The 72,089-nt window shown below is 45.7% G+C and overlaps 2 protein-coding genes and 1 pseudogene across 3 annotated transcripts; 1 reads left to right on the forward strand and 2 right to left on the reverse strand.

The window, feature by feature from the left end:
• Positions 1–1,533: 1,533 nt before the first annotated feature.
• On the reverse strand, positions 1,534–2,111 carry LOC147992002 (uncharacterized; annotated as a pseudogene).
• A 2,025-nt stretch (positions 2,112–4,136) lies between these two features.
• On the forward strand, positions 4,137–5,641 carry LOC125536773 (putative cyclin-dependent kinase F-2). Its single transcript, XM_087539421.1, has one exon. The coding sequence runs from the start codon at positions 4,241–4,243 to the stop codon at positions 5,297–5,299; it is 1,059 nt and encodes a 352-aa protein (XP_087395547.1). The 5' UTR covers positions 4,137–4,240; the 3' UTR covers positions 5,300–5,641.
• Positions 5,642–10,684: 5,043 nt separating this feature from the next.
• Positions 10,685–19,535, reverse strand: LOC125522965 (zinc finger CCCH domain-containing protein 36). 2 transcript variants are annotated; one of them, XR_007290062.2, is made up of 6 exons: positions 19,149–19,535; positions 16,868–16,994; positions 16,501–16,700; positions 15,064–16,397; positions 14,810–14,978; positions 10,685–10,829 (listed from the first exon to the last, which is right to left on the reverse strand). XR_007290062.2 is itself a non-coding variant. In XM_048688012.2 (5 exons), the coding sequence occupies exons 1-5, from the start codon at positions 19,297–19,299 to the stop codon at positions 14,949–14,951; spliced, it is 1,842 nt and encodes a 613-aa protein (XP_048543969.2). In that variant the 5' UTR covers positions 19,300–19,535; the 3' UTR covers positions 14,622–14,948. The 2 variants fall into 2 exon arrangements, 1 of the variants encoding a protein (XP_048543969.2); XM_048688012.2 differs by lacking the exon at positions 10,685–10,829 and having other exon boundaries at positions 14,622–14,978.
• Between the last annotated feature and the right edge of the window lie 52,554 nt (positions 19,536–72,089).

The raw sequence follows: 72,089 nt of genomic DNA on the forward strand, positions 1-72,089 counted from the left end.
CGATTGTCGGAGAGGTATCTCTGGGCCCTCTCGGTAATGCACATCACATGAGCCTTGCAAGCATTGCAACTAATGAGTTAGTTGCGAGATGATGTATTACGAAACGAGTAAAGAGACTTGCCGGTAACGAGATTGAACTAGGTATTGAGATACCGACGATCGAATCTCGGGCAAGTAACATACCGATGACAAAGGGAACAACGTATGTTATTATGCGGTCTGACCGATAAAGATCTTCGTAGAATATGTAGGAGCCAATATGGGCATCCAGGTCCCGCTATTGGTTATTGACCGGAGATGTGTCTCGGTCATGTCTACATTGTTCTCGAACCCATAGGGTCCGCACGCTTAAGGTTTCGATGACAGTTATATTATGAGTTTATGAGTTTTGATGTACCGAAGGAGTTCGGAGTCCCGTATGAGATCGGGGACATGACGAGGAGTCTCAAAATGGTCGAGACGTAAAGATCGATATATTGGACGACTATATTCGGATATCGGAAAGGTTCCGAGTGATTCGGGTATTTTTCGGAGTACCGGGTAGTTACAGGAGAAGCAATGGGCCTTGATGGGCTTTAGTGGGAAGAGGAGAAAGGGCCAAGGGGCTGCTGCGCCCCCCCTCCCCTCTGGTCCGAATTGGACTAGTGAAAAGGGGGCCGGCCACCTTTCCTTCTCGTCTACTTCCTTCTCCCTTCCTCCCCTCTTGGTGGACTCCTACTAGGACTTGGAGTCCTAGTAGGACTCAACATCCTGGCCGCACCAATTGCCTTGGCCAGCCTCCTCCTCCTCCATCCTTTATATACTGAGGCAAGGGGCACCCCATGAGACACAAGTTGATCTTCGTGATCGTTCCTTAGCCGTGTGCGGTGCCCCCCTCCACCATATTCCACCTCGGTCATATTGTAGGGTGCTTAGGCGAAGCCCTACGACGGTAGTACATCAAGATCGTCACCACGCCGTCGTGCTGACGGAACTCTTCCCCGACGCTTTGCTGGATCGGAGCCCGGGGATCGTCATCGAGCTGAACGTGTGCTAGAACTCGGAGGTGCCGTAGTTTCGGTGCTTGATCGGTCGGGCCGTGGAGACGTACGACTACATCAACCAAACACTTCCGTTGTCGATCTACAAGGGTACGTAGATCACACTCTCCCCTCTCGTTGCTATGCATCACCATGATCTTGCGTGTGCGTAGGAAATTTTTTGAAATTACTACGTTCCCCAACAGTACCCTTCCATTTCTTCTCAATATTACATACATCACTCACATGCAGGATAGAATCATTCAATGATAACATATATAATTGGCCTCGTGTGACGCCGAGGCCTACGTTCTTATTACGATAATTCAAAACAAATTGTTTGTTCCCAAACTTGCTCTCAAACATGTGATCATCTAGGCAAGAGACAGAAATCAAATTCCTACTTAAGATAGGGACATAAAGAAGATTATTTAAATGAAGACGGAAGCCAGTGTGGAGTTCTAAGGTGATTGACCCTATGGCTTCAACATCAACTTCGACTCCATTTGCCACCTTAAGTCTTCTTGCCCCCCTTGCCATGGTTTGGATTATATTTGAGTCCTGCATAGAATTGGCAACGTGAGAAGTTGCACCTGATCAATCCACCAAGAGGTACTAGAGTAATCAAGATATAACATTTCATCAACGAAAGTAATTTCATCAGTACCTTTCTTCATCAACCATTTGAGAAACTCTGGACAGTCTTTCTGATAATGACCCTCATGCTTGCAGAAGTTGCACTTGGTGTCTTTAGGCTTATCGTCCACCTTCTCCTTTGCTTTATATGAGTTTGATGAATTTTTCTTAAAGGACTTCTTTTGAGGCTGTTGCTTAGAAGAGCTTGCTCCGTCGTGTTTTCTCTTGGAGGAACCAACCAAAAAGGCTTGGTCCTTTCCTTGCCTCTTAATCCTCTCTTCTTCCTCGACAATTCTTGGAGATATCTCCGCGATTGTCCATTTCTCTTTAAGAGAGTTATAGTTAATCTTAAATTGATCAAACTCTTTCAGGGAGGGAGTCCAAGATCATGATGACAAGGAGATTGTCATTGAGCTCACATTGTAATGCCTTCAATTTGTTACAAGCATTCACCATCTTTAAAATGTGAGCCTGACATCACCATCATTATTATACTTCCCAAGGAGCTTGTGAAAAAGCTCTTGTGCATAAACCTTGTCGGAGCCTTTGAATTGCTCCTCCAGGGATGCCATGAATTCCTTAGGAGTATCTTTCTTGGGTAGTGCCCCAATTATGTCAGGTGATATGGATGATCTCATCACAAGCATAGCAATGTGATTTGACTTTTCCCATATCTCCATCTTGGAATCATAAATTTTCTTTAGTTCAGCATACCCCGTGACACCAGCAGCGGGAGCCACGGAATCATAAATTTGTTACAAGCGTTCGACGGCGGCTCGAGGCGCGCCGGCCATGGCGGCGCGGTGGCTGCGCTCGCCGGAGGAGCGTGCGGCGGAGTCATTCCCGCGCGCTTCTCCGTCGAGTGTGGCTCCAGCGTTCGTGCGCATGGCACATCAAGGAGGGTGGAGGAACGCCGGCCACCGCGGCATGAGGAGCGACGGCGACTTGCTCGGCGTTGGCCAAACAAGGGCGCGTCCATTAGAGCGGCGGTGGCGGCGGCACTTCGTTCCGCGCATCGTCCCGAGTACGGCGGCGTCGCGGCGTCTTCGCCCTCGCGCAACGGTGGGCGCTGCGCGGGCCCCGAAGGGAAGAAGCGAGGACGCGGCGCGTTAGGTGAGGATTCTCCTCATTCTTCTTCGATTTGTGTGCATTGGTACTTGATTTGGGGTAAAAACAGTCCTAATTGCAGAATTATGGTTCTTAAACATGAGGGGTTGCTACTGTTGACTTGCGTGTATCCCTCTGCCTAATATTTTGCTAATGCATACGGAAACAGTACTTAAGCATAATCAATTTTAATCAACTTAACATAAAAGTGAGCATTAGATCTTAACTTAGATTAATTAAAAAAGATTAACCAAAGGATAACAGTACTTAATCTGTAGCAATTAGAAAAACAACATGATGATTTACAGAGGGCATCAAGACAGTAGCATGCATATTAGGGCTAACCAGGGGCTGAAACTTGCAATCTTGACCATAAAACCCTAAACCTGACTTGATCTAAACTTGATGTTGATCTCACAGATCAATAATATAGGGATCCATTGCAATCAAGATTGGCGACTGATACCATTGTTGGAGTAATTATGCATCTATGGGATGCCATTAGCTGAGACAGATTGCATCTAGATCACCTAATAAACATGAACATAGAGGGTTTAGAGATCCTTTACACGTCACGGGAGTCGACATAATCGCCTGCTCGGTGCAGGCGTGATGCAGGGGTGATGTAGTCGAAGCAGAGGTTCTCCTTGACGTCCTGTTTCTTTCAGGACGCCACCGGCACTGGCCAGGGACAGCAGCGGCGGCTGGCTTGAGTCTTCCCGTCGCTGCAGCGCTCCCCCTGATCGGATGGAGTGAGAATATCGGGAGGAGAGTAAACCTTACGTGAATTGTGATCGCGCAGGTGGCCAGCTCTCTCCCGTATCCATTTATATGGCGCTGGCGACAGGGGACCCAAAACCTGAGTTGGTTTTTGGGCGCCCCCGATCAGGGCGCGTTAGTTCTGATCGAGGCTCACGTACGTTGGTACGTGGACCCCTTCACTTGTCGTTATCCCCTTAATTTTTTTTGTTAGACTAATAGATCTAACTGCCTGTTAAGCCGTCAGATCAAAACCAACAGAATTAAGAAAGCCAAAGCGTCTCCATGACTCCATACCATGTTTAGCTAAAACATGTGCTGCTCTCTCAGCCTCTCTAAGACGATGCTTAAATATCTCACGTGTGAAATTGATAGATATAAGTACTCATGATTGCCGTGCTGGTGGTAACGGTGCACCAATGACGGACATGGACATTGCGTAATTAGGCCGATCAACTGAGTAACACGTAGAAACAGTGTAGTCCGTGTCCGAACCTGACTAGTGTCCTTCACGAGTCGTGTAGCGCTAGCGTGCTGGCCGTCTATATATACAGCACATGGCCATACCCATACGGCTGTGAGAAATAAAGCAAAAGCAATCCTCGCTCCGGCCGTCTAGCTTTTTTAGCCGCCGAGCAGTCGATCAAGCAAAGCTGATCGTCCGGTAGGTCGATCGTGTACCCTCACGGTGCGATCTCTGCGATTTTTCTCGGAGAAATATGGGGTGGTCGACCTCGACACCGCAACGCGTGGGCGTTGCCGCCCTAGATGACGCGGTGATGGGCACACCGGCGACGCGCAAGAATCAGAGAACAGCAGCCACTAACGGCGACTCAAGCTCCCGCGCAAGCAGCGGCCGGTTCCAGCGGCTTGAGGTGCTCGGCGCAGGAACATTCGGCGTCGTCTACCGGGCGAGGGACCGCCGCACGGGTGAGATCGTGGCGGTGAAGTGCCTCCGTGCGAGCGACGGCGCCGGCGACGCCGAACGCTACCTCTTCGACTTCGCCAGCGAGGTCAGTGCTCTCGAGGCGTGCAGCGGCCACCCGTCCATCGTTCAGCCGCGTGGCTCCGGCCAACTTGACAGCGGGGCTTTCCTCGCCATGGAGTTTGTGGGGCCAACTCTCAGGCACGTCATGAAGCATGTCCGCTTTGGGAGGAGGCACACCGAGCTGGAGGTTCGTCTTCTCATGAGGCAGCTTCTCGCCGGCGAGAGGAGGATGAATCGTCTCGGCCTCATGCACCGGGACCTGAAGCCGGAGAACGTGCTTGTGGACAGCCACGGGAACCTCAAGATCTGCGACCTGGGGCTATCGTGCAGCATGGCCGACGGGCCGCCCTACTCTAATCCTATTGGGACACGGGGATATCGCGCGCCAGAAATCCTCCTCGGGTCCACGGATTACGACGAGCGTGTCGACTCATGGGCTCTCGGTGTCATGATGGCCGAGCTCCTCGCCGGCCAGCACCCTTTCCATGGGAGGTCGGACATGGATCACCTCAGCGAAATCTTGGCCCTTCTTGGCATGGCAGACATCAAGGAGTGGTCGGGCTACGATGGGCGGCGGCTACCTAGCGGATGCCAACCAGGAAGCTTCTTGCGCAACAAGTTCCCATGTCCCGCTGAGGCCAGGATAAAAGGACCGCCAACACTGTCGGAGGCTGGTTTCGAGGTCTTGAGCGGTCTTCTACAATGCAACCCGGAGAAGAGGCTCACGGCGGAGCAAGCGCTCAAGCATCGGTGGTTCAAGGACGCCAACCCTAGAGCTACCAGGAGTTGATCGATTAGCATACTTTTAGCACATCTAATTTGTGAAATTAGAAATGCAAGCATCGTACATGAATTAACGAATGAGTATGGATGAGGTGTGAGATAAGTAAGCAGGAGTTGTTCGTGTGGATCACCACCACACACATATTGTAACGCCTGATTGCAATTTGGTTTCTTGCTCTTAATTTGGGGTTCAACTAATTTAATGTTTGTTTGCTTGCCGTGTATGACAGATCAAATATTCATAAATTTGTTGTAGATGTGCAGTTTCGATGTGTGATACAATATTCGGAATCATGCCTATCTATTCACAATTTGATGTGTTATCCTCGATAAGAATACGTCTTTCTACACCAAAAGTGAGTGAGCACTATATATGATTATATTTGTTTCTTGAATATATATAAGATTACATTAGGCCGGTCGTGGATATCTTGATATTAGTTTGTAAGTGATAGTTGTGTGACTTGATGTAAAAGTGATAATTATATAGAGTATGACGACGACAATTAGTGTGGTGTCCTTTAATCCTCTCTTCCAACACCATGTTGGTGTGTTGGTATTCAGATTCTTTATTGTGTTTAAAGTAAAAAAATCTTTTCCACAAAAAAAAGGTAAAGAAAACACTGTTGGAGGCTGGTTTCGAGGTCTTGAGCGGTCTTCTGCAAAGCAACCCGGAGAAGAGACTCCCGGCGAATCAAGGTCTTCTACAAAGCAACCCGGAGAAGAGACTCCCGGTGAATCGAGCGCTCAAGCATCAGTGGCGAATCGAGCGCTCAAGCATCAGTGGTTCAAGGACGCCAACCCTAGAGCTACAAGAAGTTGATCGATTAGCATGCATAATCACATCTAATTTTGTGAAATTAGAAATACAAACATTGTACATGAATTTAATCGCATGAGTATGAAGGAGATGTGAGATAAGCAGTAAGGCCGACCTCAGGGGGTATGCGGCACGAACCCCACGTTAACACCACCCTAACTCAAATTAAGCAGGTCATTCAGAATATATATTCCAGTAACGAAAATAACATAATAATCAGCATCTGAATACCATATGTATGTTTTTTTGTTCCATACAAGCGCATAATAATAACATTAGTTGGCACTATCTGAAGACGGCCCGTAAATGTATTTTTAATTTACTATTACAACTCCAAACTACCCCGCAAAAAAAAAACTCCAAACTGAGATGTCAGACCAAGCAACTTCCCAACCCTTTTTTCTTTTCAACGTAAAGCAAAGCTTTATTGCGAAGCAACAATGACAATATCGGCCGTTGCACGCTCCGCGACTTGTACTGGAACAACCAGTATATGGGTTGATCAACAGAGAGAAGTAGAGTCTGACTGAGCCAACAGATGCACAGCACGGTTTTGCACCTCTTCTATGAGAAACAGGACTTGCACTGAACCTTGATCTCCTCAATGATCGTCGCCAGAGTGTACAAGCCCGCAGAGACAACAAAAAACGAGTTTAAGCCTCAGACTGTACATCATAGTTTGCAGTTTTGGCATAATGGGCACAATACAAAACTGAACGAAAGAAAAAATACTGTTGCGACACTGGCCTTCTCCTGCTCATAGATCTTTCTCAAGGCTGCTCGTGTAGCATTCATAAACAGCTACGACCTGCCACCAGAGACCAGACCAGTCAAGAGGCAAAAATCATACGGCTTTTGATGTGCAGTGCTGCCATACCGTCAGCATCGCTGGACCTTGTGATAAAAGGAAGCAAAACATGAACTGAAATGTGTATCCAAGATTTCTGACTATCCATGATATCTTTGAACCTGGATTTTCTTTATCAGAGAGCATCTCGAGCTGTCCAACTCCAAGAGCATAACTTCAAAGAAACTCTGCAGGACAGAAGAGCATATCCTAAATCCCGATAGCTTTAGGAGCTAATGAACAGTTTGGCCACAAAAGGAGCAGTAGCATGTCTGTTTCTTGATCCTGAACCAGGCATCAGTGCCAGCTTTAGCGGCTTCCAGAGATGGAAAGATTGCAAACAAATGTCCCATGATAGTTACATACTAGAGCAACTGAGCATGCCAACACAGATTGTGGTATACTGATAGGGCATGGGCATGCCAACAAAATACCAATTATTCATGTAAGTATTAGGTTGCATCAACATAGTGCAGCAATTTGTCAGACATAAACCTTGTCTAACCGGACACAGTACAAATATTCATCGCATTTTCCACTTTCGGATACTCTGTGCTTGCTGTAAAGAATCAATAGAAAATGAATGAGATGTTCATCTGTGCTCTGCAGCCATTTTTAAAACCCTGCAAGGGCATTGGATATTACTAAGTGAGCCTATTGAGCAATTCATTCGATAAGCATATACTCCCTCTGTAAAGAAATATAAGAGCGTTTATATCACTAAAGTAATGATTTAAACGCTCTTATATTTCTTTATGGAGGGAGTATATTTCTTGAACAAGCCACACCCTGCTTTATTGAGAAAACCGGAAGCAAAACGACAGACCATCAGGATTCAGGAAGCAACAAACATCAACAACTTTTGAAGGAGACTACAAAAGCTTGGAACACGAGAAAAGGTACAGGTACTCTACAAAAGCAATGTTGAGCTTCAGGTTTGGTGCGATGCATCAACTAGCAGAAGCCAAAACATTGTCATCATCATTGGCACCCCCGGACTGCACAAGACATGTTGCAGATGAGCAAGCATTTATATATGCCTCACATATTTGATAGCTGACATACTACCAAAAGGTTCTTTAGTTAGTACCTTCATCAGATAATGAAATATGATTAGCAGCCCTGTAAGCAATTAAATTATGGTCCTGTGGTTAAATTCTGGATGCAAGGAACATAATCACAAGAGTCTGGAAGGAATTGCCCCACCAAGGATCTCCTGGAGGTTGTGCCTCAAATCTGATCTAGGCCTACCTGTTAAGAGGGTCAAAGCCAAGCTAAGACCCTACCTTGTTAATTTTATACAGCCTTGAGCTTTGTGTTTTCGGTGGTTGTACTGGGGTCTTAAGCCCCACACATGCATACATTTTATTTATGGAATATTTATGACAACTACTAAATGCATACATGCAGCGCATGTTGATATTAGCCGGTATATTAATAGCAGCTAATCGTGTATATTAATGCATGCAGCGCATGTTGATAACTAGTTCTGTGACAAGCGATAATAGAATGTAATATAATATACTACTAATCGTGTATGTGCACGCACATCTAGTTTGGCAGTAATACTATTTCCAAAAGTAACCATAACTAATGTTGATTTCAATATTAATTGTGTTTAATGCAATTAATGTCTTTTCCAAATTATTGATGATGTGATAGATACATCATTGGAGTAGCGTGAGACGTTGGATATAGGTGGTTGGATGGCTCAGATCATTTGGATTCACCAAACTCATGCTTTTATTAGTACAAGTAGATTTATTTATGACAATGTCACTAGGAATGCCATTCACCAAACTCGTTTCTCTTTCTTGCCATGCAGTGATGCTACCGGCTGGTCAAAACAGCCTGGGTTGAGATGAAAATAGGTAAAAAGCCTTAAATACCGTTTGGTAGCTCTCTACAAAGAGCAAAAGGGCAGAGAAGAATTTGTATTACCTGACGCTAAAACAGAGGGTACGGAAAAGATAGCTAGCTACCCTGAGAAGATTTTCATGCTCGAATCTGGCGCAGAATTGTTATAAATTTATGCATTCCAACCCTGGAGCTAATGTAGTCAGTTCATACAGCAATACTGTAAAATTCTTGAGCCATAATGTACTGATATTCTGAGGTTTGCTACAACTGGAGTATCTACAATGCACAGTTTAGTAAGCATAATAACAAGGTTTTATGAATCCATAGTCCATCAGGTTTAATGCAATTATGCTATATATATATAGAATCCATAAGCTAACACAAGCAGGATACAATACACCCATCAGCATCTAGGCATACTTCAGGCCATGAGCAAGGATTGTATATTTAGTGGGAGCCTCCAAGACCTAGGCCCCTCACTTGACCTGGTTCCATGCGCTTAGCCAGCCATTGTCCCCACTCACGCACCCACGTCACCGTCTGGTTCCATTCCCAGAGCCAGCCATCAGTCCCGCTCAATTACACATGCCACGTCCCTACCAAGGAAGCTTGTGCTGCAGCCTCACCTGACTCACTGAACTTGGCAAGGGATTTTGGAGAAGGGGATTCAATCTGGAGGTGAGTAGAGCACACAATTGAGAGGGCTGTGTGGTGGGGGCATGTGCTCCAGTGACTAGTACAAGCTGGGTCAATATGTGTTAATGAGGTGGTTTCCGAACCAATATAGTCCAGGCTGGTCAATACATCAGCATAGCAAAAACGGAAGACATACTAATAGACGGACCTGTTTGTCCTGCCTTTACTTCTTGTGTTGGAACCTGTTTGGTTAAGATTGTTAGTTTGGCTCTCTGTTTGTTGCATCTTACTGTAGGGGCTGTGTAGCCTGGGATGTAAGTGTAGAGGGTTGTGTTGGTTGCATTTGTGACTCCATTTTCTTTAATACATTTATAGTTTCAGAGTCAACTAGTGGCATTGAAATTAAATTCCATTTATTTAGTGATATAACACAGGCTGCACAGTAGAAGCCTGTTTTAATGCTGATCTTAAATGTTAACCAAAGCCTTCACCATTCTCGCCGGCAAAACAGAACCGAAAGCCAAACCACACCTTGCTGTTGGAGGAAGAATGTAACACGGAGGATGAGGCAGACAGAGTAAGCATGAGGCGGGCGATGGAGATGGGCAGCCAGCTGCCCCGCCGAGCAGGGCTGAGTTAAGCATCAGTTCCCATGGGAAGCAGAGCGCAGCCTGACCAGCAAGGTATTTGTGATCTACAGCTTGGGTGAGCATACGCATTTGAGGGCAGAGGTTAGGTCGAACCACTTCATGGACGAGTCAGGACATGGACACTCTTTAGTATTAGCATTCCAATCTGGAACGCCATTCCGTCCAGAAACAGAACCTACGTTGCCATTTTGGAGAAGAAAAATAACATCAAAAGAGACATTCTTAATACTTTGTGCCTTAGGGTCATAGTAATACAGGAACAGTATGGTATACCTTTTCAGCAGAATGGGCCAAGGAATTAAGCAGTACAGGCCATAAAAAATCTGAGAAGGTGAATGAGGCGACTGTTTGTTTCTGCAGAAAAACAACATAGTGGAGCGTGTCAAGCAAAATGTAAAAGAGTACAAGTACATAACAGAAGGAATGAATAGTTTGCTATTTCCTGAAACAAGTAGAAGTGAAAACACGAGATTTTCGCTGGAGCAAAATCTAAGAAGAATGAATTCAGATATTGACAACCGCAAGCTAAGGAAATATTCTCGTTACACCAAAGAAAAGAGCTATAGTAATTACACATACCCATTTGCATGTTCTGGCAGCTCTCATCAGTTTGATCAGTGATGATAAAATGAGGATATAATAGGCTCAAAGACGACTTTAATATCTGGCAACCTTAAAGATGCAAAATTGAATGCTTCCCTAAATCCACTTCACTTCAGGTTGGCTGCAAAAGAGAAACCATTTATCAAGATTCAAGAAACAGGCAAACAAAAATATCAAACCTCAACAATCAGTTTGGCAGCAAGATGCAGTTTTCTGGGCAAGAGAAAGAAGGCTTTAATCTTTTAATGTTTCAGGAGCAGGTAATATATTCTACGATAAAAATCTATTCTGTTCCTTGTGAATCAAGCAAATCAGGCCCTAGCTCAACCAAGCTCGGTCCACAAGAATTCACTGACAAAACAAAGCTCAAAACTCACTTATCTTTATAGAAAAGCCTCCATGATATATAACGAAACAATTCCTTATTTAACACTACCTTAAATTTCGTTTCTTTATTTGACACTGAAAAACTTTTTCTTCCCTATCTAACAATGAGTCCAAATTTTATGCCCTTCATGACACTTCAGTCCATTTTGAGCCTAAATGACACCTGAAAAGACCCTTTTGCCCCTCATGTGGTATCTGTGTGGGGCAGGAGCGCGCGCACACACGTGCAGCACACCACACGCAGCGGCAGTAGCACACATGCAGCAGCACATACACACACGCACGCAGCAGCACACCGAGCAACACGCACGCAGCCGCACAAACGCACACAGCAGCGCACACACTTACACACGCAGTAGCACACACATGCGCGCGCACACAAACATACCACATGAGGGGCAAAAGGGTCTTTTCAGGCGTCATTTATGCTTAAAATGGACAGAAGTGTCATAAAAGGCATAGACTCGTTGTTAGATAGGGAAGAAATCATTTGTCGATGTCAAATAGGGCATAAAATTTAAACATGTTAAATAAGGAATTCTCTCATACTCATGAGGGGCAAAAGGGTCTTTTCAGGTGTAATTTATGCTTAAAATAGACACAAGTGTCATAAAAGGCATAAAATTTAGACTCGTTGTTAGATAGGGAAGAAATCATTTGTCGATGTCAAATAGGGCATAAAATTTAAACACGATGTTAAATAAGGAATTCTCTCAAGCTTAGTATGACTTTGTACTGAAGTTAGTACAAAGTTGAGACACTTATTTTGGGACGGAGGGAGTATATAAATACAAAATCCTCTTAATGGTCTTGTGTGTGGTTAGTGTCTTGGTGCATAGGTTATATCTCCCAATGGAAGAACTCAAATAAGCATAAGAAAGATGATAAACATTATTAAGTGAAATATAATTGGTATTTAGTTGGTTCTACAAAATTTCTTGTGGTTGAAAGTAAGGACTTCACTTAAGATGCTCTTGGCTTTTAGAGCATGGTTAGGTCAAATTTAAGTATCTATCTGCATCCCCTTTATGCATTTTTTTCTATAACACGTACATATAAAACAACATGTATTTCAGTACACAACACTCTCAAAGTTCCACAATATGTTCTCTAGACAATAGCCAATTTGCATTGATGGAATCACCAGTGCATTTATTAAGAGGTTATATGCACACCTCTATGAGGAGTCGGTGTTCTAAAAGACAGTTGCTTAGCCCTTCGCCAAACCCAAGGTCCCACACCCCGCCACCTAAGGAGAGATGTACTGATAGTTACCAAGACCGTGGGTCGAACAGGTCAAGGAAAAAGGTTGAGTAGCTAGAAAAGTGATCATGATCCGAGTGAAGCCAGGCCAAACGACCCTAACTACCTGGCCACAAAACCAATTGCTAGTAAGAATGCAATATCAATAATATATTCCCTCTGTTTCACTATCTCTAGCCATGGCCCTAACATTATTTGCTTTAAAGTACTTGTCAATCTAGGGAATGAAGAGTGTAGTTATTGTAATGTTTCCACTCTACCTTTTCAGTACTAATTTTGAAAATGTCAAGTAGGTGTAGCATATCATTAAGTAAGGGTATGGCTATTTATCTCTCTTGTTCGCGCCTCGCCTAGTTATTGTGCAAGTCTTTTTCCCAGCATCATGGCAAGAACATTGAACAAGGGTTGACCGCTAGACTTGCAAACTTGTTGAAAGATAATAGTGAAATGGGGCATTGTACGATGTCATACCATGTACCTAGTCGCAACTACGCGAAAATAACGGGGTAATGCATCAGGTTGTGATGAAAATTCACCCAAACTATTATTGAATCCACTAAACTGCAAATTCACCCAAACTATTAATGAATCCACTAAACTGCACGAGCCGACGCTTCATGATCCTGCAAGCTCACAAGGAAACGCAAGAACAACGAAAGAGGATCGACGGCTAAAAATAATCTGTCAAGCCTCATAGAGGTTGGGCCCACTCTGGACCACCTAGGTCTTCAACAACTCTTCCTTTAAGGTCCTTGAAAGCAATTCTCAATCAAACCAAATGTCCATACTAGCATTTATGCCCTAGAGGAACTCTTATGTGCACCAGAACATGCTCCAACTAACAACAAGATCAACAACAGCATTAAGTTCAACCCGTGTAGGTTGTTTATCTGATCGACACCGATTTCCACATACACGCACAACTACTTATAGCCAAAGTTACAATTTGGAATCACTTGGCTACAAGGCTACAAGCTCAGGTGGAGAACGGCTTTGTTTAGCTGGCTCAGGCCTTGGACTTATCTTGCTTCATACCTAATGTTGCCTTGCAGCTGAGGATATGACATTGAATGTTAACACTCGAGGTGTTAGGGTTGGGCAATTTGAACAACCGACTTGATTTCATAGGCGCATATCAATATGGTTGATCTAACACGCAAGTCCATAAGAAGCCATTGTTGTGTTTTTCCTGTCCACCTACTAGTTGTTTCTCTGATAGCACAAATCGCTACCGATCACACGCACAACTGTTAGGGTTGGGGGCAATCGGCTTGATCTCATAGGCAAATATCAATCTGGTCCATCTAACATGCGAGTTCATGAGCCATTGTCATGTTCTTCCTATCCACCTACTAGTAGTAGTTCTTGATGAGGGTGAAGATATGTTCGGTGTATTTGTCTTCATGCACTTAATGAAGGTGAAGATGCAGTGATGCCCTTAGCCCCTAGTTATGCCGCCTTTCCCCTTAGTATTTGTTGACGTGCAGATACAACCAAAGACGAGTAAAGCAGCCGCTATGCTCATGGATACCTCTCTCATGAACTACTCTTTTCCTACTACCCTTTCATTCTTCTACATTTTTGGCTCCTCCGAGCCCTAAGCCATGGTTCCAATGCTCATCAGACAACGATTGATCGTCACGCTAATCGGATCATTTCATCACCTAACAACACTGACAAAGATGCATACAACACCCTACCAATTTGTGTCACCGAGCTCTTCTTCCTTGTATAGCTTAATACCCTCTTCCTCTCTCCCTCTCTATACCTTGCATCTCAACTCGTCCATTCATTGTGCAACCCAATAGCATCCTAACAATGATCTAGATTGCCAAAGGCCATTGATCCAAGAGGTGAAACATGGAACATGAGTATAAATATTCCACACTCATGGTATTTTAGTATATTGTGATAATGGTCCATGCTATGCAGAGCAGGGTTTTTACCAACCGGTAGAGCAGATAAAAGTACACTTTGTCTATCATTCTAGTAGTTAGGACATTGCATGGCACTTCACCCCCCCCCCCCCCATCTTTTGTCATTACATATCTCTTGTGCACTTTTGCGCCCCCCCCCCCTCTCCCCTCCTTGTTTTTTTGGCACACATCTCCTGTGCTTTTTTGTTCCACAACAAATTGTTGCTCCTTCTATCTCCCCCAATCAAGCACAACAGGTTATGTAGATATTGCATCTTGCAAGATGATTACTTACCAAACAAAATGAACAACGATGACACTGTACTTTAAGCAAGATGAATACTTCAAACAGATTCAACAACACTATTTAAGTACCAGTCCATAGATTAACCACACATGCAGCAAGGTTTCTACATTGGTTGCACTAGATGTCCTCTCAGCTAACAGGCATACATTAAATTAAAACTCCACCACAAAGTACTACTACATAGTCTGACTAAGCCTGTAAACCAGCCAGGGTTATGCAACTCAATACCTACTGCAGATCAGGCCTAGCAACATTGGACTGCAGATCAGGCCTAGCAACATTGGACTGCAGATTAATCACATCGGAAAGGTGTTTGCTGAAAGCCCATATCTATGGTGATGGAGCTCAGCATTTAGAAGTCTGGATCTCATCTTGTACCATGCCTATCAACATATGCCTGACATAAAATAAATAGACTGGAATCAAACATAGGAAAGTTAACGGCTATGTGCATCATTGAATTGCATATTCAAGTTTTTTACCTTCACAAGCTTTTCAATCTTTGTTCCAGACATGGTTATATAATCAGTTATCAATTCTTTAGTAGCTGGTACTTGATGCAGGTCAACTGTAGCAAGAACTTTGTCAACAGATTTTTTTACTATCAGTTTATGAGCATCTTTACTCAGTTTGCCTTCCTTCCAAATAGGTTTCAGCAACTCCTTCACATGTTCTGCCAAATGAATACGGAAATAATCTTTGGTTCTTTCAAAAGCTTTCACCAAAGTATCGCCATCCAGACTAGAGCGTTCCTTACCAGGTGCAACCAAGCCTGCAAACTCATTTGACCCTTTTGCCGACATATTCCTTGCCAACTTATCATAAATCAATGATTTGTTGATGTCTCCATCTATAACACCATTCCCAGCAGTGTGCTGACTTGAAATGCTGCAGGATATGTTGGAGGACTTGAGAATATTGCCACTCTCAACTTTGGGAGGGTTCATACTGTCAGCAAGTGGGTCATATGGACTATTTGAAGGTGATGTACTGTTGGGAAACTCAACAAGAGGTACAAAAGGCACTGAAGTTACCCAAGGGTCATCCTTGATTGGGGAAAGGTGCTCAGGCTGACATGAACTGCTTGCACGTAACCCAGGCCTAGATGTACCACAGCCCTTGTCAAAATATACATCTTTATGGAGACCAAATTTCTCGATACCAGGTGTTAACTGATGAAGGGACGGCATTCCTAGGTGAGTAATTCCTCGAGAAGGTTGGCTACCCAAGGAATGAACAGAGCTATTGTGGCCTGGACTTCTGAACCCTGTTATACTGTTTGAGCTGTATGAGGCAAAGCTTGAACTATGTTCTTTCTGATGTTCGTGAGGAAGATTTTCTGTTGGTCCACCATAAGCAGATCGCTTCTCACCATACTGGGGATAGTCAAATGAAACAGATGAGTAAAATGGTCGATGCCAATAATCAGAGACATGAGAATCACTTAGGCTGCTTGCTTTAGCCACATTCAGATCCGGCAACAGCTTTGCTCCATCTAAATGCAATCTACTTAAGGTTTCCCTGCCATCCAAGTAGCTATCAGAGGGCAAACTAATGTGGTGTCCCATGAGACTAGGTTTGTGGTTTTTCCCTTGAACTGAGATCTGCACCAGCTCATTTACAGGAGGGGTAGGCTTTGTAGTCCAGAAATTATCAGTTCTGCAAGACCTCTCCTCTGAAATATTTAGGTTGGGCGAGTTATGAGCCAGCCCCCTATGATCTGCGCCATAAGAATGAATGAGGGTCCTATATCGCCCATAGTTGTGCAGATCATTCAAGTTGGATACACATTGTGCTTCAAATCCTTCTTCAGAGCCTGAGCACGGGTGGAGCAATCAAAAGTACTTAGATTTATAGAGCTATCAAAAGTTTGTGGCTGCAAGATATTATTTAAACATTATCCTATAAAAATCTCATACCTCTATGTTTCCCATAACCAACTGATGTGAGTGAACCAGCATTTTCTTCTTGACTCCACAGGTTACCAAAACCAGAACCCTCTCTTTCATGAGGAGAAGTGCAATTCTTTCCTTTCTTGCACTGGCCTTGAGCATTAAAGGTACCCGTAGGGGTTCTGGTTTTGCTCCCCAGATCTCCACCAGGAGATGAGCTACTAAATCTAGGTTGTGAATGTGTTGAGTGAATTAGTGAATCAAATGACTGTTTAAGAAGTGCAAGATAAAAGAACATTATGTCTTACATCAAACACCACAGCAAAGATAGAAATATTGTTCGAAGGTTCAAAATTCCTAGTGCACACAGAAGTAGCAATAATAATAGATGTACCTCCAAGCATTAGTATCTGGCATATCCGGACGTAGAAGATTGCCACTGCCAGCTTTCTTCAGATATTTGACATTGTTATGAGGCAGGAGTGTTGGCTCCTTTTCAGCAGTAGTCACTCCAATAAAACCTAGAAAATGTATGGTTATAATGAGATCCAAGTTTCAACATATACAACCAATTCATCTTAGTGATCTTCATACAAAATTCATACCGATATTCAACTTATTCGTACTAGCCATTCTATATTCCACCAATCAATTAAAACGCTTAATCTCAAGGAAACTGTTAACAGGCTCCAAATAGCAGAAACCCGATACTTGTACAATGTAGCTGACATACACCTAAAGGATTTTTTTTAGTCCAGCAGGCTGCTAACTTATACCATTACAATACATCAATCACTGACGAGAATCATTCCATGCAAGATTTCCTAGGAGTAAGAAATAAATTTGATTTAAGATCCCTATGACTGACTCCAGAACCAACTACTGTTGACTGAAGTTCAGGATTTCAATGTTTATTTTCCAGTTTGACTGAACCCTGGAGGCTGAAAAGCTTCTATTGATTTAAGCAAACAACAAATGGACATAGAAGAATGGTACGATCATGGGATATGGGATATAATGGTCCCAAATAAAAAAGGCCGCATAGAGTGTTAGCTTTACCATGGCAAAACCAATGATAAGTAAATAGGGTTGGAATCAGAGGATATAATAGGAGCAAACAAACCAGTTAGTGATAGCTTATAGCATGATACGGGCCAAATTTGGTACATACATGTTATGGATGTATTGGGCAATGGGCAATGACAGCAAGAGTAGCAACTTGGACAAGCTTCTGCTGGAATTTGTGGAGCCCAATTCAGCCAAGAATAATGGTACAGAAGGAGTCCAAGTGAAAGGATAAGTAATTATTATAAGACTAGAAGGGAGAGAATTAGGAAAGATTCCAGGAAATTATAAGAAGTCCAACCGTAATAGAAAGGTCTGCGGGGACCAAGGTCTTTCTTCCTTCTCTACTCCAATATTCACAACAATACGCTTAATACAATTCTCATGACTGAAAACAAGCCTTCCCTGCTACGAATGAGAAGGCCATTGGACTTGTCCATTTCATCCTTATATTTGTGAACCACAAGGTTGTGAGGGATGAGCTAATCAAATGTAAACCAAGATAATTCTCAAGATGGACCTATGACTATGAGTCATAACATGCCATGAAAACCTGTTGCATATCAGTATGCAAGCCTGCGAAACCGCACTCTTGTCATGAGCAATAGACTGAAAAACAATTGACCCTCTCCCTAACATCAGCACAGCAGTAATCACAAGATAAGCATAAGAAGGCACTTCACCATATATGCCAATCGGTTGACTTGATGGTCAACCAAATATTCCTACGTTCCTTCGACAAAATTAGCAACATCAGGGTTTGCCTCAACATTTACTGTGCTAGGCCGTTGGTTGACTAAAGCGGTAAAAAAAGGGTTTGTTTTTAATAAAAACCAAAAACAAGGAATCTGAACCATTAATCATTCATGAAAGGCAGAATTTTATAACTAATTGTTTACGCTTGCGTCACGCAACTTCACAACCAACTGCCCTAGATAGCTATATCCACGTGGTGGCGTAATCTATTAGGATATACAGAAACGGCAAAAAAGTGCCTCAAACAACACGACAAGCTGCTCCACTGATCTACTACATTAACATTGTGTCGAGCTACGATCTAGTTGCTGCTATACTGCGCGAGCTGCTTCACCTACTTAAATACACACGTCGAGCTCCTTGTCGTATAGCAACTAGTCGTACCAATGACGTCACAAGCATAGAACGATACAAGTCATCAAGTCAACCATAGTCAGCAACAGAACTTCATAATAACCCATCTACCTAAAATAGCATAGCAATGCCAGCAACATAAACAAGCGCTAACGGCTACCATTGAAAAACAGGCGCGAAAGGCTAAGTTATGCAATTCAAGCATTCCAAGGCAAACCCTAGAAAACTGCATGCATAATTTCTCGCCTTCTACCAGATCTCCAACACCCCCTGATGCCAGATCAACTACCCAGCACCTCTCCTACACAAGCAAAACAACTTAATAGTATCAATCATCAATCAACCACACAAAGGATGTGCATTTTCCCCGCCGGATCTTACCATCCGCGCCTCGCCTGCACAGATCTAGCGTTTCAAAGCAATCACGCACCGAAACTAGGAGCACAGGCAGTACATTAACCGGTAAAGCATGCGTTTAGAGGGCGATCGAGGGGCAATACCATGAGAACTGCCGGCGTTCGCGTAGCCCCAGGCCCTCTTCAGCCCGGCCCGCTCCGCCGCCTCCTCCGGCGGGTTCATGATCTCCATCTCCACCTCCCTAATCTCGTCCTTCGCCGACAGCCCGCTCACGAGGCCGGCGGCGGTCGCCATCGGGGGCGACGGGCGACTGCGGTGCTGCGCTGCGCTGCGGCTGCGACGGGGGTTGGTGGAGGGGGGAGGGAGGGGGAGGGGGCGGCGGCGGCGAGGTGCGCGTGAGGGGGGTGGGGGGATTTGGGGGCAAAACCTCGGTCGCTTCAGTTTCTTACCCCTCTCCTATCTCTGCTGCCCTCGCATCGCGTTTGGGTCGCCACGGCGACGGGGTGGCCGGCTATAAAGGGCCGTGCGTCCCGGTGCCGGCCGCGCGCGTGGGTTTTGCGTTTCTGCCGATTCGGCGGTCCCGGCGGTATATTTCAGGACGCAAATCCATCAATAAAGGGCCTTCATTCATTGCTCCCAACACGAAACATCGTGCAGCTTTCGGCTTTGACACTTGAAACTCGCAAGGTGCCCCGGACATTTGCCATGGGACACTACGTCTTCGGAAAACAGAGAATGAAAATTTGGGATGCTGTCTGTTACTTCCTCCGTTCAGAATTACTTGTCTCGGAAATGAATGTATCTAGAATTAAAATACGTCTAGATACATCCATTTCTGCGACAAGTAATTCCGAACGGAGGGAGTATCTCAAAAAACAGGATGATCTTTCATGGCTTTGCGGAACCTTTCATGACTTTGCGCGGGTGATTTTAACAGAGTATTATTCCAAACGGAACGGGCTTTGCGCGGGTGATTTTAATGGGGTATTATTTCAAGCGAAACGGGCTTTTCGTGGGTGATTTTAATGAAGTATTATTCCAATCGGAAAGACAAGGAGGGAACCCACGGAGTTGTGTGAAAATGGAGGGCTCCAGGGGTTGCTTGGACGATGACGGCTTGCAGACCTGGGTTTTTCGGGATTTCCATTTACGTGGGATGGTGAAAGAGGCGCGGAGGAAAATATTCAAGTCAGGCTAGACCGAGCCACATGTAATGACGACTTTCTGCAAATGGTTCCCGAGACGTGTGTCGAGCATGTTTTTGGCAGAAGAATCTGAACAAACTGCCCTTCTTATTCGTGCTATGATGACACCGGTCATGAGAAATAAAAGCAGGAAGAGGATATTAAGTTATAAGGAGGCATGGACCCGGCACGAGCTATATGACGCCATGGTTGCTGACGTGTGGCAATCAGCTGACCACGACCAAGTTGGTCTTCGTGGGGTGTGTAGCAAACTGGGCAGGGTCACCAGCAACATGCGAAGGTGGAGCCGGACAATTTTTGGATTAATCCGACGGCAGATAGTGAAGTTTAAGGTGTAGCTTTGTGATGCCAAGGAGAAATCCTTGCGAACCAGGTATATACAGGAGGTTAAGGAAATAGAAGATCAACTTTTTTTGACACAACGAGCCTCCCTCGTTGATTTCCATTAAAGAAACCGCCACACAAGCTACAAAAGTATGTTGATCAAAAATAAAGAAGAAAACATCTAAGCAAGGGCTACCACACGCAGGCGAAGCACAACATGTCCAGACAAAAACACCCAAGCACAACAAGACCAGATTAACATCCATTACAAAAGCTAAAACGCAATCAACGCCACAAGGAGGCCAACCACGCGCCAAACACATGTATACACAGCCTAATCATCATCATCCAACTCCTATTCTTCTCCTCACAGGATTCCAGCCACGCTTCCCAGAGAACACCTCTCGCAGTACCTCCCTGATGCGAGCCACACTCATCTCAGTTGCGTTTCTGTCTGGGTTTTTCTGCAATATACTCCAAGACTTCTGAAAAGAGCATAGTTTATACACAACAGAGGCAGGATCATCAGGGTAAAATCTTGTCAAAACACGCCCTATTTATGGTCTTCAATATGACCTAGGATATAGTAACCCCCCCCCCCAATGAGGACTACCCTCATATACTTCCTAGGGAAAGACTGAATCCAGTCTCCCATTAAATAAAAAAAACCTATCAAGGGTTCTTTTTTATCAAAGGTGCACATCACCACCTGCCAGGCAAACCTGGCCATGGCACATTTGAACAACAGGTGATTAGTGTTTCTTTGCACCCACAAAAATAACACTCTTCATTCCCAATCCACTCCCTCTTGATCAAGTTCTCCTTAATAAGTATGCTTCTCTTAATAAGCAACCAGGAAGACTCTGATTTTGAGGGGAACTTTCAGTTTCCAGATCCCTCTAAACCCACCACGGGGCAGAAGATTTGAGAGGCATATATAGTCCTTTCACCATAAATCTATTCTTGGTATTCAGCAACCATAGCATCTTGTCTTTCTCATAACTCAATTCCACTAGCTTTGTCAATTTCTCCCATTGTCTCAAATACTCCTTCCGTCCGAAAAAGCTTGTCCCTCAAATGGATGTATCTAGCACCAATTTAGTGCTAGATACATCCATTTGAGAGACAAGCTTGGGATAAGCTTTTTCGGACGGAGGGAGTATTCATCATACAATGTCCTTCTTAAAGTGAAACTGGACCAGCCAAAACTTTTGGCATTTTTCACAGTAATCATCTTATCAAAGGAAATGTTGTATAACCTAGGGAATAGCTCTGTCGGCTTTTTATCCCCAAGCCACACATCTTCCCAAAATAGAGTTCTAGCACCATCTCCAACTACCCTCCTGGTCAGGCTAAGAAACAACTCTCTGACCTTCATCAAACCTTGCCAAAAATGAGAGCCACCATCTCTCACAAAAGCCAAAGGTACTCTCAGATTGGTATTTATTTTGCAGCATTTCCTGCTAGAGCGCTTCAGAATTCTCAAGTTTCCACATCCACTTCATTAAAAGGCATTTATTCATGACCTCAAGATCCAAAATGCCCAACCCCCCATAGCTTTTAGTCATACAGATAGTCTGCTAGCTAACTGGGTGGTATCTTTTCTTCTCTAGTGTTTCCTGCCACACCATCATAGCTCTGCTAGCATCCATGTTCTTCAACACCCCCTTTGGTGCTTCCAAAAAGGAGAGCATGTACAATGGAATGTTACTAAGACAAGAATTCACCAAAGTGATCCTATCTCCAGTTCATAGCAAGTTCATAATCCAGCCAGCCATCCTTTTCTCAATTTTTCGCTCAACTGGGCCCACTGTGTGTTACTCAATCTCCTGTCATCCACAGGGAGCCCCAAGTAAAGCAAAGGAAGGGACCCTTCTTTACATGTACATATCTCCATGTAGGCTTTCTTTTTTTTCCTTTGCACCCCCAAGCAAAAAAACTTCACTCTTGTGAAAATTTATCATCAACCTAGAAAAGTGTTAAAAACACACAACACAAATTTCAAATTTCTAGCTTTGTTCAGATCATCCTCAAGCAGAAATATAGTATCATCTCCATACTGCAGAACAACCAGTCGATCCTTAACCAAGTGTGGCATAAGCCCAGATATCAGTCCTTGTTCCTAAGCTCTCTTAACCAGGATTGCCAGACCTTCGGCAATGATATTAAAACAGTAAAGGTGACAGTGGGTCTCCTTGCCTTACCCTTTTGTGTGTTGAGAAATATGGCCTAATGTGGTCATTGACTTTGACTACAACTCTGCCCCCTCACACCAACTTCATCACCCGTCACACCAAACATCACCAAAGCCTTTAGCTTGCATCATTTGGTACAGAAAGGGCCACTTGACCTTGTCATAAGCTTTCTCATAATAAATTTTGAAAAGCACACCACTCATTTTCTTAGTTTTCATCTCATGTAGTATCTCATGCAAGAGAACCACACCCCTCCATGATGAACCTATCCTTAATAAATGCACTTTTGATTGATGTCTACTACACAACTTTTATTCTTGTAGACTCTATTGGGCCTCCAAGCGCAGAGTTTTGTAGGACAACAACAAATTTCCCTTAAGTGGATGACCTTAGGTTTATCAATCCGTGGGATGTGTAGGATGAAGATGTGCTCTCTCAACCAACCCTGAATCAAATACAATAAATCTCTTATGTCCCCAACACACCCAATACAATAGTAAATTCTATAGGTGCACTAGTTCGACAAAGAGATGGTGATACAGTGTAGTATGGATAGTAGGTGTAAGTTTTTGTAATCTGAACAAATAAAAACAACAAGATAGCAAGTAACAAAAGTGAGTAAAACCGGTGTTGCAATGCTTGAAAACAACGCCTGGGGTTCATACTTTCACTAGTGCAATCTCTCAACTATGCTAACATAATTGAATCATATAACCGTCCCTCAACGTGCGACACGGAATTACTCCAAAGTTCTTATCAATGGTGAAGAACATAAGATGAAATTGTTGTAGGTAGCAAACTACCTCAAAGTTATCAATTCCGATCAATCTATTGAGCCATCCCTATAAGTGTCGCAAACAGTCATAAAGTTCGTACTGAAATAACACCATATGATACGCATCAATCAACTCTAATGTCACCTGGATACTCCAATGTCTCACAAGTATCCATGAGTTAATTATCCGATATGCATCAAACAATTTTAGATTCATAATATCCAATTTAACACAAAGAACTTCAAAGAGTACCCCAAAATTTATATCGGAGAAAGTAAGACGAAAATGTGTATCAAGCTATGTGCCTAGATTACCCCATTGTCACCTCGGGAATCCGCAAGTTAATTACCAAAACATATATCAAGTGACTCAATAGAATACCCCATTGTCACCAGGGGTATCCACATGCAAGACATACATCAAGTGTTCTCAAGTCCAAAATAATCAATTCAATAATAATGAAACCTCAAAGGGAAAGACTAAATTCATCGCAGCAAGATAGAGAGGGAAGAACACCATATGATTCAACTATATTAACAAAGATCATGGTACATCAAGAACACGAGAGAGAGAGAGGAAGAGAGAGGGGGGAGAGATCAAACACATAGCTACTGGTACATACCCTCGGCCCCGAGGGTGAACTACTCCCTCCTCGTCATGGAGACTGCCAGGATGATGAAGATAAAGGAAATATGCCCTAGAGGCAATAATAAAGTTGTTATTTATATTTCCTTATATCATGATAAATGTTTATTATTCATGCTAGAATTGTATTAACCGGAAACTTGATACATGTGTGGATACATAGACAAAACTAGGCCTGGGCGTTCGGTATAAACCAAAAATTCGGTTTCTACCATTCGATGTTTATTAAATTTCGGTTAGTAAAAATAGAAACCGAAAATGCTAGCTAAATATAGCTAACCGAAATTTCGGTTAACTGAAGTTTCAGTGTGGTTTTCGGTTTTATACCGAAGAACCACACTTCAACTATCCATGCTTAGATTGTAGCAGTGGCACCCTCTTATATATATAGGCATCAAATTTGAATCATCCGTCCAGGGGAGCGAGGTGGGACTAAAGGAGACGAGCCGGCTGTACGCACATGCATGCCACCAAAGAAGCACACGTGAACTGGGCCTTGCGTCCTCTTGCATGCACTTTGGTCAAAAAAAGAAAAGGTAGGCCCATGTCATGGGAGCTGCGCATGATGCGTTGGTGGACGATCGTGGGAGCGTCGACGCGTGACTCCCGGAAGACATTGTTGCACGCATGCACGTGTATTTGCATCGTTTCTTTTGCTGATTCACGTTTCTTCAGGGGTTTTTCGGTTAACCGAGAATAAAACCGAACCTACCGAATTTTGTTCGGTTAGTTGACATGAAAACCGAATTTTGTTGTGACACTAGAAAAAAAATCAAAAATTCGGTTTATTTGGTTTCAGCATCGGTTCGGTTTACAGTTTGTCGGTTTTTATGCCCACTTGTCGGTGTCAAAACCGGCGGATCTCGGGTAGGGGGTCCCGAACTGTGTGTCTAAGGCGGATGGTAACAGGAGGCAGGGGACACGATGTTTTACCTAGGTTCGGGCCCTCTTGATGCAGGTAAAACCCTACCTCCTGCTTGATTTATTCTTAATGATATGAGTATTACAAGAGTTGATCTACCACGAGATCGGAGAGGTTAAACCCTAGAAGCTAGCCTATGGTATGATTGTATGTTGTCCTACGGACTAAAACCCTCCGGTTTATATAGACACCAGAAAGGGTTAGGGTTACACAAGGTCGGTTACAAAGGAGGAGATATACATATCTGTACTGCCTAGCTTGCCTTCCACGCCAAGTAGAGTCCCATCCGGACACGAGACGAAGTCTTCAATCTTATATCTTCATAGTCCAACAGTCCGGCCAAAGGATATAGTCCGGCTGTCCGGAGACCCCCTAATCCAGGACTCCCTCAGTAGCCCCTGAACCAGGCTTCAATGACGATGAGTCCGGCGCGCAGTATTGTCTTTGGCATTGCAAGGCGGGTTCCTCCTCCGAATACACCACGGAAGAATTTGAATACAAGGATAGTGTCCGAACCTGCAAAATAATTTCCACATACCACCGTAGAGAGAATAATATTTCCACAAATCTGATCAGCTGACACGTTTTAGCAACATGACATTATGCCATGGCCCGCTGATTATTCGAACCCTTTCCTTTAACTAGCCCCGCACATAACGCGAGGCAGTTTTTTGACACGTCTTGTCAAAGCAGAGATCGTGTCCCCCGTATTACGGGATTCTCATCAATACGGTCGTGGGTAACCCAACCACGCCTAGGACTCCTAGATTTTAGGCAAGTCCCAAACGGCCACAAGGAGGACGCTTGATATTCACCCTCTTTATAAAGGGTCAAGGCTTTTACTTTTTTCCTCTCGCGCTCAATCGAATCCCTCCCCCGCCTCGAGTTCTAACGCTCAAAGCTTAGGTCAGGCGCTTCGGATCTTCAATCATGTCCGGATCCAGCCTCCAGGGCCGGTGGATGCCCTCCTCCGTCACGGAAGAGGATATCAAGAAGTTGAGGGAGGCAAGATACCTGACCGTCGAAGTCTCGCATCGGCTGCCCGCCCGAGGGCAGGTCGTCCCTACTCCTGAACCCAATGAAGACGTCGTGTTCATCTCCCACTTCCTCCGAGGACTAGGCCTCACTCTGGATCCCTTCGTAATGGGTTTGATGTTCTATTACGGGCTTGATTTCCACGATCTACCCCGGATTCATTTCTTCACATCTTGGCATTTATTGTCGTATGTGAGGCCTTCCTCCGCATTACCCCTCACTTCGGCCTGTGGCTCAAGACCTTTGATGTGAAGCCGAAGACGGTCAAGGGGCAGCATGCAGCGTGTGGGGGTGCATTAGTAAGCAAGATTGCTGGAGCTCCGTGGCCAAAAGGTTCCTTTCCAGAGGTGTCTGGATTATGGCAACCGGAGTGGTTCTACATCACTGCTCCCAGAAGTGCCAAGTGGGTAGCTTCCCCCGCCTTTCGCTCGGGCCCTCCACCACAACTGATGTCATGGATCAGCAGGGGGCTGAGCTGGGGTCCAGCCAAGGATGTGCCCATATTGCAGAGCCGCATCTGGGATCTCTTCGAGGGAGATTTTAGTTTGGTTATGGTAGTGCAAGTCATGCTGGTCCGTCAAGTCCAGCCTTGCAAACGCCGACCCCTCCGTTTGTGGGAATTCAACCCAGAAGGATCGCGCGCTATTCAGAATTTCCTCGGCCTGACGCACGAGGAGATGTACAAATCATTCTTCGGACCCCAAACAGAGTGTCCGGATACTACCGAGGATGTGGGCCTGAGCAGCAACCGCACCGTCGACCAAGTAAGTAATCCTCTAGCCGAACACACTGTCTTTTGTTTATCATGACGTCATTCTGAGAAATCGCCCTCTGACCAGGACTGGCTAACAAAGGCGAAGATGATTCGGTGTTCGGCCCCCTTCCTGAGGGTTTGGACAATCCGGTACTGGAAAAGATGCTCGAGCTAGTACCTTGCCCGGAGCCCTCAAAGGAAGATAAAGGGGGGGGGGAATAATGAGGGCGAAAGTGGGACCCCATCGCTACCAATTCCAACCGAGGGAATGAGCACCTTCGTGAGGGAGGATAACCAAGGGGAAGAATCTGACCTTCTCTCGCTCCAGGGAAGGAAGAGGACTGCCTCTGAAGATCCGGAAACCAAGGCTTCCAAACGGGAGAAGAAGTCTCTAGCAGAGGGTCCTGCCATGGAAGGTGCTCTTGCCGCACAAAGCCCGCGCGGGGATCAGCCCTCTAACGAGTCGTAAGTGATCAAAATCTCCTTAATAGTAGAGATATTCTACCTTACTTCCAAGGAAAATAACCGAAGCGTTTATCTTGTAGTTCGGATCTTAGCCCCTCTCAACAGAGCTCGTCTTCAGGGGACCTTCTTCCGAAGATGATGGAGAGCGAAACGCCTCCCCCGGACTCCCCCGCTCAAGAAGCGGGCGACCTTGAAGTGTCGTCACGGAGGGCCTCTCCAGATCCGGTGAGGCCAGAAGATAATCCTATAGTCACCCAAAGTCCCCAGCATCCGGCTCTTGAAGAGGGCAAACAAAAGAGTCCGGTGCCGTCTGGTATGCAGTCAGACGCGCTGAGGGATCTGCTGAAGCGAGCGACCATCTTGTAAGAACACCGTACGTTGATGGGTACGGTGATGGAAAGGATTTCGTCTGCCGAAAGCGGGTTGCATGACGCCTTTATGAGTCTACTAACGAGCTTTGAGGTACGTAAAATGATATACCTTGGTGATAGTACCGCACATTTTTAGGTGTGCCCTGTGTAGATAGTAGCCCCTGAGACTCTGGTTGTCACCGAGAATGGCGGCAAACAGAGGATCATACTCCCAGGTAATAACCATACCGCCTTTATGTGCAGGTAGTGGAAGCTCCGGTGGCTAGCCGGACTCATGAGTTTGCCGAACTAAAGCGGCAACTGGATGCGGCGGATGCCGGCATCGAGCTTGTTAACAAGCGGCTTGACAAGGCACAGGGTAAGTGATATTTTCTGGTGAATGTCACATAGTAAGAGCAGCGTGATGCCAATATCTTTAATATGTTGTGACTGCAGATGGAGCTACCATCGTGGAGACCCTTCGAGCGGAACTTGCCCGGGCCAAAGAACAAGCAAGGAGTAGTAATGCGGCTGCTTTGAAGGCAACCGAAGAGTTAAGAGCCGAGAAGGCCGCGCATTGTGAGAGCAAAGAGAAAATGGCTAAGATGGCTGTAAAGTTGAAAGACACTGCCAACCGTTGCCAGTTCCTTGAGGAAGAAAACCGAGCGAAGGCGATGGACCTCGAAAAGGCCACGATGGCGACCAAAGACACCCGTTCTGCCATGAGAGCGAAGAAGGAGGAGCTGCGTGAAGCGTGTGACATTGTGGCTGGGAAGCCCTTTTTGCTGCGGAGGAAGTTCGGAGATCCGCGGCATGCCCCTCTGGATCGGCCATGGAGTTCGGCAGACGCATATCTGGACTTGGCGGCGAGCGCTGTCGATGCGGCCGAATACTTCCGAGATCAAACAGATCGTGAAGTGGACAAGCTGTTCTGGTCGTAGTTTAACGTTCCAGAGTGTCCGCTTCCATTGACCGATCAGCTAGTTGAATGGGCCGAACTTAATAGGTTGTCCGGACTCGCCATGAGGTCTGTCGTGGATCAGCTGTGGCCGGAAAGGCCAAAGCCAAACAGTTATTTTAGCCTGGTGCAGCAGTTCCTTGGTGCGGTGCCGCACATCAATGCGATGAAGAGGTCGACGTGCATAGAAGGCTCGTGGATGGCCCTTGCCCGTGTAAAAGCATACTGGGTGGAGATGGATGCTACCACTGTCGCGGCGCAGGGTTCGGCCATAGGCCGAGTGGCTGCCGAGCACTATTTTGAAGAAGTTCTTGAGGGTGCTCGTTTGATAGAGGCCTAGTGCTCGAAGAATATTATGTTTGAGTGACATGTATTCTCATTGTAAAAACAATGTTTTATTAAATTTATCAAGGTTGTGTTTATACTTTTGCCCAAAAGTATTGTGATGCCTCATGTGCGGCCGTTTATGTATATATGTATATAACCTGAAAGATTGCAGTCGTTGGCTTCAGCCCCCACGCATACAATGCGGGGGTGTTCGCAGAAGACACGTATTCACACTTAATCCAACGTCTTGGTCCTAGTAAGGAGGTGATAGCGCAGCGAACTAGGCAACCGAACTATAATGCTTTAACACTTTCACTTAGCCATAGGAGTTTGACAGTGGGGCTACTATATAGTCCCTGGTGGCTCCGCACTCGTCCGGATTCAGGGTGCGTACATTCCTAGCCAGGAAACGACCCTTCGTTAATGCGGAGGAATCCCGAAGATTCCGATTGGTCATCGAGTGGTTGACCAGTCTCATGCTATATCATGACAGTTAGTTTTCGGCTTTCTCTACTGAGGTGCTCGTCCAGATGAACCAGGGCACAATCGCAGTAGTTCTCCTGGTGCCGCCTTAGCCAATAGAGCGGAACGTAAGGCAGCAAAACACAGGAGCCGGGCAAACCCAACATTTGACCAAAGACATGATTAGGAGCTGATGCATATAAGGCCAAACTCGCGACACCGAACACTCCCTAAGGTATTCGGTCTTTATGGTGTAAACCGGGTCTAAACAGTACCCTTTGTAATAAGCCCCTGGTGTCCAGGTACGTGCATTATTCTGGCGTGGCCACATGCCAAGACGTCAGCATCCTTCTCGGTTGTACTGAGAATCCGAGGGATGTAAATCAACAAGAGACAGTAAAAAAAGTTTACGCAGGGTCTTAATCTACAAAGAATCCTTGGAACGGGTCCCTGCTGCATGTCTGCGCCTGTGTCTCCGTTGTGCCGTATTCTGGACGGGTGTAGCACGATGGTCATCTAAAAAAGAGAGGAACTTAATTGAAAAGTTGCCGTGCAAAAGTTAAGTTATACTAAATAAACAATATACAGTTGAAAATGAGTGAAGGTGAGCCTTATTGCCACTTTTGCGCGCGCGTTGAGCCCCTTGTATTGTAATAGGGGTATAGCCATCAAACTTGTATTAATTACATATAGCTGAGCCGGACTCGTCTAGCCGTGTCCGTGGTCTTAACGACCTGTCAAATGCTTGAGTTGGTGAGGCCGTTTAGTGTGCGGCGGCCAAGGCGGCCGCACCGTCATCGGCGCATAAGGAGCGCTCAATATTTCCATTTACAGTAATGATGCCACATGGACCAGGCATCTTGAGCTTGAGGGAAGCGTAATGTGGTATTGCATTAAAGTGAGTGAAAGCTTCGCGTCCGAGTAGTGCTTGATAGCCACTTTGGAACGGAGCAATGTGGAAGGTTAAATTTTTGCTACGGAAGTTATCGGGGAAGCCGAACATAATCTCTAGTAGCAGGGAGCCCCTGCAATGAGACTCCGGGCCTGGCGTTACTCCTTTAAAGGTAGTATTACTATGGCAAATTTTTGTTGGGTCTATCCCCATTTTGCGGATTGTGTCCTGATATATCAGGTTTAGGCTACTGCCGCCGTCCATCAGGACTCGTGTGAAGTGGTATCCGTCAATTATTGGATCTAATACCAAGGCAGCCCATCCTGCGTTCCGGATACTTGCTGAGTAATCCTGATGGTCGAAGGTGATCCGTTGAGACGGCCAGTGGCAGAACTCCGCGGTGATAGGCCCTTGGGCATGTTTATCTGGGAGTGCCGATTTGTTTCTCCCCTTTATCACGTGTAACACGTTTACTGTTTTGACTTCTGGTGGAAATTTCTTCTGTTCCCCAGTGTTTTGCTTGCAAGGCTCATCCTCGTCTTCGCTTGGTGTATCCTGCCCCTTATGTTCGGCGTTGAGCTTGCCGGACTACTTGAAGACCCAACATTCTCTATGGGTATGATTTGCAGGTTTATCGGGGGTGCTATGGATCTGACATATTTGGTCCAGGATTTTGTTTAAGCTGGACAGTTCATCTCTAGTGCCTTTAGGGGGCGGCTTTTGCTGACCTGGCCGAGAGCTTCTAAACCCGGTGTTTACCGCCGTGCTCTTCGGGTTGTCTTCTTTATTCTGGCGCTTATTATTTTTGCTGCGTCGTGATTTCTCGTTTCCATCTCTAACTTCGGATGTACTTGGGTCGCTGGTGCTACATCGGGCTAGCCAGCTGTCCTCGCCCGCGCAAAAGCGGGTCATGAGGCTTGTTAATGCTGCCATTGTTTTCGGATTTTCTTGGTCGAGGTGCCTGGCAAGTCATTCATCTCGGACGCTGTGCTTGAAGGCTGCCAAGGCCTCGGCGTCCGGATAGTCGACTATTTGGTTCTTTTTAGTAAGAAACCTGTTCCAAAGCTTTCGGACTGACTCTCCGGGCTGTTGAGTTATATGACTCAAATCGTCCGCATCCGGAGGTCGGACATAAGTCCCTTGAAAATTCGCCCGAAAAGCGTCTTCGAGCTCTTCCCAGCTTCCAATGGAGCTTTCGGGGAGGCTTTTGAGCCAGTGCCGAGCTGGCCCTTTGAGCTTGAGGGGTAAGTACTTGATGGCGTGGAGATCATCTCCTCGAGCCATATGAATATGGAGGATATAGTCCTCAATCCAGACTCCAGGGTCTGTTGTTCCGTCGTAAGCCTCTATGTTTATGGGTTTGAATCCCTATGGAAATTCATGATCCAGCACCTCGTCGGTGAAACATAGAGGGTGTGTGGCACCCCTGTATTTGGGTGTACCGTGGTATTCGGATGTTTGTTGTGTCGCATTGTATGTTGGAGCGCGCCTGCGTGGTCCATAGATGGATCTGGTTGTGCCATCCTTTTGATGTGAGCCCTTACGTGGATCGCGTACTGGTTTATGTGCAGCATCGATTGCCGCTTTATGTTGTCTATGAGGTCGTCTATCCGACCGGATGGCCATTTTATTTTTTAATTGTGGAGGATCTAAGGCCTCCTCATCGAATTCAGGTAGCAACTTTCGCTTTGGATAGCTCTTGGTGTGGCGATTACTACCGTACTTCGCTGCTGTGTTGAGTACTTCACTCCATTTGATTTTGAGTGTGTCTTGTGTAGCCTTGAGCCTTTGCTTCTGTTTCTTCAGACTCCTCGCCGTGGCAACAAGCCTTTGGTGGGCATTATGTTGCTCCTGGCGCCTGTCCGGTGTGATGTCGTTCGGACTATTATCTTCGACGGGGTTGGATTGTTCGGCTTGATTTTCCGTGTTGCCGTGGTCGGGTAATGGTTCACCCTGCTCTAACGCTGGGTCTATGTGATTGTTATTTCTGCCGAGGCAGGATTTGGAGCGGCGTTTACGCCGCCGCTTTGACTGCTACTCGAGGGAACCACCCTTCGCTGCGTCCTTCCGTTCCTCGTCGTTATTTTCTTTGGGTGTGTCCACCATGTATACGTCATGTGATGAGGTGGCTATCCAGTGCCCGGTGGGCAGTGGTTCCTCTTCGACTCCCGCATCGTCGTCCATACCGTCGATGTCTTTGGAGTCGAAGTCGAGCATGTCGGTTAAGTCATCGACAGTGGCTACTAAGTGGGTGGTGGGTGGGCGACAAATTTCTTTGTCATCCGCATTCCAATCCTGCCGGACATAGTTCGGCCAGGATCCTCCTGACAAGGAAAGAGACCTTAATGAGTTCAATATGTCGCCGAAGGGCGAGTGCTGAAAAATATCCATGGAGGTGAACTCCATGATCGGCGCCCAATCGGATTCGATAGGAATGGGCGGAGGCGGTTCGGAGTCCCTGGCCGGAGAAGGATCCAGCAGTTTGGCAACACGGCTCTCGTGAAGGGTAAGGTCGATATTCGGCTCGATCGCCGCAGAGGGTACGGCCTCCGTGATGGGGTCTATCCACTCGTCCACGGATGGCGAAACTGGCTCCGAATTGAGGGTCGGAGCGGCTGCCGGTGCGATCTCCTGAATACGGTCTGATAGTAGAGCTAAATCGTACTCATCGTGGTCGCACGGCGCACAAGGCAGGGGCTCGAATCCGTCGAAGATCAAGTCTCCGCGGATATCGGCCGTGTAGTTTAAGCTTACAAACCTGATCTGGTGGCCAGGGGCGTAACTTTCGATCTGCTCCAGATGACCAAGCGAGTTGGCCCGCAGTGCGAAGCCGCCGAACACAAAGATCTGTCCGGGGAGAAAAGTATCACCCTGGACTGCATCGCTATCGATGATCGTAGGAGCCATCAAGCCTAACGGCGACGACATAGAGGAACTCTCAATGAAAGCACCAATGTCGGTGTCAAAACTGGCGGATCTCGGGTAGGGGGTCCCAAACTGTGCGTCTAAGGCGGATGGTAACAGGAGGCAGGGGACACGATGTTTTACCCAGGTTCGGGCCCTCTTGATGGAGGTAAAACCCTACGTCCTGCTTGATTTATTCTTAATGATATGAGTATTACAAGAGTTGATCTACCACGAGATCGGAGAGGCTAAACCCTAGAAGCTAGCCTATGGTATGATTGTATGTTGTCCTACGGACTAAAACCCTCCGGTTTATATAGACATCGGAAAGGGTTAGGGTTACACAAGGTCGGTTACAAAGGAGGAGATATACATATCCGTACTGCCTAGCTTGCCTTCCACGCCAAGTAGAGTCCCATCCGGACACGAGACGAAGTCTTCAATCTTATATCTTCATAGTCCAACAGTCCGGCCAAAGGATATAGTCCGGCTGTCCAGAGACCCCCTAATCCAGGACTCCCTCACCACCCCTAGACAAAACACAGTGTCCCTAGTAAGCCTCTACTAGACTAGCTTGTTAATCAAAGATGGCTAAGTTTCCTAACCATAGACATGTGTTATCATTTGATGAACGGGATCACATCATTAGGAGAATGATGTGATGGACAAGACTCATCCGTTAGCTTAACATGTTGATCATTTAGTTTTATTGCTATTGCTTTCTTCATGACTTATACATATTCCTTTGGCTATGAGATTATGCAACTCCTGAATACCGGAGGAACACCTTGTGTGCTATCAAACATCACAACGTAACTGGGTGATTATAAAGATGCTCTACAGGTGTATCTGATGGTGTTTGTTGAGTTGGCATAGATCGAGATTATGATTTGTCACTCCATATATTGGAGAGGTATACCTGGGCCCTCTCGGTAATGCACATCAATATGAGTGTGGGAGTCCTAGATTAGGGGGTCTCTGGGCAGCGGGACTATCTCCATTGGCCGGACTGTTAAACTATGAAGATACAAGATTGAAGACTTCGTCTCGTGTCCGGATGGGACTCTACTTGGCGTGGAAGGCAAGCTAGGCAATATGGATATGGATATCTCCTCCTTTGTAACCGACCTTGTGTAACCCTAACCCTCTCCGGTATCTATATAAACTGGAGGGTTTTAGTCCGTAGGACAACATCAACATACAATCATACCATAGGCTAGCTTCTAGGCTTTAGCCTCTCTGATCTCGTGGTAGATCTACTCTTGTACTATCCATATCATCAATATTAATCAAGCAGGACGTAGGGTTTTACCTCCATCAGGAGGGCCCGAACCTGGGTAAAACATTGTGTCCCCTGCCTCCTGTTACCATCCACCTTAGACGCACAGTTTGGGACCCCCTACCCGAGATCCGCCGGTTTTGACACCGACATTAGTGCTTTCATTGAGAGTTCCTCTGTGTCGTCGCCGTTAGGCTTGATGGCTCCTACTATCATCAATGGCGATGTAGTCCAGGGTGAGACTTTTCTCCCCGGACAGATCTTCGTGTTCGGCGGCTTTGCACTGCGGGCCAATTCGCTTGGCCATCTGGAGCAGATTGAAAGTTACACCCCTGGCCACCAGGTCAGGTTTGGAAGCTTAAACTACACGGCTGATATCCGTGGAGACTTGATCTTCGACGGATTCGAGCCTCTGCCTTGTGCGTCACACGGTCACGATGAGTACGATTTAGCTCTACCATCGGATAGTGTTCAAGAGATCGCACAGGCAGCCGCTCCAACCCTTAAAATTCGGAGCCAGGTGCGCCTTCCACGGATGGGTGGATGGACCCCGCCACGGAGGCCTTACCCTCAGCGGCGATCGAGCCAAACATCGACCTTACCTTGCACGAGAGCCGTGCTGTTAAAACTGTCGGATCCTTCTCCGGCCATGGACTCTGAACCGCCTGCGCCCGTTCCTGTCGAATCCGATTGGGAGCCGATCATGGAGTTTACCTCCGCGGATATTTTTCAGCACTCACCCTTTGGCGACATACTGAACTCATTAAGGTCTCTCTCCTTGTCAGGAGGATCCTGGCCGAACTGTGTCCGGCAGGACTGGGATGCGGACGACGAAGAAATTTGAGGCCCACCCACCACCCACTTAGTAGCCACTATCGATGACTTAACCGACATGCTCGACTTCGACTCCGAAGACATCGACGGTATGGATGACGATGTGGGAGGCAAAGAGGAACCACCGCCCACAGGGCACTGGACAGCCACCTCATCATACGATATATACATGGTGGATACACCCAAAGAAGGCAATGGCGACGAGATAGCGGAGGATGACCCCTCCAAGAAGCAACCCAAGCGTCAACGTCAGCGGCGCCACTCTAAGTCCCGCCAAAGCAAAAGTGGTGATACCGACACGGGAGACAATAATACTCCGGATAGTGCCGAAGACAACAACAATCCCCTCCAGCAAGATTTAGAGCAGGAGGATGGAGGAGCCAACCCTCCTGAGAGAGCGACAGATGGAGAAGAGGAGGATGATAATTACATGCCCCCCTCCGAAGACGAGGCAAGCCTCGGCGACGACGAATTCGCTGTGCCAAAGGATCCCGTCGAACAAGAGCGCTTCAAACGCCGGCTTATAGCCACGGCAAATAGCCTTAAGAAAAAGCAGCAGCAGCTTCAAGCTGATCAGGATCTGCTAGCTGACAGATGGACTGAAGTCCTCGCTGCCGAGGAATATAAACTCGAGCGCCCCTCCAACAGTTACCCAAAGTGCAGGTTGCTACCCCGACTGGAGGAAGAAGCGTATGATGCGGCTGATCGGCCACCTCGTGGCCACGATAGAGAGGCATTCCATCCAAAAACTCAGCCTGCACCCCAACACCATTCAAATAAAAAGGCATGGGGAGATACGCCAGACCTGCGAGACATATTGGAGGACAAAGCAAAGCATGCAAGATCGATCTACGGATCACGGGGGCGCGCCACTATGTGAGACGATAAACGTCACGCCAGATACAGTAAAAGTAAATCCGGCCGAACACAGCGGGCAAGACCCATTCGAATTGCGTCGCGATATAGCCCAATACAGAGGCGCCGCAGACCCCCTATGCTTCACAGATGAAGTTATGGATCATCAAATCCCAGAAGGTTTCAAACCTGTAAATATTGAATCATACGACAGCACAACAGATCCCGCAGTATGGATCGAGGATTTCCTCCTCCACATCCACATGGCCCGCGGTGATGACTTACACGCCATCAAATACCTCCCATTAAAGCTCAAGGGACCAGCGCGGCATTGTCTTAACAGCTTGCCAGCATAATCCATCAGCTGTTGGGAAGATCTGGAAGCCGCATTCCTCGACAACTTTCAGGGCACTTATGTGCAGCCACCAGATCCTGATGACTTGAGCCACATAATTCAGCAGCCAGAAGAATCAGCCAGGCAATTCTGGACTCGGTTCCTAACAAAGAAAAATCAAATTTCCGACTGTCCGGATGCAGGGGCCCTAGCGGCTTTCAAACACAACATCCGCGACGAATGGCTAGCCCGGCACCTTGGTCAGGAAAAGCCGAAATCTTTGGCAGCCCTCACGATACTCATGACCCGCTTTTGTGCGGGAGAAGACAGCTAGCTGGCTCGCAGTAATAACATATCAAAGAACCATGGTACTTCGGATACCAAGGACGGCAATAGCAGGTCACGTCGCAACAAACATAAGCGCCGCATTAACAGCGATAATACCGAGGATACGACAGTCAATGCCGGATTCAAAGGCTGTAAACCCGGTCAGCGGAAAAAGCCATTCAAACAAAGTATGCTGGGTCCGTCCAGCTTGGACCGTATACTCGATCGCTCATGTCAAATACACAGCACCCCAGAAAAGCCAGCCAATCACACCAACAAGGATTGTTGGGTGTTCAAGCAGGTCGGCAAGTTAATTGCCGAAAACAAGGACAAGGGGCCACATAGAGATGACGAGGAGGAGCCCCGTCAGCCACACACCGGAGGACAGAAGAGGTTTCCCCCACAAGTGCGGACGGTGAACATGATATACGCAATCCACATCCCCAAGAGAGAGCGAAAGCATGCGCTTAGGGACGTATATGCGTTTGAGCCAGTCGCCCCAAAGTTCAACCCATGGCCCTCCTATCCGATCACTTTCGATCGCAGGGACCATCCCACTAGTATCCGTCATGGCGGATTCGCCACACTAGTTCTGGACCCAATCATTGACGGATTTCACCTCACTCGAGTCCTTATGGATGGCGGTAGCAGCCTGAACCTGCTTTATCAGGACACAGTGTGCAAAATGGGTATAGACCCCTCAAGGATCAAACCCACAAAAACAACCTTCAAAGGCATCATTCCAGGCGTAGAGGCCCATTGCACAGGCTCAATTACACTGGAAGTGGTCTTTTCAGATCCCCGGATAACTTCCGAAGCGAAGAGTTAATCTTCGATATAGTCCCGTTCCGCAGTGGTTATCATGCACTGCTCGGGGAACTGCATTTGCGAGATTCAATGCGGTACCGCATTATGCATACCTCAAGCTCAAAATGCTAGGACCTCGCAGGGTTATTATAGTCAATGGAAACACATAGCGCTCTCTCCGAATAGAGGAGCACACTGCGGCCCTCGCAGAAGAAGCACAAAACAGCCTCTCAAGGCAATCCACCAGTTCGTTGTTCCAAGACCCGAACACCTTCAAGCGTGCTCGGAGCAATCGGCAAATAGACCGCCTGGCACGATCTGAGCTCGCGTAGCAATGCGGCCCCCACCCCAGTCCCAGCCAAGCGGCGAAGCTCGTGTCACGCGTACATAATTACGCATTAAAAATACCATGGGCACATGTGGGGAGGGGGGTCACACTGCGGCACGCCCCAAGATGCGGCTTAAACCACACTAGGGGCTTCCCGTTTGGTTATTTTTCTCTTTTTTCAGGACCTTAATCTCTGGAAACCCTGTCCGGCAGCACTATTGTCGAACACATGATGCAGCAAACCAAGGAGGCAGAAAGCTACATCACACCACAGAATTCCCAGGTGGATTACAATACCGAGCGAAATATTTGATTTAATACTGTTCCTCAGCTTTCCCTTGGAAGGGACATAGTCCCACTCTTTGCTTATCGCACTATCTGTATCATTCTGCTTTAACGCACCTTTTTGAATAAACAATGCATAACATCACGACTATTATTGCATTCTTGTTATATATATATATGTGTGTGTGTTCATTAATGACGCCTTGCAACCGTACACTTTGGTACGACCAATACACCAGGGGCTTACGTACCCCACAATATGGTGTGAAAAGTCCGAACACTTTCTCAAGTGCGGCACCCCGAACTTATAGCATTATATGCATCAGCTCCGAATCATGTCTTTGGTCAAATGTTGGGTTTGCCCGGCTCCTATGTTTGGTACCTTATGTTCCGCTCTATCGGCTAAGGTAGCGCTAGGCGAACTACTGCGATTGTGCCCCGGTTCTGCCGGGCTTAGCACCTCAGTAGAGAAAGCTAAAACTGACTGTCATGATAAGGCGAGAGACTGGTCGTTGTTCGGCGAGGTTTTCGAGTCCCTAAAGACTTATGCCGCTTAGGGAGAGGGGCCGACCCTGTCCGGCTTAAAGGCGTGTATCGCGCCCCGAATTCGGCCTTCCGAATACCAGGGGCTTCGCCGAAATTTAAAATTATAGAATTCTATGGCTAAGTGAGAGTGATAAAGCATTATTAGTCCGCTTGCCTTGTTCGTTGTGCTAAGCACCTCCCTCGAAGGACCCAAACATGGGAACAAGAGTGCTCAGGTTTATCGCGAACACCCCAGCACTCGTGGCATGGGGGCAGAAGCCGAGGACTAGCCATCTCTGAGATTGGATAAATGGCCAAACAGAAGGTAATATTTTAAATTCACACAAGCGTTGCATAGCGCATATGAAACAAGTTTTCATCATACAGGATCACACGAGCAAGTTTACTCAAATATTACATCCTTTGAACATTCGTCTGCCACAAGACGGGCACCCTTCAAGACACCCTCATAATAAATTTCGGGGGTGCGATGCTCTTTGCCCTGCGGCGGCCCTTCCTTGATCAGCTTCACGGCATCTAGTTTGGCCCACTGCACCTTCACATGGGCGAAAGCCCGGCGTGCACCTTCGATGCAGACGGACCGCTTGACGACCTCCAGCCGTGGGCAGGCATCCACAAGCCGCCTCACCAGGACGAAGTAGCTGTTCGGAAGGGCGTCGCCAGGCCATAGCCGGACTATAAAGCCCTTCATGGCCTGTTCGGCCGCCTTGTGCAGCTCGACCAGATGCTTTAGCTGGTCACTCAGAGGCATCGGGTGTTCGGTCCCAGTATACTAAGACCAGAACAGCTTCTCTGTTGAGCTTCCCTCCTCGGCCTGGTAAAACTATGCGGCATCCGACACGCTGCGGGGCAAATCTGCGAATGCTCCTGGAGAGCTCCGAATTCGGGTAAGTAATCGGTAATTTACTTTTACATGCTTGCTCTGCATATAGAATGCCTTACCCGCCGCTATCTTCTTCATTGCGTCGATCTCCTGGAGGGCCTTTTGGGCTTCGGCCTTGGCACTTTTCGCGCTCTTGAGGGCCGCGGCAAGCTCAGACTCTCGCGTCTTCGAGTCAAGCTCCAACGCCTCGTGCTTCGTCATGAGAGCCTGGAGCTCTTGCTGCACCTCGCCCACTCTTGTTTTTCTCGCTCGGTGCACTCCTTGGCCACTTCATCTTCGGCCTTGGTTAGCGCTGCTTCAGGGTCGCCACCTCGGTCGTGGCCCCTGGCAGATATACGATGATCCTGTCATTTTGCAATCGCGTCTTTTATATATATACATATCTATAGACAGGGTATTACTTACCCTTGTTCTCCTCGAGCTGCCTCTTGGCAAGGCCGAGCTCTTTCTTGGACCCCTCAAGGTCCTGCTTCAGTACGGCAACCTCCGTAGTAAGTGCGACGGATGCCAGCAGCGAGGCATGCATACGCATATTGACATACTTATATTAGACTCCTGCGATATTATTTGATCCTCTGTTCGACTTTTCTTTGTGAACACCGAACAAAGCATCAGGGGCTACTGTCTATGCGGTAATATTTTTCCTATATTTTAAAACACTTACCTCAAAGCCTGTTAGAAGGCTGGCACAGGCTTCGGTCAATCCGCTCTTGGCGGACTGAACCTTCTGGACCACCGCACTCATAATAGTACGGTGCTCCTCGTCGATGGAAGCGCCGCGAAGCGCTTCCAGCAGATTGTCCGGCGCCTCTGGATGGACAAAGGTCACCGGCACAGGCGTCTTGCCCCTCTTAGAAGGAGGCCGCCTGCCCGAGCCCGGAACCACTGGAGGTTCCGGCGCGGTGTTCGGCTGAGGGCCAAACTCGGAGCTCTCAGGGGCCTTGTCCCCTCGGCTCCCGGAGTCCGGGAGGCCGCCTTGAGGCGCCTTCAGGACTATCTCCCCTCGACCCAGTGCCTCATGAGAAAGCACCTCGGCGTCGTCCGCAGGATGAGGGGAGGTGGCGGTTGGGACTGGATCGCTATCCATGTCCGACGAGCCCAGGGAGCCGTCCGATGATACATCGATACTAGCTCGTGGCGGCCTGCATAATTATGTTCGGCGTTAGGGAAAGCAGTGCGACAAAGGAATGCTATGAGTTACTCTGGTATTCGAATACTTACGATCTCCCCAGGGGCTTGGCCCTGGGCAACCACTCGTCTTCGTCATCATCGGCAACGGTGGTAGAGTAGTCCGGAAGGAGAGTTCTCCCCTTCTTGGACCCTTCGGCCCCCCAGTTGGGGCGGCCTTCCTTTTCTTGTCTCCCTCGCCTGGAGGGGGAGCATCTTATTCTTCCTCCTCGTCTTCGGGGGAGGAGTGTGCCGCAGAGTTATCGGACGATGAGTCCCATAACACCTGGCGCCGAGAACTCTTTCGGGTTCCCTTGGCCTTCTTGGTCTTCTCCGACGCCTTGTAAGGAGCCGGAGTTAGCATCTCCGTCAGGAGAGCGCCCGCAGTGTCTTCGGGCAAAGGGGCCGGACAGTTAATCTGTCCTGACATCTCCACCCAGTCCTGTCAAAGGCATGGGGATTAGACCCCGCACATGATTAAGCTAGGGGAAATAAATGTCCTACGAGACGTATTGAACTCACCGAACGCGCTAGGTGCTTCGCGCTTAGTCCGTGGTCCTCGGCGAGAGGAGGGACCTCGGCGCCCTTGAACAGCACCTTCCAGACGTCCTTGTGCGTCGTATCAAAGAGCTCGCTCAGAGTCTGGTGCCGGGCCAGGTCGAACTCCCACAAGTTAAAATCCCGTTGTTGACACGGGAGGATCCGGCGGATGAGCATAACCTGGACTATGTTGACAAGCTTGAGCTTCTTGCTTGCCATACTCCGGATACATTTCTGGAGTCCATCCAACTCCACCGATGAACCCCACTACAAGCCCTTCTCTTTCCAGGAAGTGAGCCGTGTAGGGAATCCGGATCGAAACTCGGGGGTTGCCGCCCATTTGGCGTCACGCGGCTCGGTGATGTAGAACCACGCTGATTGCCATCCCTTTATTGTCTCCACAAAGGAGCCTTCAAGCCATATAACGTTGGGCATCTTGCACACCATGGCTCCGCCGCATTGTGCTTGTTGGCCTCGTACCACCTTTGGCTTGATATTGAAGGTCTTTAATCACAGGCCGAAGTGGGGCCGGATGCGGAGAAAAGCCTCACACACGACGATGAACGCCGAAATGTTGAGGATGAAGTTCGCGGCCAGATCATGAAAGTCCAGCCCGTAGTAGAACATGAGACCACGGACGAATGGATGGAGGGGAAACCCCAGTCTGCGGAGGAAGTGGTGGAGGAAAACTACCCTCTCGTGAGGTTCCGGGGTAGGGACGATCTGCCCCGCAGCGGGCAGCCGATGCGCGATATTCGCGGCTAAGTATCCGGCTCCGCACAGCTTCTTGATGTCCCCCTCCGTGACGGAGGAGACCATCCACCTGCCTCCCGCTCCGGACATGGTTGGAGAAGGTTGAGGTGGGAAGTGTGGACTTGGGCGCTAGAGCTCGAGTGTGCGAAAACGAATGAGCAAAGGAGGAAGAAGGCGTGGATGAAAAGGTAAATCCTTATCCCTTTATATGGGCAGACGAAACTAAGCGTCCCCACTAGCCTGGTAAAACTCGCTTATCCCCCAAGTGCCGTAATCGATGGCGTGGTTGGGTTACCCACGCCCGTATTGATGAGAATCCCGTGATAAGGGGACACGATCTTTGCTTTGACAAGAAGTGTCGAAAAACTGCCTCGCGTTATGTGCGGAGCTAGTTAAAGGAAACGGTTCGAATAATCACCAGGCCATGGCATAATGTCGTGTTGCTAAAACAAGTCAGCAAATTAGATTTGCGGAAATATTATTCTCTCTACGGTGGTATGTGGAACTTATTTTGCTGGGTCGGACACTATCCTTGTATTCAAATCCTTCTGTGATGTATTCGGAGGAGGAACCCACCTTGCAATGCCGAAGACAATACTGAGCGCCGGACTCATCGTCATTGAAGCCTGGTTCAGGGGCTACTGTGGGAGTCCTGGATTAGGGGGTCTCCGGGCAGCCGGACTATCTCCATTGGCCGGTGAAAGCACAAGTGCTCCCTGGGTGGTTTTGGTAATTAATGTCAACATATCTCTTGTTGGACTAACACTTTTACCTAGTATGTTTCAGATAAGTTCAATAATGGAGTGGCATGGACTAGAGGATGTGGAACCCTTTCAAGATGCTAAGGACAAAGGATTGGCTCAAGCTTCAAGATCAAGACTCTACATTTTCTATTTTAGTGATCCAAGATCACATTAAGTCTATAGGAAAAGCCAATACTATCAAGAGGGGATGAGGTGTTGCTTAATGGCTTGCTTGCTCAAAGTGCTTAGTGATATGCTCCAAAACCCTCAACTACCTTCCCACATCCACATATGACCTAAACCAAAAGTCAAACTCGGCCCCACCGATTCTATCTATCCGGCGCCACTGAGTTTCAAATGTCATAGCCACTGCCACAAACCCTAGCACATTGGTTTCACTGATAGGGATCTCGGTCTCACCGAGATGGGATTGTAATCTCTCTGTTTCCCTTCGTAACGTTTCGGTCTTACCGAGATGAGCGATCGGTCCCACCGAGATTGCAATGTAAACTCTCTGTTTCCCTTTTGTAACATTTCGGTCTCACCGAGATGAGCGAATCGGTCCCACCGAGTTTACCTGACCAACTCTCTGGTTAGCTTATTACCAAAATCGGTCCCACCGAGTTTGTGTAATCGGTCACACCGAGATTACATTATGCCCTAATCCTAACCATATCGGTCCTACCGAGTTGCATCTCAGTCCCACCGAAAATCCTAACGGTCACTAGGTTTGCTGAATCGGTCCGACCGAGTTTAACCATTCGGTCCCATCGAGTTTGGCAAATTGTGTGCAACGGTTAGATTTTGTGTGGAGGCTATATATACCCATCCACCCACTCTTCATTCATGGAGAGAGCCATCAGAACATACCTACACTTCCAATTCACATTTTCTGAGAGAGAACCACCTACACTTGTGTTGAGGTCAAGATATTCCATTCCAACCATATGAATCTTGATCTCTAGCCTTCCCCAAGTTGCTTTCAACTCAAATCTTCTTTCCACCAAATCCAAATCCTGTGAGAGAGAGCCGAGTGTTGGGGAGACTATCATTTGAAGCACAAGAGCAAGGAGTTCATCATCAACACACCATTTGTTACTTCTTGGAGAGTGGTGTCTCCTAGATTGGCTAGGTATCACTTGGGAGCCTCCAACAAGATTGTGGAGTTGAACCAAGGAGTTTGTAAGGGCAAGGAGATTGCCTACTTCGTGAAGATCTACCGCTAGTGAGGCAAGTCCTTCGTGGGCGATGGCCGTGATGGAATAAACAAGGTTGCTTCTTCGTGGACCCTTCGTGGGTGGAGCCCTCCGTGGACTAGCGCAACCGTTACCCTTCGTGGGTTGAAGTCTCCATCAACGTGGATGTACGATAGCACCACCTATCGGAACCACGACAAAAACATCCGTGTCTCCAATTGCGTTTGAATACTCCAAACCCTTCTCTTTACATTCTTGCAAGTTGCATGCTTTACTTTCCGCTGCTCATATACTCATTGCATGCTTGCTTGATATGTATTGTGATTGTTAAACTTGTGCTTAAACTCCACTTAAACTTAAGAATATTAAAAACTGCAACTTTTGGCACTTAGTGTCTAATCACCCCCCCTCTAGACACCTCTTCTCGATCCTTTCAATTGGTATCAGAGCTTTGGTCTCCATTGCCTTGGTTTAAACACCATTGGAGGAAGATGGATGTGTCTACTTTGGGGAGTCTTAGACATAGAGTGCCTATTCTTGATGGAGAGTATTTTCATGAGTGGAAAAATGAAATGCTTGAGATTTTCAATGAATATCATTTGAACAAGTACATTACTAGCCCTTGTGCACCTCATGTTGATCCTTTGCACCCTACCCTAGATGAAGATATTGACATGATTCGCAATCTTAGAACTGTTGAGCTCATCATTAGAGGCTTGCCTAGAAACTTGATTAGATGTTTGCCTACTCTCAAGTGTGCCTACACCATATGGAGATTTCTTGAGGAACGATTTCCAGATTATTCCTTGAAAAATTTAAACGAAATTCTCCATAAGTCTATTGCCTTGAGTAAGATGAACTCTAGTGATCCTAGCTTTGGTGATTGTCTATTTGAGCTTACCAATCTCATGTGTGCTAAAGGAAATGTTGGAATCATTAGTGATATCATATCCGAAGCTATTAGAATTCATAAAGGTAACCATTGTGATGATCATTTATCTAATGAATTACCCTCTCTAGGAATTGATCAATCACAAGATGATGTTGAACATGGATACTATGATGAAGATGATGATAGTGACGATGATCTTGATGATGCAATGAGGCATTTTGGTCTTATGGCAAATCTTTGCGGCTACATGGCTGGAGGAATGGAATGGGTCCTTGATAGTGGATGTACTGATCATATGACCGGAGATAAAGATATGTTCCGTGAGCTTTCTGAAAACGATGGCCCTCGAAAATATGTCACTTTTGGTGATAATTCAAAGGGTAAGGTGGTTGGCCTTGGTAAGGTGGCCATCTCACATGATAGCTCCATACAAAATGTCATGCTCGTTGAATCCCTTGGATACAATTTACTTTCAGTTTCTAGACTTGCGGATTTCGGTTTCAATGTCTTATTCACTGAAGTAGATTGCCAAGTGTTTCGTAGAGACAATCATAAAATGGTCTTTACCGGTATACGTAGAGGATATCTTTACATTGTTGATTTCACTAAAAAGGCTCAACCTAGAACTTTCTTAATTACCAAATCTTCTAAAGGATGGTTGTGGCATAGAAGACTAGGTCATGTTGGTATGCGAAATGTTGATAAGCTTATTAAAGGTGATCATATCCTTGGAATAAAAGATGTCATATTTGACAAGGATAGACTTTGTAGTGCTTGTCAAGCAGGGAAACAAGTTGGAGGAAGTCACCGCGCGAAGAACATCATGACCACAAGAAGACCACTCGAGCTACTTCACATGGATCTCTTTGGTCCAAATGCCTACAAGAGTCTCGGTGGTAACTCATTTGGTCTAGTCATAGTTGATGATTTTTCAAGATTTACGTGGGTGTTCTTTCTTGATGACAAATCGCAGGTCCAAAAGATCTTCAAAAACTTCGCTAGGAAGGCCCAAAATCAGTTTGACGTGAAGATCAAGAAGGTTCAGAGCGACAATGGAACGGAGTTCAAGAACGCAAATGTGGACACCTTTCTTGACGAAGAAGGGATTTCACACGAGTTCTCGGCTACGTACACACCTCAACAAAATGGAGTTGTTGAAAGGAAGAACCGGACTCTTATCGAGATGGCAAGAACGATGCTTGATGTGTACAAAACGCCAAAGCACTTTTGGGCGGAAGCGGTTGAGACAGCTTGTCATGCAACAAATCGCTTGTATCTTCACAAGCTACTCGGCAAGACGGCATACGAGCTCCTCACCGGTAACAAACCCCAAGTTGGATACTTTTGAGTATTCGGCTCAAAGTGCTACATTCTTGATAAGCATCATCGTTCTAAATTTGCTCCTAAATCTCATGAAGGTTTCCTACTTGGTTATGGCTCAAACTCTCACACTTACCATGTCTACAACAATTTCACCCGAAAGGTTGAAGAGACGGTAGATGTGAAGTTTGATGAATCTAACGGCTTGCAAGTAGAGCAATTGCCAATTGATGTAGGAGAAAAATACCCTTCGGAAGCAATTCAAGACTTTTCCATTGGCAAGATTCGTCCAACGGAAGTGAAGGAGAGTACCTCGTCCGTCCAAGTGGAAGCTTCTACCTCACGACAAGGTGAACCAAGAGTTGATACGGAAGCATCCACAAGTGGGACACGCCAAGATGAAGAAAACGAGGAAGCGCACCAAGATGAACATCAACAACCTCCTTATCCACCACGACAAGAGAACGACAACGTCAACAATGAAGAAGGCCAAGAAGAAGCACAAGATGAAGAGGATGTTCCACCCCGACCCAAGCAAAAGCTTTCACGAGTTCGAGCAAGAATTGCTAAGGATCATCCCGTCGATCAAATCTACAATGATATCCAAACTGGGAGAATCACTCACTCTAAAACTCGCTTAGCTAACTTTTGTGAACATTACTCACTAGCATTGAACCTATGAAGGTTGAAGAAGCATTGGAGGAACCGGACTGGATAAACGGTATGCATGAAGAGCTACACAACTTTGAGAGAAATCAAGTGTGGACATTGGTCGAGAAGCCCGACAACAACCACAACATCATTGGTACCAAATGGGTATTTCGCAACAAGCAAGATGAAGATGGACAAGTGGTTCGCAACAAAGCACGTCTCGTCGCCCAAGGCTACACACAAGTTGAAGGTATGGACTATGGTGAGACATATGCTCCCGTTGCTAGACTTGAGTCCATTTGCATATTACTTGCTTATTCTAATCACCATGATATCACCTTGTACCAAATGGACATTAAAAGTGCTTTTCTAAATGGCAAAATCGAGGAGGAAGTTTATGTTAAGCAACCTCCCGGCTTCGTCAATCCTAAGAAACCTAATCATGTTTACAAACTTCACAAAGCCCTTTATGGTCTTAAACAAGCTCCTAGAGCATGGTATAAATGCTTGACCAAGTTCCTTATTGAAAAAGGCTTTCAAATTCGTAAAATTGATTCTACTCTTTTTACTAAAAGGGTTAATGGAGAACTATTTGTGTGCCAAATTTATGTTGATGATATCATATTTGGTTCAACTAACCCTCATTTTAGTGAGAAGTTTGGAAAGCTAATGTCGGAGAAGTTTGAGATGTCTATGATGAGTGAACTCAAATTCTTTCTCGGTTTGCAAATCAAGCAAACTAAGGAAGGTACCTTTGTCTCTCAAACGAAGTACACCAAGGACTTATTCAAGAAGTACAATATGCAAGAATGCAAAGGTATGACTACGCCCATGCCTACTAGTGGACATCTTGATTTGACCAAAGATGGTGAACCGGTTGATTAAAAGGTTTATCGCTCTATGATTAGTTCATTGTTATATCTATGTGCCTCTTGTCCCGATATTATGCTAAGTGTGTGCATGTGTGCACGATATCAAGCTGCTCCTAAAGAGTGTCATCTTAAGGCTGTGAAAAGGATAGTGATATACCTAATCCATACACCAAATTTTGGCATTTGGTATCCTAAGAGGTCCTCTTTTGATCTTGTTGGCTACTCCGATTCGGACTATGCCGGAGACAAGGTTGATAGAAAATCCACTTCAGGTACTTGTCAATTCCTTGGTAGATCTCTTGTATCTTGGTCTTCCAAGAAACAAAACTCGGTATCCTTATCCATCGCCGAAGCGGAATACATTGCCGCTGGTTCATGTTGTGCTCAATTACTTTGGATGACCCAAATTCTTAAAGATAATGGGATATATGTGAAACATGTTCCATTACTATGTGACAATGAAAGTGCTATTAAGATTGCTCACAATCCCGTGCAACATTCTCGAACTAAGCATAATGAAGTTCGTCATCTTTTCATTCGAGATCATGTTGCAAAAGGGGACATTAACCTTAAGCATGTTCGCACCGATAAGCAATTGGCGGATATATTCACTAAACCACTTGATGAGAAAGTGTTTTGCAGGTTGAGAGGTGAATTGAACATCATTGATGCTTCAAACTTGGAGTAGGAACTCCATTTGATACATGCGGGGCATGAGCCTATGACTAATCCTCGATATTTCTCTTATGATGCTATTCATATGTCTTGGATATATTTGTACCTTGCATGGTATCTAACCCGTGTGGGTACTTGGATGAATCTAAATCTATGAGATTGCCACACACTCACATCTTGAGCAATTTCTACATCACCAAGTCTCTACACAATGGTGGTTGAAGACAAGGAAGCACGAAACCATTCAAACATATCCTTTGGCAAATTCTATGTTGAGTCTCATGATTGTCATTTTGGATACACGAGTGCTCTTCCTTGCAAAGCTAACCCATGTAGGTAGATGAACTCAAACTCCAAGTGGTGCTCCCAACTCTTGATGAACTACATCAACCTTGAGCAACCCACACAAGTTCAACTACATGATCAAGATCAACACCACCACCCAAGGTATGTTATTCCATCTTAGAGAAGCTTTACTCCAAGTCATGAGCCAAAGCAACTTGAAAAGATGTGAATACATCAAGATGCTTAAACGAAAAATGTTAACCCCATTTTGAGCTTAAACGATGAGTATGACCTATGATCAAGTGCTCTCACTTGACTCCTAAGTCAATATACTCTAACATAAGTGACTTTGTCACCAACCATTTCTAGATGAAGTTCTCTAGTGTTTCTCCGTGCTTTTGCCTCTTGCATATTTGTTTCCCCTTTCAAAAAAACTTCATGTAGAACTTTTAGTTTCTTTTCTTTCCTTTTTGTTCTGCATTTTCTACATCCAATTCATTGCAAATCTTTCAGTAAATTCCTTGCATATCCTTGTGAGATCTTACTTGTCTAGTGAGCTGAGGTGACAAGTGGTTTCACTCTGATGAACTCGGTCACACCGGTTTGTTCTCTTCGGCCCAACCGAAATCTTTCGGTGCAACCGAAGCACACAACTCGGAGTCACCGATTCCATCACAGGAAAACCAACTTGCCACTTATTCCTGATTTCTGTTTGCTCCAGCTCCACTCAATGATTCTTGTCCTCTACCAGCATCATATTAGACATGCTGCTTTGCTCTGTGACTTGAGGACCAACCCATTTGTATCACATGTCCAGAAGAGCCCTTCTTGGAAATTGATGTCAAAGGGGGAGAGAGAGATCACATCAAAGCTTAATCCTTCCTATAGGGGGAGAAAGAGAGAATACTCAGGGGGAGAGAGTTTCTCAACTAGGAGAAAGTAATATCATCAAAGACCCCAGATGCTTGGTGTTCAAGAGGAGAGATGTCACATGTCTTTAAGAGGGGAAAGACATGTTTGGTTGCTTGCTTTAGCTCAAGCTCTGTTGTTTTCTTTTTTGTTGCTCTAATTTTCTGTTCCCTATCTTCTCCCAATATCCCATGCAGATTCAGGGGGAGCAAGACATCTAAGGGAAGGAAATCTCTGATTTTATTGCATATCTTTACCTTTGGGTACATGTCTATATCAAATGTGATACTTAGTACTCACTCTACATGTCATCCTAGTCTTGGTTCTCTTGTGATTTCTCTTGCTTGCTCTGGTCAGTAGGTGTATCTGTGTTATTTAACCTTGTTTGCGCAGATTCATCCCATCCTAAGCCAACTCGAGACCACAAGGTAAGTATATGCATCACAGTCATGTGAATGAGAAATTCTTGCTGATGTACATACTGTTTGCAAGAAGGACTCATGAGCATGAAGGTACATTTCTCACATTCACATCATTTGCTCTGATGCATATAGCCAAGATATATGTAACACATTGCTTACTCTGTCATGTTTACGCATTCACATGCTCCTATATTCAATATTCACATGATTGCATACATGTAGGGGGAGCCTATGCATGTTACATGTCTTTCCAAAGCTTCACTTGCTATTCTCTATATCTTTATCTAAAGCTTTGATGTATGTTGTCATCAATTACCAAAAAGGGGAGATTGAAAGCACAAGTGCTCCCTGGGTGGTTTTGGTAATTAATGTCAACATATCTCTTGTTGGACTAACACTTTTACCTAGTATGTTTCAGATAAGTTCAACAATGGAGTGGCATGGACTAGAGGATGTGGAACCCTTTCAAGATGCTAAGGACAAAGGATTGGCTCAAGCTTCAAGATCAAGACTCTACATTTTCTATTTTAGTGATCCAAGATCACATTGAGTCTATAGGAAAAGCCAATACTATCAAGAGGGGATGAGGTGTTGCTTAATGGCTTGCTTGCTCAAAGTGCTTAGTGATATGCTCCAAAACCCTCAACTACCTTCCCACATCCACATATGACCTAAACCAAAAGTCAAACTCGGCCCCACCGATTCTATCTATCCGGCACCACCGAGTTTCAAATGTCATAGCCACTGCCACAAACCCTAGCAAATCGGTTTCACCGATAGGGATCTCGGTCTCACCGAGATGGGATTGTAATCTCTCTGTTTCCCTTCGTAACATTTCGGTCTTACTGAGATGAGCGATCGGTCCCACCGAGATTGTAATGTAAACTCTCTGTTTCCCTTTTGTAACATTTCGGTCTCACCGAGATGAGTGAATTGGTCCCACCGAGTTTACCTGACCAACTCTCTGGTTAGCTTATTACCAAAATCGGTCCCACCGAGTTTGTGTAATCGGTCACACCGAGATTACGTTATGCCCTAACCCTAACCATATCAGTCCTACCGAGTTGCATCTCAGTACCACCGAAAATCCTAACGGTCACTAGGTTTGCTGAATCGGTCCGACCGAGTTTAACCATTCGGTCCCATCGAGTTTGGCAAATTGTGTGTAACGGTTAGATTTTGTGTGGAGGCTATATATACCCCTCCACCCACTCTTCATTCATGGAGAGAGCCATCAGAACATACCTACACTTCCAATACACATTTTCTGAGAGAGAACCACCTACACTTGTGTTGAGGTCAAGATATTCCATTCCAACTGAGGGAGTCCTGGATTAGGGGGTGTTCGGATAGCCGGACTCCTGGACTATGAAGATACAAGACTGAAGACTCCGTCCCGTGTCCGGAAGGGACTTTCCTTGGCGTGGAAGGCAAGCTTGACGATACGAATATGAAGATCTCCTACCATTGTAACCGACTCTATGTAACCCTAACCCTATCCGGTGTCTATATAAACCGGAGGGTTTTAGTCCGTAGGAAACGTACACATCAACAATCATACCATGCTAGCTTCTAGGGTTTAGCCTCCTCGATCTTGTGGTAGATCTACTCTTGTACTACCCATATCATCAATATTAATCAAGCAGGGCATAGGGTTTTACCTCCATCGAGAGGGCCCGAACCTGGGTAAAACTTCGTGTCCCTTGTCTCCTGTTACCATCCGGCCTAGACGCACAGTTCGGGACCCCCTACCCGAGATCCGCCGGTTTTAACACCGACACCAACCATATGAATCTTGATCTCTAGCCTTCCCCAAGTTGCTTTCCACTCAAATCTTCTTTCCACCAAATCTAAATCCTGTGAGAGGGAGTTGAGTGTTGGGGAGACTATCATTTGAAGCACAAGAGCAAGGAGTTCATCATCAACACACCATTTGTTACTTCTTGGAGAGTGGTGTCTCCTAGATTGGCTAGGTGTCACTTGGGAGCCTCCAACAAGATTGTGGAGTTGAACCAAGGAGTTTGTAAGGGCAAGGAAATCGCCTACTTCGTGTAGATCTACCGCTAGTGAGGCAAGTCCTTCGTGGGCGACGACCGTGATGGAATAGACAAGGTTGCTTCTTCGTGGACCCTTCGTGGGTGGAGCCCTCCGTGGACTCGCGCAACCGTTACCCTCCGTGGGTTGAAGTCTCCATCAACGTGGATGTACGATAGCACCACCTATCGGAACCACGACAAAAACATCCGTGTCTCCAATTGCGTTTGAATACTCCAAACCCTTCTCTTTTCATTCTTGCAAGTTGCATGCTTTACTTTCCGTTGCTCATATACTCATTGCATGCTTGCTTGATATGTATTGTGTTTGTTAAACTTGTGCTTAAACTCCACTGAAACTTAAGAATATTAAAAACTGCAAATTTTGGCACTTAGTGTCTAATCACCCCCCCTCTAGACACCTCTTCTCGATCCTTTCAGCCGGACTGTTAGACTATGAAGATACAAGATTGAAGACTTCGTCTCGTGTCCGGATGGGACTCTACTTGGCATGGAAGGCAATCTAGGCAATACGGATATGGATATCTCCTCCTTTGTAACCGACCTTGTGTAACCCTAACCTCTCCGGTGTCTATATAAACCGGAGGGTTTTAGTCCATAGGACAACATCAACATACAATCATACCATAGGCTAGCTTCTAGGGTTTAGCCTCTCCGATCTCGTGGTAGATCTACTCTTGTACTACCCATATCATCAATATTAATCAAGCAGGATGTAGGGTTTTACCTCCATCAAGAGGGCCCGAACCTGGGTAAAACATTGTGTCCCCTGCCTCCTGTTACCATCCGCCTTAGACGCATAGTTCGGGACCCCCTACCCGAGATCCTCCGGTTTTGACATCGACAATGAGTCTTGCAAGCAATGTGATTAATGAGTTAGTCATGGGATGATGCATTACGGAACGAGTAAAGAGACTTGATGGTGACAAGATTGAACTAGGTATGATGATACCGACGATCAAATCTCGGGCAAGTAACATACCGATGACAAAGGGAACAACGTATGTTGTTATGCGGTTTGACCGATAAAGATCTTCGTAGAATATGTAGGAGCCAATATGGGCATCCAGGTTCTGCTATTTGTTATTGACTGGAATGTGTCTCGGTCATTTCTACATAGTTCTCGAACCTGTAGGGTCCGCACGCTTAATGTTCGATGACGATTTGTATTATGAATTATGTGATTTGATGACCGAAGTTTGTTCGGAGTCCCAGATGAGATCATGGACATGACAAGGAGTCTCGAAATGGTCAAGACATAAATATTGATATATTGGACGATGTTATTCGAACACCGGATGAGTTCCGATAGGTACCGGATAGTTATCGGAGTGCCGGAGGGTTATCAGAACCCCCCGGGGGAACTAATGGGCCTCGATGGGCCTTAGTGGGAAGAGAGGAAGGGCCAGGAGGGGTTGGCTGTGCCCTCCCTTGGGTCCAAATTGGACTAGGGGAAGGGAGCGGCGCCCCCCTTTCCTTCCCTTCCCCCTCTTCCTTCCTTCTTCCCCTCTTCCTTAGGTGGAAACCTACCAGGACTTGGAGTCCTAGTAGGATTCCCCTCTCCTGGCGCGCCCTAGGAGGGCCGGCCGCCTCCCCTCCCCTCCTTTATATACGGGGGTAGGGGGCACCCTAGAACACACACGTTTCTCTTAACCGTGTGCGGTGCCCCCCTCCACAGTTACACACCTCGGTCATATCGTCATAGTGCTTAGGCGGAGCCCTGCGCCAGTAACTTCATCATCACCGTCGCCACACCGTCGTGCTGACAGAACTCTCCCTCGGCCTCAACTGGATGAAGAGTTCGAGGGACGTCATCGAGCTGAACGTGGGCTGATCGCGGAGGTGCCGTACATTCGGTACTTGGATCGGTTGGATCGTGAAGACGTTCGACTACATCAACCGCATTACTAAACGCTTCCGCTTTCGGTCTACGAGGGTACGTAGACACACTCTCCCCTCTCGTTGCTATGCATCTCCTAGATAGATCTTCCGTGATCGTAGGAATTTTTTTAAAATACTGCGTTCCCCAACAGAAGATGGCCTTCGGTGATGGTTTCCCCCTCCGACAGGGAGTTAGAAAAGGCCTCCATATGGGATCTCTTCGAAACAAAGGCTTGTGGCGGCGGAGTCAAAGTTTTAGGTTTATTTCTGGGGGTCTATATATTTATAAGAATTTTCAGCGTTAATTCCACGCAAAAAGGAGGTACAAGGGGCCCACAAGGAAACATCCCCCATACCCTCCAGGGCGCGCCTGTTGCCTTGTCACCACCTCGTGGTTCTTATGATCCTTCCACAAAGCTTTGGGGTCTCTTATGTTCCAAAAAACATAAAAAAGTTTCGTCATGTTTGGACTTCATTCGGTATGAGTTTTCTGGAAAACCAAAAACAAGCAGAAAACAACAACTGGCACTGGGCACTAGGTTAATATGTTAGTCCATGAAAATCATATAAAAATGCACCAAAACCATATAAAATTATTGCAAACATGGCATGAATATTTCATAAATCGTAAGTACGTTGGAGACCCAATTAGATCGTGAAAATGATATCGAACAATCTTTTTCTTGGATTGTACTACAAGACCGTATTTATGATAAGAGATGATTCTTTATCCTCATTAATAAAACAATGTGCCACATAAACAAAAACCGATGTGGAAGAGTAAGAGAAGTCATCACACTAGAGCATTTGGAGATGTCTTATCTTGTAAAAAAATATTTATCATGTTTTAGAAAATCTTAAGAAATTGTCATATTGAAAAAAGTAGTATTATTTACAATTGTCATGTTAAGTCTTGGGACATGTGCAAAAAATGAAACAAATATAACATATAAGGATGACATTTTAGTCTCTCATGTTTTTTAGTGTAGACCACAAGTCTATTCGCTTTGAAAAAATATGTAAGAGATATAACACAGATTTTTGGCATAATCTCGTTCACCCTTCAACTAAGTTCCTCTAGATAATTTAATCCACAAGTGCTTAAGAGCCTTGAGGATGATATAATTGTGGATATGTTCATGAGCACTGATGTGTCATGTTTTTCTACATGCCTTTCACACCCTAACATATGGTTTTATGTCTCTATCAATGAAAACTCTTCCATGCATTCACGGCAAGCAAGTGTTGTCTAGAATAAATATAATGTAGTGCTAGATCAAAAACTTTGCATTGGTTATCTTTGCTTCACTAACACTTACACAATAACCATGCCACTGCTATAGCTATACTAAGTTTTCAGGTCAAGATGTGGAGGGCTATCTAAGTGTACCGATAGTAAGTAAACCAAAACCTTCTCGTTATTTCGGTTTAAACAATTGAATTCCTTATGATTCAGATTTCTCTCTATGTTGCTCGACGACGATCAAGTTTAAGCTTGGGGGAGTTGGTGAGTGATATTTATACACTCATTCACCATTGTTTAAACCGAGATATTTCATTTAAAAAAGAGATATTCACTCCGATATTGCTACTAATGACTTATAAATGCAAAAGATTCCACAAATCCTCTCTTTGATGTGTTTTCATAAAAAATGGGCTAAAAGGAAAGAAATAACGTGTGAACATAGAAAGAAATGAAAATGAAGAAAGAGGGGATCAACAGGAGGCGTGCTAGAAGAAACAACACAAAAGATGATGTTTCATACGACCACGGGCGCTCGTATGGCTCGGATTTCAAGGCAGATCGTCTACCTAAACAACTTCTATAAAGGGGACCCCATCGAAATGTCAATGGGGGGGGGCGTCGAGCAAAGCCAGAATAGAACCAGCTTTATCTACTTATCCTATCCGCCGCCATTTCCATCTCCATAGCCACCATCACCACCATAGTGCTTCTTCATCTGGTTCATACTTGTAATCGTGCATCGCACAAGGCATCCATTGTAAGACATATTTGCAATCAATCAATCTTCAAGATGTGTTCTATTTTTTTATTCTCATGATCTAATCTCTATGTGTGAGTAATCCGGTAAGGTATGGTTTGAGGCATAAGCCTTGCAACCTTGTGTATTTATTGTGGGGATCAATGGAAGGGCTTTGAATTAACATCCGTATGTGTGAAATAAAATTGTTTCATAGATGTCTCTTGTCTTGTTCGCAATCTTTATCCCTGCAGGTACCCAAGATCATGGAGATCGAGCACCGGTGAGGCTAGGAGCAAGGAGAACGTCAAGTATTATAAAGAACACCGGTGACAGTAAGGTTCAGTACGGTAACACGAATCTAATCCTTGGGAATTCATGAGGTGTAGTCATAAAACTCCCACAACTTTTGTCTGATTTCATTATCTTAATTATCGAGACAACCTCGTGCGACGGATAGGGCCTGCAGTAGGACAACTGATTCTTGATGCATGACTCATGCCGGTCAAGATGTTATTTGGACACATCCCCCACTTTGATTTGTAACAAGCACATGATGATGAGTGACTTCCAACACACAAATTAAGATCATATCTAGTCCCAACACAAATACATGGTTGTAAGCATTAAGACCTCACATGAGTACCTCTTTTTATTATAACTGTTTGAATCACTGGTTGCTTGATTAATCCGGTCAAAAGTTGGAATTGATCCTTTAATAAAAGCTGGTTAGAGACCATCACTTCAAGGGAATCTTCCTCTCATGGGTTCGATAACCCAAGGTCACCTATGGGGAAATAGGTGTGGGATACACTTTTCTGTTCCATTACTGGATCACTAAAAGTTGGTATCAACAGCCCACCGCTGCGCAGCGCAGCCCCGCGAGGCAGGCACGGGCACTAAGGTAGGGGCGGTGAGGGTGCTCCTCGGTCCCTGGTTGCTGCATAAATGGAGTAAGGGGGACGATGAATGACTGGAATGGCGATTGGCGGCCACCAACGAGCAGCGAAGGAGAGCAGCCCAAGAGTGGCGCAGGATGCGATGATACGCCAGCAGAAAGCCGCAACGCCGGGGGCAAGGATGCCATGAGAAGCGAGCTGGGCCGCGATCAGCATGTCTGGTGACACCCCAACCACCAGGACGGCGGCGACGCAACCCACTTCCATGCAAGGTGTGGCCTTTCTCCGGCGACGCGTGAGCGGAGCTCGACGGCCTGGAGCACGGGCAGGACCGCACGCGAGCGGCAAAACCCCCACTCTTGGGGATTGAGCCAACTGCGGCGATGGTCCTGGCCACTTGCTTCCAGGAAAAAGGCGGTGGGACGACGTCCTGATGCTCGATGGCGAATCCGGCTACCCGCTCCACCTCTTAGGCGATATCTGCTACCTCTTGAGCATGCGTTGGTTTTCCCTTGAAGAGGAAAGGGTGATGCAGCAAAGTAGCGTAAGTATTTCCCTCGGTTTTTGAGAACCAAGGTATCAATCCAGTAGGAGGTAACACGCAAGTCCCTAGTACCTGCACAAACAAACAAGAACCTCGCAACCAACACGATAAAGGGGTTGTCAATCCCTTCACGGTCGCTTACGAAAGTGAGATCTGATAGAGATAATAAGATAAATATTTTTGGTATTTTTATTGTATAGATTGGAAAATAAAGATTGCAAAATAAACAACGATAGAAATAGCAAGTAGATAGGAAAATAATATGATGAAAGATAGACCCGGGGGCCATCGGTTTCACTAGTGGCTTCTCTCAAGATAGCAAATTCTACGATGGGTGAACAAATTACTGTCGAGCAATTGATAGAAAAGCGCATAGTTATGAGAATATCTAGGCATGATCATGTATATAGGCATCACGTCCGCGACAAGTAGACCGAAACGATTCTGCATCTACTACTATTACTCCACACATCAACCGCTATCCAGCATGCATCTAGAGTATTAAGTTCATAAGAACAGAGTAACGCATTAGGCAAGATGACATGATGTAGAGGGATAAACTCAAGCAATATGATATAACCCCCATCTTTTTATCCTCGATGGCAGCAATACAATACGTGCCTTGCTGCCCCTGCTGTCACTAGGAAAGGACACACAAGATTGAACCCAAAGCTAAGCACTTCTCCCATTGCAAGAAAGATCAATCTAGTAGGCCAAACCAAACTGATAATTCAAAGAGACTTGCAAAGATATTAAATCATGCATAAAAGAATTCAGAGAAGAATCAAATATTGTTCATAGATAATCTTGATCATAAACCCACAATTCATCGGATCTCGACAATCACACTGCAAAAAGAATTACATCGAATAGATCTCCAAGAGAATCGAGGAGAACTTTGTATTGATATCCAAAGAGAGAGAAGAAGCCATCTAGCTAATAACTATGGACCTGTTGGGGATATGACTATTAGGTATGACCCGCCCAGGAGGGGCCGGGTCATCCCTATGGCAATTCATCTCTATGAAGCCCAAGAGCATATTAACAATAGCGGTTCATAGGTAGGATTAGTAGAAGGCCCAAACCCGAAGGCGGCTTAAGGCCCACAAATATAAACCGCCATGTATGTAAACTTGTATTATAAGGTATGTAAGAAAGGTCACCGAGCCAGATACGTTGTATGAGCCGGCCGGGACTCTGTAGGCCGTAGGGCGTCAACCCATGTATATAAGGGGACGACCCGGCGGCGGCTTAGGACAAGAAACAATAGATCGAGATCCAGGTTAAGCGTATCTGCTCCCTGCTCATCGAAACCCTAGCAATACCACCTCAAACTGGATTAGGCTTTTACCTTCACCGTAAGGGGCCGAACCAGTATAAACTCCTCGTGTCCTTTGTCCTGATTAACCCCTTTAAGTTAACCTCATTGCGATGGCTCCACAACTAAGTCCTCACACTAGGACATCTGCCGTGACAATTCCACGACAGTTGGCGCCCATCGTGGGGCTGTCGCAAGATGGTTTCAAGTTCTTAGAGGGCAACTTCGAAGGGATCAAGGGATACGCCGTGGGCCGGATGACCAAGAGTCGTCGCGACAAGCTCTACATCGATGATGCAGGCTAGGGCCCCGAGGCCGGCTCAATTGAGTACGGTACCGAGTCCCCTTCGGCAGAATTCACGTCTTCATCGGCAAGATCGGCGAACCGGGCCCTGAGCCAGACATCTGCACCGACATCATCGAGACGGCTCAGTGTGCGAGACCCGCCCGGGTTCGGCCCGCCATGAATCGTGCCTTCGTGGGATTTATCCATGGAGCGGAATTTGAGGATAGATCGGCATCTGGTGATGAGACCATCGTTTACTCTGATGGCGAGTCATCCACTAGCGAGACCGAGTCATTGTATCAACTGCAAGATGGCCGGCTTGGAGGCTATTCCGATGGCGACAGTATTCCGGACCCCTGTGAGCCGCCAAACCGGGTTGCAATTTTCATGACCGGTACACAACCCGTGCATCACTCATCGACGACAGCAGAGCTAATTTCTGGGCCAGCGGCGGTAGCGGCTGCCGGGGCAGGATGCCCTGAGCGCCCGTCGGCTCGGGTCTTAACTGACTTATTGGATAAGCTAACAGCACTGTTAACAGCGGTGGTTAACCCGGCGGATCAAGATCAGCATAATGCGACGATCACGAAGTTGCGTGATGAGACAGCACAGGACAAGGAGGAGCTAAACGCAGAAAATGCTAGGATGGCCGAGGAGCGGGCTGCTTTGGATGCTCAGGCATAGCGGATTCAGTCACAGTCTTACCGGCTCATGCTAGATCGGAACGCTTCAAATGAGGTCATGAGGAGGAGGCATCAGACTCGCCTGCCCTCGGTTTATGAGGCAATAAATCTCTTTAACACGCCAGGAGCAGGAACCAGTAACCCGTCAGTGGTAAACCAGGTTGAAGCACCTGGGATGGGTATGCCGGTTCAGCCACGCACGACAGACCCACCTCGTCAGAACAATAACCCGCCGCAGCACGTGCCGACGCCACCGGGTCATTATTCTAACCCTTTGGATAATATGATCGCTACGTTGTCATGATTAGCGGCTCTCCCGGTAGATGGTGAGTCACCGACGGCGGTTGAAACACGGAGGGCTAGAGAGCTTCTTCATACAGCACTGACTCAGGAGCAGGCTTATTCTTACAGTCGTGACAGGATTCACTCCACCCCTCGCCCGAGCCGGAGTTACAGCAGACATATTGATGAGCCGGCTGTGTCAAGCAGTGGACGGAACCGTAACCCGCCTCGTGGACATAACCCGACGGGCGGAGGTGCTGATGCTCAGAACGTAGTGGATCAAGGAAGAGCACGTCGAGAGGCCGAGCTGGCGGCACAATATGCGGCCCGTCAACCTACTTCGGTTCGTCCAACCACTTCTGTGGAGCCAGGTGTGACCTTTGGAAATTTGGGCGTGCCATGCTTAGTACCGGATCGACGTAATGAGTGTCTGCCCAAGGATTTCAAGGGTACTCGCAAGGTGCCTAACTATACAGCTGATTTAAGTCCCGAGGCATGGATTGAGAGTTATGAGATGGCCATGGAATTGCTAGATGTCAGCGAGGCTGCATGTGCTAAATATTTCCCCCTGATGTTGGAGGGAACGACCCGCACTTGGTTGAAGGGGCTCCCTGCCAATTCCATCAGGTCATGGGCCGAGTTAAAGGCCTGATTCATCTAGAACTTCAAGGATACATGTAAGCAGCCCATGTCAATTGTGGATCTAGCCTCCTGTGTCCAAGAAGAAGGTGAGTCGACAACCCATTGGGTGCACCCGATCTCAACAATCCTGCACTCATCGGATCGCATCAATGCCGACTCAGTGGTGTTGATGTTGGAGAACAATTGTTGTTTCACGCCCCTAAAATAGAAATTAGGGCGGCTTAAACGCCACTGCAATGACATGGGGACACTCATGGCGACTCTGGTTAAGTATGCCAACTCTGATAGTACCAAGGACCCCGAGTCCGATGACAAAAAGCCGGGGAAGGGAAAGAAGAGCAGTAACACCAAGGGGCAGCAGCATAACCTGGCGAACCAGGGAGGCAACGATAAGCGCAAAGCCGATAATAGTTTTGACTTTGTGGCTAACACCAATGCACAGAATAATGGTCAGCATTGTAAGGGTAAACTGCCCCCATGGACCGGAGGATCTGGTGTCAATCTTGAACAGATATTAAATCAGCCCTGCCCAAGACATGGTACGCGAGAAAGACCGTCCGGGCACCTCTGGAAGGATTGTTACATTATGAAGGAGTACAAGAATTCCAATCTTTTTCAAGACAATCATGGGCCAGGTGGCGGTTCAAGATCCGGCTCTCACAGACCGAGTTATGGCGCTGGCGGCTCTAACTCTGGGTTCCAAGGAAATCAAGGTAATCACGGCAACCAGGGTGGTTATAATCAGCAGAATAATCAGGGGAGTCAACAACAACAACAGTCTGGTTATCAGAGCAACCCGAAACAGTTGAATAGTGGAAAATATCATGTCTTCACCACTAGCTTATGTAAGCGTGACCAGAAGCTTCATAAGAGGGCAGTCAATGCTGTTGAGCCGGCAGTTCCCCATTACTTACGCTGGTCTGAGCAGCTAATACGTCTCCAATGTATCTATAATTTTTGATTGTTCCATGCTATTATATTATCAACCTTGGATGTTTTATATGCATTTATATGCTATTTTATATGATTTTTGGGACTTACCTATTAACCTAGAGCCCAGTGCCAGTTTCTGTTTTTTTCCTTGTTTTAGAGTATTGCAGAAAAGGAAAATCAAATGGAGTCCAATTGACGTGAAACTTCACGGAACTTATTTTTGGACCAGAAGAAGCCCACGGAGTATCGGAGATGGACCAGAAGAGTCCCGGGCTGCCCACGAGGGTGGGGGGCGTGCCCACCCCCTGGGCGCGCCCCCTGCCTCGTGGACAGCCCGGAGATCTGCCGACGTACTTCTTCCTCCTATATATATATCCATATACCCTAAAAACTCCGGGGAGCAGAATAGATCGGGAGTTCCGCCGCCAGAAGCCTCCATAGCCACCGAAAACCAATCTAGACCTGTTCCGGCACCCTGCCAGAGGGGGGAACCCCTCACCGGTGGCCATATTCATCATCCCGGCGCTCTCCATGACGAGGAGGGAGTAGTTCACCCTCGGGGCTGAGGGTATGTACTAGTAGCTATGTGTTTGATTTCTCTCTCTCTCTCTCTCTCGTGTTCTTGAGGTGATACGATCTTGATGTATCGCGAGCTTTGCTATTATTATTGGATCTTATGATGTTTCTCCCCCTCTACTCTTTTGTAATGGATTGAGTTTTCCCTTTGAAGTTATCTTATCGGATTGAGTCTTTAAGGATTTGAGAACACTTGATGTATGTCTTGCGTGGGATACCCGTGGTGACAATGGGGTATTCTATTGATCCACTTGACATATGTTTTGGTGATCTACTTGCGGGTTCCGCCCATGAACCTATGCATAGGGGTTGGCACATGTTTTCATCTTGACTCTCCGGTAGAAACTTTGGGGCACTCTTTGAAGTTCTTTGTGTTGGTTGAATAGATGAATCTGAGATTGTGTGATGCATATCGTATAATCATATCCACGGCTACTTGAGGTGACATTGGAGTATCTAGGTGACATTAGGATTTTGGTTGATTTGTATCTTAAGGTGTTATTCTAGTACGAACTCTATGATAGATTGAACGGAAAGAATGGCTTCATGTTATTTTACTACGGACTCTTGAATAGATCGATCAGAAAGTGTTGTGGAATTGTCACGGCAGTTGTCCTTAGTGTTAGGACTTAGTCGCGAGGCCAGCGCATCTATGTGGTAGCTTGAGAGGGGTTGAGTGGGACGAGAGACGCGAGGTTTTACCCAGGTTCGGCCCCTCATGGTGGAGGTAAAAGCCTACGTCCTGCTTCATTGATATTGATGATGATAATGATCACGGTTACAAGAGTGCTCTATCTTGAGAGCTATTGTCTAAATCTAACTTGTCCAACTCGTGGAACTTGTGAATCTTGTCCCTTTTGGGGAGCCTTGCCCCTCCTTATATAAGTTGAAGGGGCCGGCCTACATGTAGAGTCCTAGTAGGATTAGGACTAGTCTCTTTTCTATTACAAGACGGATAGCAATCCAGGTCTTGTTCAAACTGTTTAAGTCGGCCTGTTGGGCCACCTCCCATGATGGGCCGTGGCCTACCTCCATGAGGATACCCATGTCCCATATCCACGACAGTAGCCCCCGAGCTTTCGGGTGGCTCGAAGAGTCGGGCGGAAGGTCTTGATTTTGTTGATGCTTTTGTCTTCCTTGAACGTGGAGCTTTTTTCCGGGTCATTGACGTAATGGATGCTGAAATGTGGATGAAGAGATTGTCGGGTCATGAAGCGTCGACGTTGATGTTGTCGGGTTGTCCTCCGAGGCTGGATTCTGTCTCCAAGCTGGGTCTTCCCTAGCCAGGTCTTTCCGAATTTTTTCCAACTCCCATAGTATGTATATCATCTGTAGCCCCCGAGCGCCGGGTTTGTTTAGGCCTTTAACAATCCGGTGGTTTGTGAACTTGTGTTTTGGTAATGAACAAAGTCCGTTTTTTCATAAATTCTGGCTTGATAGCCCCCGAGGCTCGAGGCGACACAAGGAGTCGTCTTGAGGCTCTTTGTTCCTGAAATAAAACACATGAATGCATTACATCGTTCGTGATGTATAAAACAAAATTAAATAATAATTTCGATGAATTTGTCAACTTGTGTTCAAGTTGTTAATCGTTCGACTCGACTAAGTAGGCTTTCGCGTGGAATTTTTTCATGGAATATGATATGTTCAGGGTCGACAAAGTCCATGATAGGCATCAGAGTCGATTGACAATACCATACCCACTACTTGGTCGGTTACGAGTTGCATCTGACTTAGTAAAGAACGAACATAAAATTATTTTGCTGATATGTAAGGCACCCATGTTTGAACTGTGCATCGTGGCAAATAGTCCTCTTTGGTAACCTTACGACTCAACTTTATGAGAAGAAACGATAGCCCCCGAGATTAACTCAAAGGTGCCGGATATGTTTAATTGACTGAAAAAAATGAAATTTAAATATAAAAGTGACTTAGCTTGTTTTTATGATGTGGCATAAGCCAGCGGACCGTTGGGGTCGACCGCAATGAGGCAGTAGATGATCCCGCGTAGGAGTCCCAAATCGGTAACCCAGCTGACGGTTCGAACCGGCGGTGCAAACTGGAATTTTTGAAGACGTGTAGCCGAAAAAACCGCCGAACAGGAGAATAGATGGCGCAGTGCAAGCCAGCTTGGTTGATGTTGATTAAGCTCTCCTGTCCATGGCACGACCCACTTTGGTAATGGACTTTGTCCTGCATAAAATATATTGAAAGACAGAGTAACTGTTTTCAATCAAATTAATATGCGCTAAAATAACCGGACGAATATCACCTGATATGATCACACCAGATGGTTCGTGATAAGCTGTCAGTACTGTTACAGAATTCCTCCTGTTCCTTATATCCATCGAGAAGGATTAACACCTGGCCACTTTGATTTTTCATCCAACCAGGCCTTTTTGTTCTGTTTTCTTATCCAGATGCGCAAGCCACCACGGCAGCTGAACAACATCAGTCGGCAGGATGTAGGAGGCCCTCGAGCAGGGACGGGTTAGGTAAACGCTTTGCAGCCGGCGGCCGTAGCGAAACGAGGCGGTTCAAGGAAGTCCTCGGCAAGGCAGAGGAGGAGTGTGACGACATCATTGGCGGGTCAGTACGGGCGGTAGAGTCAACAACGGGGTCAGAGTGCCTCCGCGAAGCAATAACTCAACACAGTCGAGGTAGAAGCGAGTCCAGCAATGGCTCGGACAATGGTGAGGGCGATTTAGGCGCGGAGACAGCTCAGGGCCGGGACGAGCGTGCCTTGAAGGTGACATCGACTCTATTTTGAAGGCGTGATAGCAGCTCTAAAGAAAAAGACGCGGCCACAGCGCCGACGACTTTGGACCGCATCGACGGACGGAGGAACGGCGGAGCGACGGTGGCTTCAAGCAGGTCGTGGCCGCAGAGGTACAGCAGCGACGGCCACTCGGCGGTAATTCGAAGACAACTTGCCGTTAGCGACTTGTCGGCGGAGGCAGGTGCCACCGCTGCATAGGGGCGCCGGCGGCTCGAAGTACTGGGGCGGCAGGTCGCTCGAAGCGAAACCACAATCGTGGCCGTATCCGTCTCTGAATCATGGTCGTATCCAATTCCGGGTCACCGCTGGTCTGGAGACCCACGTTGATTTGATCCTGTATCTGTAGTAGTCCTTGATCTCTGTGTTGGGATTAGTACACCACTTGACGCGATGGCTGTCTGATTCACTTTCCTGATTGCCACCAATTATGATTTTTCTCTCTTGACGTTAAGTGTACTAGTCGATGTGCTAGTATACATCGTTTGTGCGAACATAACAGTGGATCGCTTACAATAACTGTGGATTTCCTTCGGTTGTTTTGCGATCGGAAAGATCTAGAAACAATGGACGGAAAAACTTACACAGATCCTTCCAAATAGGCTATTTTTCATTGTAAACTTCTCGATCCTTGTGAAAAATCCCTTCAAGAACTCAACACCATCGTGCGCCGGCCCCACGGTGGGCGCCAACTGTCGTGGAATTGTCACGGCAGATGTCCTTAGTGTCAGGACTTAGTCGTGAGGCTAGCGCATCTATGTGGTAGCTTGAGAGGGGTTGAGTGGGACGAGAGATGCGAGGTTTTACCCAGGTTCGGCCCCTCACGGTGGAGGTAAAAGCCTACGTCCTGCTTCATTGATATTGATGATGATAATGATCACGGTTACAAGAGTGCTCTATCTTGAGAGCTATTGTCTAAACCTAACTTGTCCAACTCGTGGAACTTGTGAATCTTGTCCCTTTTGGGGAGCCTTGCCCCTCCTTATATAAGTTGAAGGAGCCGGCCTACATGTAGAGTCCTAGTAGGATTAGGACTAGTCTCTTTTCTATTACAAGACGGATAGCAATCCAGGTCTTGTTCAAACTGTTTAAGTCGGCCTGCTGGGCCACCTCCCATGATGGGCCGTGGCCTACCTCCATGAGGATACCCATGTCCCATATCCATGACAGAAAGGATAACTTTGAGGTGGTTTCGTACCCTACCATAATCTCTTTGTTTGTTCTCCACTATTAGTGACTTTGGAGTGACTCTTTGTTGCATGTTGAGGGATAGTTATATGATCCAAATATGTTATTATTGTTGAGAGAACTTGCACTAGTGAAAGTATGAACCCTAGGCCTTGTTTCCTAGCATTGCAATACCATTTGTGCTCACTTTTATCATTAGTTACCTTGCTGTTTTTATATTTCTAGATTACAAAAACCTTTATCTACCATCCATATACCACTTGTATCACCATCTCTTCGCCGAACTAGTGCACCTATACAATTTACCATTGTATTGGGTGTGTTGGGGACACAAGAGACTCTTTGTTATTTGGTTGCAGGGTTTTTTGAGAGAGACCATGTTCATCCTACGCCTCCTACGGATTGATAAACCTTAGGTCATCCACTTGAGGGAAATTTGCTACTGTCCTACAAACCTCTGCACTTGGAGGCCCAACAACGTCTACAAGAAGAAGGTTATGTAGTAGATATGAAGCTCTTTTCTGGCGCCGTTGCTGGGGAGGTTAGCGCTTGAAAGTATATCTTTAGATCTTGCAATTGAATCTTTTTGTTTCTTGTTTTAGCACTAGTTTAGTTTATAAAAGAAAACTATAAAAAAGGAATTGAGTTTACCTCATATGCTTCATCCTTTTAATGTCTTTCGTGAGAATAAGGATTCCGATAATTGTGCTCAAGTGCTAGAAGAAGAATGCATTAGAATGTTTAGCACTGAATCTTTGTATGTTGAGCATGATTGCAATGTTGTTAGTATGAATTCCTTGGATATCTATGATGCTAATGATATGCAAAGCCACAAGCTTGGGGAAGCTATGTTTGATGAAGATGATATTTTTTGTCCCCCAAGTTTTGATGAGCAAATTTATTATGATGAAAGCATGCCTCCTATTTATGATGATTATATTGATGAAAGTGGATTTGGAGAGGTCATGACTTTATTTTGTGATGAATCCACTATTTCAGAAGAGGTTCCAATTGATTATGAGAACGAAGTTGCTATTTATGATGATTATTGTGATGACTTGTATGCTATAAATAATAATGATATCCATGAAACTTGTCATCATTATTTTAGCTTTCAATTGGATTATGCCTCACATGATAGTTATTTGTTGAGTTTGCTCCCACTACTATTCATGAGAAGAATTTTTCTTGTGTGGAGAGTAATAAAATTTCTATGTTTGTAGATCATGAAAAGAATGCTTTAGGTGCTGGTTATATTGTTGAATTCATTCATGATGCTACTGAAAGTTATTATGAGGGAGGAAAATATGCTTGTAGGAATTGCAATAATATCAAGTTTCCCCTCTATGTGCTTAAAGTTTTGAAGTTATGCTTGTTTTGCCTTCCTATGCTAGTTGATTATTGTTCCTATAAGTTGTTTGCTCACAAAATCCCTATGCATAGGAAGTGGGTTATACTTAAATGTGCTAGTCATATTCTTCTTGATGCTCTCTTTATGTTCCAATTCTTATCTTTTATGTGAGCATCATTGAAATCATCATGCCTAGCTAGGGGCGTTAAACGATAGCGCTTGTTGGGAGGCAACCCAAATTTTTATTTTTGCTCCAAACTTTTTGATCCTGTTTAGCAATAAATAATATATCTAGCCTCTGTTAGGATTGAGTTTTTATGTTTTAATTAGTGTTTGTGCCAAGTAGAACCGTTGGGAAGACTTGGGGAAAGTCTTGTTGATCTTGCTGTAAAAAAACAGAAACTTTAGCGCTCACGAGAATTGCTGTCATTTTTTATTGGAGAGTGCTATTTAGTTAATTATTTTTGCAGATGATTAATAGATAAATTCCTCACATCCAGAAATTTAGTTTAGAATTTTTAGGGTTCCAGAAGTTTGCGTTAATTACAGATTACTACAGACTGTTCTGTTTTTGATAGATTCTGTTTTTCATGTGTTGTTTGCTTATTTTGATGAATCTATGGCTAGTAAAAGAGTTTATAAACCATAGATAAGTTGGAATACAGTAGGTTTAACACCAATATAAATAAAGAATGAGTTCATTATAGTACCTTGAAGTGGTGTTTTGTTTTCTCTCGCTAACGGAGCTTACAAGTTTTCTGTTAAGTTTTGTGTTGTGAAGTTTTCAAGTTTTGGGTAAAGATTCGATGATTATGGAACAAGGAGTGGAAAGAGCCTAAGCTTGGGGATGCCCCGGAAGGCATCCCCTTTTTCGTCTTCGTTCATCGGTAACTTTACTTGGAGCTATATTTTTATTTACCACATGATATGTGTTTTGCTTGGAGTGTCATTTTATTTTATTTAGTTTTGCTTCTATTTGAATAAAATACTAAGATATGAAATTCTTAAATGTTAGAGAGTCTTCACATAGTTGCATAATTATTCGACTACTCATTGATCTTCACTTATATCTTTCGGAGTAGTTTGTTGTTGCTCTAGTGCTTCACTTATATCTTTTAGAGCACAATGGCGGTTTTATTTTGAAGAAATAGATGAACTCTCGTGCTTCACTTATATTATTTTGAGAGTCCTAAACAGCATGGTAATTTGCTTTTGTTATGAATTTAGTCCTAATATGATGGGCATCCAAGATGGGTATAATAAAAACTTTCATATAAAGTGCATTGAATACTATGAGAAGTTTGATTCTTTATGATTGTTTTGAGATATGAAGATGGTGATATTAGAGTCATGCTAGTTGAGTAGTTGTTAATTTGAGAAATACTTGTTCTAAAGTTTGTGATTCCCATAGCATGCATGTATGGTGAACCGTTATGTGATGAAGTCGGAGCATGATTTATTTATTGATTGTCTTCCTCATGAGTAGCGGCCGGGGACGAGCGATGGTCTTTTCCTACCAATATATCCCCCTAGGAGCATGCGCATAGTACTTCATTTTGATAACTAATAGATTTTTGCAATAAGTATGTGAGTTCTTTATGACTAAGGTTGAGTCCATGGATTATACGCACTCTCACCCTTCCACCATTGCTAGCCTCTCTAATACCGCACAACTTTCGCCGGTACCATAAACCCACCATATACCTTCCTCAAAACAGCCACCATACCTACCTATTATGGCATTTCGATAGCCATTCCGAGATATATTTCCATGCAACTCTCCACCGTTCCGTTTATTATGACACGCTCCATCATTGTCATATTGCTATGCATGATCATTTAGTTGACATTGTATTTGTGGCAAAGCCACCGTTCATAATTCTTTCATACATGTCACTCATGAGTCATTGCATATCCCGGTACACCGCCGGAGGCATTCATATAGAGTCATATTTTGTTCTAAGAATCGAGTTGTAATTCATGAGTTGTAAGTAAATAAAAGTGTGGTGATCATCATTATTAGAGCATTGTCCCAGTGAGGAAAGGATGATGGAGACTATGATTCCCCCAGAAGTCGGGATGAGACTCCAGACTAAAAAAAGAGGCCATAAAAAAGAGAGAAAAGGCCCAAATTAAAAAATGAGAGAAAAAGAGAGAAGGGACAATGCTACTATCCTTTAACCACACTTGAGCTTCAAAGTAGCACCATGATCTTCATGATAGAGAGTCTCCTATGTTGTCACTTTCATATACTAGTGGGAATTTTACATTATAGAACTTGGCTTGTATATTCCAATGATGGGCTTCCTCAAAATGCCTTAGGTCTTCATGAGCAAGCGAGTTGGATGCACACCCACTTAGTTCCTTTTGTTGAGCTTTCATGGCAATCCCTACTCACTCACATTGATATCTATTGATGGGCATCTCCATAGCCCGTTGATACGCCTAGTTGATGTGAGACTATCTTCTCCCTTTTTGTCTTCTCCACAAACACCCTTCTATTCCACATATAGTGCTGTATCCATGGCTCACGCTCATGTATTGCGTGAAGATTGAAAAAGTTTGAGAACATCAAAAGTATGAAACAATTGCTTGGCTTGTCATCGGGGTTGTGCATGATTTAAATATTTTGTGTGGTGAAGATAGAGCATAGCCAGACTATATGTTTTTGTAGGGATAGCTTTGTTTGGCCATGTTATTTTGAGAAGACATGATTGCTCTATTAGTATGCTTGAAGTATTATTATTTTTTATGTCAATATTAAAGTTTTGTCTTGAATCTTATGGATCTGAATATTCTTGCCATAATAAAGAGATTTACATGGATAAATATGTTAGGTAGCATTCCACATCAAAAATTCTGTTGTTATCATTTACCTACTCGAGGACGAGCAGGAATTAAGCTTGGGGATGCTGATACGTCTCCAACATATCTATAATTTTTGATTGTTCCATGCTATTATATTATCAACCTTGGATGTTTTATATGCATTTATATGCTATTTTATATGATTTTTGGGACTAACCTATTAACCTAGAGCCCAGTGCCAGTTTCTGTTTTTTTCCCCTTGTTTTAGAGTATCACAAAAAAGGAAAATCAAACGGAGTCCAATTGACCTGAAACTTCATGGAAATTATTTTTGGACCAGAAGAAGCCCACGGAGTATCGGAGATGGACCAGAAGAGTCCCGGGCTGCCCACGAGGGTGGGGGCGCGCCCACCCCCCTGGGCGTGCCCCCCTGCCTCATGGACAGCCCGGAGATCCACCGACATACTTCTTCCTCCTATATATATATATCCATATACCCTAAAAACTTCGGGGAGCAGAATAGATCGGGAGTTCCGCTGCCAGAAGCCTCCGTAGCCACCGAAAACCAATCTAGACCCATTCTGGCACCCTGCCGGAGGGGGGAACCCCTCAACGGTGGCCATTTTCATCATCCCGACGCTCTCCATGACGAGGAGGGAGTAGTTCACCCTCGGGGCTGAGGGTATGTTCCAGTAGCTATGTGTTTGATCTCTCTCTCTCTCTCTCGTGTTCTTGAGGTGATACGATCTTGATGTATCGCGAGCTTTGCTATTATAGTGGGATCTTATGATGTTTCTCCCCCTCTACTCTTTTGTAATGGATTGAGTTTTCTCTTTGAAGTTATCTTATCGGATTGAGTCTTTAAGGATTTGAGAACACTTGATGTATGTCTTGCGTGGGATACCCGTGGTGACAATGGAGTATTCTATTGATCCACTTGATGTATGTTTTGGTGATCAACTTGCGGGTTCCGCCTATGAACCTATGCATAGGGGTTGGCACACGTTTTCGTCTTGACTCTCCGGTAGAAACTTTGGGGCACTCTTTGAAGTTCTTTGTGTTGGTTGAATAGATGAATCTGAGATTGTGTGATGCATATCGTATAATCATACCTACGGATACTTGAGGTGACATTGGAGTATATAGGTGACATTAGGGTTTTGGTTGATTTGTATCTTAAGGTGTTATTCTAGTACAAACTCTATGATAGATCAAACGGAAAGAATAGCTTCATGTTATTTTACTACGGACTCTTGAATAGATCGATCAGAAAGGATAACTTTGAGGTGGTTTCGTACCCTACCATAATCTCTTCGTTTGTTCTCCACTATTAGTGACTTTGGAGTGACTCTTTGTTGCATGTTGAGGGATAGTTATATGATCCAAATATGTTATTATTGTTGAGAGAACTTGCACTAGTGAAAGTATGAACCCTAGGCCTTGTTTCCTAGCATTGCAATACCGTTTGTGCTCACTTTTATCATTAGTTACCTTGCTGTTTTTATATTTTCAGATTACAAAAACCTTTATCTACCATCCATATACCAATTCTATCACCATCTCAGATTTGGTAGCTCAACAAGTCTCTCGCGCTTTGGATTCTAAGGATCCACTCATGGCAGCTTATCGACAAGAAGTGGATGTCATTGCTGGTCATTTCAAAGGTTATCAAGTTGAGCATGTGGATCAGAGAGAAAAATGAAGCGGCTGATGCCTTAAGCCGATTGGGTTCTCAATGTAAACCGGTGCCGCCTAATGTTTTTA

Source organism: Triticum urartu, chromosome 1A (genome assembly GCF_056163025.1).
Source record: "Triticum urartu cultivar PI428250 chromosome 1A, HENAU_Tu73, whole genome shotgun sequence".
In the NCBI taxonomy this organism is placed as follows: domain Eukaryota; kingdom Viridiplantae; phylum Streptophyta; class Magnoliopsida; order Poales; family Poaceae; genus Triticum; species Triticum urartu.

What these genes read in the sequence shown, in the direction of transcription:
- LOC125536773 (XM_087539421.1), top strand. Translation starts at nt 4,241, where the DNA reads ATGGGGTGGTCGACCTCGACACCGCAACGCGTGGGCGTTGCCGCCCTA.
- LOC125522965 (XM_048688012.2), bottom strand. Translation starts at nt 19,299, where the DNA reads ATGGCGACCGCCGCCGGCCTCGTGAGCGGGCTGTCGGCGAAGGACGAG. An exon ending in GAACGCCGGCAGTTCTCATG is followed by an intron (nt 16,995 to 19,148) that starts GTATTGCCCCTC and finishes TACATTTTCTAG; the next exon opens with GTTTTATTGGAGTGACTACT. An exon ending in AGATTGAAAAGCTTGTGAAG is followed by an intron (nt 14,979 to 15,063) that starts GTAAAAAACTTG and finishes ATTTTATGTCAG; the next exon opens with GCATATGTTGATAGGCATGG.